The sequence below is a fragment of the Tamandua tetradactyla genome, chromosome 14 (genome assembly GCF_023851605.1).
Source record: "Tamandua tetradactyla isolate mTamTet1 chromosome 14, mTamTet1.pri, whole genome shotgun sequence".
Lineage (NCBI taxonomy): Eukaryota > Metazoa > Chordata > Mammalia > Pilosa > Myrmecophagidae > Tamandua > Tamandua tetradactyla.
In genome coordinates this window covers 43,618,139-43,690,227 of record NC_135340.1, presented here as the reverse complement: position 1 = coordinate 43,690,227, position 72,089 = coordinate 43,618,139, and the positions used below count along the sequence as shown (strand labels likewise).

The 72,089-nt window shown below is 37.1% G+C and overlaps 1 protein-coding gene and 1 pseudogene across 1 annotated transcript; both read right to left on the bottom strand.

Annotated features, from left to right (window-relative positions):
- Positions 1-26,625: 26,625 nt before the first annotated feature.
- Positions 26,626-47,680, bottom strand: LOC143655404 (olfactory receptor 4F21-like; annotated as a pseudogene).
- Positions 47,681-59,413: 11,733 nt separating this feature from the next.
- Positions 59,414-60,349, bottom strand: LOC143655403 (olfactory receptor 4F15-like). Its single transcript, XM_077126726.1, has one exon. The coding sequence runs from the start codon at positions 60,347-60,349 to the stop codon at positions 59,414-59,416; it is 936 nt and encodes a 311-aa protein (XP_076982841.1).
- Positions 60,350-72,089: the final 11,740 nt, after the last annotated feature.

Below are 72,089 nucleotides of genomic sequence, written 5' to 3'. Positions count from 1 at the left end.
AAAGTGGGTGGGGTAGCTTAAATCAATCAGGGAAGTCAGGCCTCAGGAGCTAAACCCTAAGCCCACCTCCTACCTCAGCCTCCATCTCTTCCTTGACCCTGGTAGCTACAGTGTTTGTTAGAATTTAAAAGCACTACACCACTTTATGCCAGTGGGGAGCTGTAGGCTGAGAAGCACCACCTGCTGGAAAGGTCAGGAAAAGCATGGAGTCTAGAAGCTTCAATGGAATCTCTAACAACCTGATGAAGTTCATCCCCAGGAAAGCTTGATACCAATTATACCTTCTCCTGAAACCTGGGCCTGACTCATCTGGGAAAATCTGACTGGGGTTAATGATATCTAGGGAGACACACAAAAAAGAAGATTCCATTTAGGCAGGGAAAGAACCAGAAAAACAAGAGCTGAAAAACTCTGAACAGATAAATAGAAGCTATCACAGAGATCTACATTAAGTTGAAATGAATGCCAAAAAATGGAGGACAAGGACATATTTAAGACTTTGAAAGAGAAAACTGCCAACCAATAATTCTATATCCAGCAAAGTTGTCCTTCAGAAATGAAAGAGAATTTAAAGTATTTTCAGAGAATCAATGAGAGAGTTGTGATTAAGAGACTGACACTACAAGAAATGCTGAAGGGAGTAATACAGGCAGATAGGAAAAGACAGGAGAGAGAGTTCTTGAGAAGATTGTAGAAATGAAGACTTTCAGTTAGTGTAAAAAGAGGGAAAAAGATAAGATGTGACACATAAAATCCAAAAGACAAAATGGTAAAATAAAGCACTGACTTTGCAGTAACAATATTAAATTTTAATGGGTTAAACTACCCAAACAAAAGCCATAGGCTGGCAGAATGGATTAAAAATCAGTCTAAAGGAGACTTATTATCAAACTAAGGGAAAAAAAACAGATTGAAAGTGAAAGATGGAAAAAGATATTTCATGCAAACAACAATCAGAAAACGCAAGGGTAGCTAAACAAATATCTGGCAAATTAAACTTCAAACACAAAGCAAAAGAGTGATAAAGAAGGACAATATGTATTAATAAAAGGAAAAATTCATCAGGAAGACATAACAATCATAGATATTTATGCATCAAGCCAGAGCACACCAACACATGACACATAATGAAAACAATGAAGGAAGAAGTTGACATATCTACAATAATAGTTGGAGACTTCAAATGCCACTCTCATCAATGGATAGAACACCTAGTTAGAGGATATATTTGGAAACAGAGTTTGAATAAGATGATAAATGAACTTGACTTACTTGACCCTTATGCAATATTAGACCCCACAACAGCAGGATACACATTTTTCTCAAGTATTAATCATTCATTCTCCAGGATAGACTGCATTTTGGGACACAATGCAAGTTTCAATACATTTAAAAAGACTGAAATTACACAAGACACTTTCTCAGATTATAATGGAATGAAGTTGAAAATCAATAACAGATGGAAAGGCAGAAAATTGACAAATAAATGGAGGCTAAATGCACTCTTTAACAAGTGGGTCAAGGAAGAAATTACAAGAGAAATCAGTAAATATCTCAAGGCAAATGATAAGGAAAGCACAATACATAAAATCTTGTGGGATGCAGCAAAGGTGCATAGGCATTTCCTATAATATAGGCATTTCCTCTAAATGTCTATATTTAAAAAAAGAAAGAATGAAAATTGAGGCATTAATTATTCACCTGGAGGAATTAGTGAAAGAACAGGAAACTAACCCCAAAGCAAGCAAAAGGAAAGAAACAACAAAGATTGAGCAAAAATAAATGAAAATGAGAACATAAAAACAGTAGACAAATCAACAAAATGTACGTTGATTCTTTGAGAAAATCAATAAAATCAGTGGACCCTTAGCTAGGCTGGCAAAAGAGAGAGAGATCATGCAAATAAATAAAATCAGAAGAGAGATAGGGGGCTGACCCTGCAGAATTAAAGGAGATAACAGGAAGATACTATGAACAACTACATGACAATGAACTAGACAATGAAGATGAAATGGAAAACTTCCTAGAAAAGCAAGAACAACCAACATAGACTCAAGAAGAAATAGACGACCTCAACAAATCAATGACAAGTAAAGGGATTGGATCAGACATTAAGAAGTTCCCACACAAGAAAAGTCCAGGACCAGAAATCTTCACATATAAATTCTACCAAGCATTCAATAAATAATTAGCACAAATTCTGCTCAAATTCTTCAAAGAAATTGAACAGGGAAGACTACATAACTTATTACATGAAGCCGACATCTCCCTAATACCAAAGCCAGACAATGATCCTATAAGAAAAGAAGATTACAGACCAATTTCTTTAATGGTTAATATGAAAATTCTCAGCAAAATACTTGAAAATCAAATCCAGTGGCACATTAAAAGAATTATACACCATGACAAGTGAGATTTATTTCAAGTATGGAATAGTGGTTCAACACAGAAAAGTGCCATTTTGCTGTAATTGTTGATTAGCTCTAGTAACTTTGCTGTCAATTTTTTAGGATTTTCGACACATAGTTTCATGTAATCTGCAAATAGTGAAAATGTCACTTCTTCCTTTCCAATTTGGATGCATTATATTTATTTATTTTATGTCTAATTGATCTTGCTAGAACTTCCAACACGATGTTGAATGACAATTTTGGCAGTGAGCATTCTTGATTTTTCCTGATCTTAGAAGGAAATTTTCAGTCTTTCCCCACTGAATATGATGTTAGCTGTGATTTTAAAAATATATTCCTTTTATCATATTGAGGAATTTTTCTTCAATTCATATCCTTTAAAGTGTTTTCATCAAGACATGATGCTGAATATTGTCAAATGACTTTTCTGCACCAATCTAGATGATCATGTGTTTTTTCTGCCATTATTTATTGATGTGGCATATCATCTATGGACAATTGATCATTGATAAGGCAGTCAAACCAATTGACCTGGGAGAGAACAGCCTCTTTACTTTCCAAACAGTTTTCTTTGGAAAACTGGATATCCATATCCAAAGAAAAATAAAAATGAAAGAGAACCCCTATTTCACACCTTATACAAAAATTAATTCAAAATAAATCAAAGACCTAAACATTAATGCTAAGGCTATAATAAATTTAGAAGAAAACATACGAAAATATCCTAAGGATCTTGTGATAGAAGGTGGTTTCCTAGATCTTACACCCAAAGCAAGCAATGAAAGAAGAAATAAATAAATTGGATCTCTTCAAAATTGAGCACATTTGCACATCAAAAGATTTTTGTCAGTAAAGTAAAAAGGCAGCTACACAATGGAAGACAATATTTGGAAACCACCTAACAGATAAGGGTTTAATATCTAGAATATATAAAGAAATTCTACAACTCAACAACAAAAAGACAAACAACCCAATTTAAAAAATGGACAGAAAACGTGACAGACACTTTTCAGAAGAGGAAATATAAATGGCTCAAAAACATTAAAAGATGCTCAACCTCACTGGCTATTGGGAGATTCAAATCAAAACCACAATGAGATATCATCTCACACTTGCTAGAATGTTCACTAAAAAACAAAAAGCAAAACAGAAAACCACAAGAGAATATGGAGAAAGAGGCACACTTATTCACTGTTGGTGGGAATGTGGACTGGCGCAACCTCTCTAGAAAGCGGTTTGGTGGTTCCTCAGGAAGTTAAGTTTAGAATCATCACATTATCCAACAAACTTACTACTAGGTACATATTTGGAGAAACATATTTATATGAAACTTCACAAGGACACAAATGGACATTTGCACATTAATGTTTGCAGTGGCATTATTCTTGATTGCCAAGAGATGGAAACAGCCTAAATGTCTATCAACAGAAGAGTGGCTAAAAAAACATGGTATATGCATACAATGGAATGTTATGCAGCTGTATGATAGAATAAATTCATGTAACATTTAACAACATGGATGAAATTTTCACGAGGACATTTTGCTTGTGAATTTAGCCAAAAACAAGAGGACAAATGCTCTATGGTCTCGCTAATATGAATTAACATTAAATATAATTAAGAACATAGGTTATCTGGAGATTCAAAGTGGGTAGAGATTGGATAATTGATGCTGAAGGAGTACAGAAAGTTCAATAGAAATAATTTTCAATTCTAGAAACAAATAGCAGAATAATATCTGATGGCAGCACAATATTGTAAGTACACAAAATCAAGCAGAGTGGGAATACTGTTGAGGGAGGAGGGCTGGGAGCATGTATGACACCAGAAGGAAAGATAGAAGACAAGGACTGGTATGGTAAAGCTTAGCAATGCCTAGAGTGGACAATAATGTTGGCTAAATTTATAAATATAAGAATGCTTTTCCATAAGGAAGAAAAATGAATGTCATCATTGCAAGATGTTGAAAATGGGATGGTATACAGGAGAGAGAAATTCATTCAATACCAACTAAGACCTAGTTAATGGTAACATTATAATATGCTTCCATTGAATGTAACAAAGGCAATATGCCAAAGTTAAATGTCAAAAAGCAGGCGATATGATGGAGGAGGATGCAATTCTTTGCAGAAGTGGAAATGTCCTCATACAGGTTGTGGTGGTGAAGGCATGGCTATTTTTTACTTATGTTGAATTCTATGATGTGTGAATAAAACTATTTAAAAATTAACAGAGAGATATAAGTGCTGGATAAAATGTGGAGAAAGAGATGTACCTATTCACTGTTGGTAAGGAAAGAGTGGAGCAGCCTCTCTTGAGGGCAGTGGTATAGCTTCATATGAGTCTAGGGGTGGGGTTGCCATATGATCCTGCAACCCTGTAGTTAGGTGTATACTTGGAAGAACTGAGTGGGGACATGTATGGAAAGTTGCCCACTCATGTTTGTGGCAGCAGTGTTCATGCTATGCAGTGGATGGAGATGGCCTAAAGGTACATCAGCAGAGGAACAGAACGGGGAACTCTAGAGTATACATAACAAAGATTATTGAGCAACTGCAGGAAGAAATGAAGTTGTGAGGCATGCAACAAGTTGGATGCACATCAAGGACAGTATGTTGAGTGAAATAACCCAGAAATGAAAAGATAAATATTATAATGCATCTCTAATATGGACTAAGTATAATGTGCAAACTTTGAGAATTGAATTCGAGACTATAAATTATCAGGTGAAGGCCTATTGTAAAGGTTTCTAGATTGTAAGCTCTTACAGCAATCACGTGTTTCAGAGTCGCAACTGTTTTTTCTAAATTCTGAGATGTTGAGTTTATGTGTGCAATCTGGTCATTCCCTAGAACTTTGGATTTTTGTATGACACCTGAGAGTCAGAGCTAGAGCTCTGCAGCTATGAAAGTCAACATTACACCATGCAACAACCGTTAAAAACTCTGAAAAAAATGATCAGACTTTAATTAGAGCAATGAATGAAGCTGATCTGGGTAGGATTAAGGTAAATTAGACCAAAGAGTAAGGAATGATATTGACTATATTTTAAAATCCCAACTTCTGAGTGAAATCAAAGGAAGAGCTATGTTTCTTTGGTGAAAAATTTGCATTTTTGTTAACACACTACCTAATTTAACTTGTATGGTCAGCTTATTTGAACACCATAACTACATAGAACATTGAATAGGGAATGAGATCTTGTTTGTTTATTCAGGCTGGTGTGATGCCGTGATACATCTCAGTGTAATCTGGACAGAAAAGTAAAAAGTGTTTGCAAAGTTCCCTTGAGCGACTGGAGAAAAGGTGGAAGCATTGGGATTCCCCTTCTGGGGAAGAACTGTAGATTGCCAATTTGACGGTTTAGGCCCTTGATTTTGGGGCTGGCCCTTATGAAACTTTTTCCTGCAAGGGCGAAGCTAAGCCTGCTTAATAAGCATGCCTAAAAGTCACCCCCAGAAAACCCGTTTTGTTGCTCAGATGTGGCTTCTTTCTCTAAGTCAACTTCACAGATGAGCTCACTACCCTCTCCATGTGTGGAGTATGACTCTCAGGGATGCAAATCTCCCTGGCAATGTGGGACTTGACTCCTGGGGATGACCACTGTCCTCATATCATGGGATTGAGAAAACACTCTTAACCAAAACGAGAAAGAGAAATGAAACAAAATAAAGTTTCAGTGGCTGAGATATTTCAAGTAGAGTCGAGATATCATTCTGGAGATTATTCTTATGCAACATATAGACATCTCTTTTCAGTTTTTGTTGTACTGTAGTAGCTAGAGGGAAATATTTGAACCTGTGGAAATGTAATCCAATTCCTAAAAAATTCCTATAGAATTTTTAAGGTGTGATCAAGTGACTATGAAAACCTTGTGATTATGAAAGTCCCATCATCCAGTTTATAGACACAATGAGTAAGAAAAGAAAAGACAAATAAATAAATAGTTGGGGAGAGTGGGTGTATGGATTGTTTTGGGAGTTCTTTTTTACTTTTATTTTACTTTAACTTTTTTTTGGAGCAATGTAAATGTTCAAAAATCTACTGTAATGGTGAATGCACAGCTATATGATGATAATGATGAGTCCAAGTCCACAGTAGAATTTACTGACTTTTCATATAGGAGATTTAAATTTGTCAGCCATTCAAGGCCTCAAGGAGATACATCTCAAAACACAAAATGTAGACATATATTTCAAACAAAACAAAGGATTAAGATCAGCATAGAAAAGACAAAGAATTTTGAGAATAACTCATGCAATTACTTCATTTTAGAACTAAATAACATGAGCTTAAATATCTAGCTAGTGAGTTTAGAGCAATAATTCACAAAGACAGAACAGAAATCATACCTCTTAACTTCCAGCCTAGTGTTTTTTCTCAATAAAACTATACATCTTCTTAATAGAAAAAGTCATGGAAAAAGCTAGAATTATTTATATTTTGATAGAATCACTCTAACCTCTTTGAAAATGACCTCTATTGCCTGAGTTTGAATTTCTTTTAAAATAAAATCTGCCTTCCCTCCCTGAGACAAATTTCTTTCTTTCTCTTCTCAATCCTCCATTTCTTCCTTTGTACAGAGTAAAATAAAATTTAAAATGAGTCAGACAGCATAAAGATCAGGAAAACATGAACTTTGAAAAATCTGCACATTAGAGAAATTAATTGAAACTATTAAAGTGCTGTGGATGGAATTAATTCTATAAGACATAATACAATTCAGTGATTGGAATTTCTGTATAGGAGACAGATGGTGTGGACTAAAATAACAAAATATTTCAGGATGAAGAAAATATTTGACATAAATACTTCACATAGGGTAGTAATTGGAAGGGAGTTGAGAGGGATAGAGACAGGGCAGCAGGGGTACCTGCCTGATGAGTCAGGAGAAGTGCATTTTTAGAGGTGAAATTCAGAGAGCTTAGTCTTCTTTTCCATAAATAATCACCTCCAAGACAAAGCTATATATAAGGTTCTTTCTAATGAGAAAGAAGCTAATTAGCTGCCCAGGACAGTGGTCCGCTGATGCTTCTGGCAAGGCCAGTGCCCAATCCATTATCCATTTCTTTTGAGGGTTGTGTCGTGGAGTCACATTGGTTTCCCTAAAAGAAAGGCACTTAAAAAGTTACCTAGTGAAGCACAGGGAAGAGGAAAGATTGAAGTAAAATAAAATAATCACATTTCAGGTGGAGGTTCTTGGGTTACAGATTGCTTGGGAGAGGGAGTGAAAATAGATTTAGGGTGGACAGACATACCTTCATGCATAGTATCGGGAATGAAATTTGAAGAAATAAATCCAAGTACTCTGCTATGTAAAGACAGTGCATGTAATCATTAGGTGAATCAGAACAAACTGATTTTTCACCTGTTATCAATTATAGAAATATTTATCTGTGAATAGTAACATGTGTTTCCAAATTTAGAGTGCTAGGTTGGAGATCTCCTTGAAAGGTTGGTTTTTTTTAATTGAAAATAGAGTGTTTACTTCAGAAACTGAGTTCACCACTTATAAATATACTAAAACACAGTCAGTGCAAATTTAAATTAAGCATAGGGACAATATTTTAACAAAATGACTTTTTTCAAAATCATAGGCAAATAAGTGACCTGTTTCACCCAGAATACTTAATCTGCTGAATTGGGAAAATGAGTCCTTTTGTAGATGTGAGAGCAACAATTTTAAAGACATTTTGTGAAAAGAATCTGACAACAGATCCTTCATTATAATGTCCTTGGTATTCTAAATTATCCCAATAATGGCTGAATCTTCCCTAATAAAAGGAAACTCCTAAACATCTAAGGCTATGTTGCCTCTTGGCCAGAGGGACATCTGTGCCTGGGAATAAAGTAATTCCCCTATTTCCCCTATCAGTGAGAAGTTGCAGGCATTTATGGGGTTAATATTGGGCAAGCTCTTTTACAAGCTCTGACTCAAGTTCTGTCCTTGCTCTTTACAAGCTCCGTTGAGCAAGCAACTAACTGATATCCCAGTTGATTTGCAATTGTGGTTTGCCCTCAAGGCTGGAGGGAGTAAAACTTCCTGGAATATTGCATGCAGAAGTTTCCGAGAAGATTGCCCCCTGTCAAGGGGGTAGAGAGGAAGCGGGTGTGACCTGGGGGTGGTGACCCGCTAGATAAGGGAAGCTCTGAGGATACAAAAGGGGAGGCAAGAAAACATAAGACTACTACTACTAAGATGGGGAACTACTAAGAAAGAACTAATAAAGAGCTCACTCCCAAGAAGCAGGGAGCCCTGAGTGATGGAACCATACTTGTCTCCTGAGTGCTGATTTCTTAAATCAACCTCGACGCCCCTCTCCTGACTCGGCTTCAAGAGCCGGACGCTGCAAGGCTATTCTTACAACTGCAATTTAGCAAGCTTTCCTGTAAGTGAGCCATCTCTCTTACAACGAATTTCATACATGATTTTTTCAAACTGGGAGTCAGCACAATTTTTAAAAGAGCACTGTTTTAAAATTTTGTTAAATTAGAGGCTTAACGATTTACTAAACCCAATTTCTCTCTAAACTTGCCATATTGTGCACTGTTTAACTAGCAAGCATGAATTTACCAACTGTGATTAACATTTCAGAGATGCTCATGTTAAACAGGCAGGATTTCTCTGAGTTTTCTGACCACGTAGACCCTGGATGCAAACACACAAGGGACAGTTTCTTAAACAAATACCTATAAAACTGAGACTGTGTAAGACATCTAAACTTTGTCTTGCTTTCAAATGTTAGGTCTCTATTGTGGTAAAGAGTTTCCTTCCCCCTTGTCCACTTGTTGCCCTTTGAGGACAGGGAGCTGCCAGTGGAACTGGCCTGGGACCGAGGGCTTCCTTGCCACCTCTCATGTGTAGACATCCCTGAACAGCCACACTGTTGTGCCATGGTTAAAGCAGTGGATAAGTAAAATTCAGGGCTTGATTTACAGACTGTAGATAACAGAAAAAAAGGCCTACAGAATAAAATCCTTTACATCCTTCTGCCATTCTACTAAAGCAAATTATTGACCCCAACATAAAAAAATTTGCAGTTATTAATTAAAGTGCAAGTCATATTTTATAATTGACAGGGCAAGCTATTTCTAGCGGATTCTTTAAAAACCTATCTCTGGGGTGCAGCCTGAAGAGCTGGGAGTAAGGCACATGCTGACATTAAGCAGAGAGCTGGAAAGTGAAGCTTGCTGAGGTTGAGAAATTCCCAATCTGATGTGATACATGGCTGAGTCCAAGCAGGTCATCAGCCTCTGATGCTAGCACTGTGGAAGCCAGACAAGCAACACCACCTCCTGTCTGGTGGGGCCATTATTAAATTTCAGTATTGAAAATGTATTAAGGGAAGATTCACTTTCAAAAATACCTGTTTTTCAAAACATTCCATCTCGAATCCCTCACTAGCTAAATCTACTGCTCGACCAGAAAGAGATGGGAGTAATGTTTTATAACTGCTTCAGATGAGATTGGCTAAAGATATGAATTAGCCTAAGCCTACAAATGGAGCTTAGAAGTGGATTTAGCTGTAAGGATTTCAGGGGAACAGTGTTAGAGAAAATTAATAAAGAGAAAAGAAAAGAGAAAAGAAGAGGTTCTTTAAACACATGCCCTTTGATGAAGCATAATAAGAAACTCCAGACAATATTCATTGGATAATTCACATTGCAAATTTTTACTATGTTGGGTTTATTTATTTAATAACACATGCTTATTGAGCATTTTATATACTTTTGTTACTGATATTATAACAATAAAAGGATAGACAGAACCCCTGCATTTATGGAATTTAAAATGTAACTATGAAAATATACATTAACTAAGAAATGTTAAGCGTCATTTATGTTATAAAAGTGGTAATAGGGAGTATATGGTAATATACACTGTAAGCAGATCTTCTGGAATCAGGTTGAGGGAAGAATTCTCTGACAAAATGATGTTGAAATGGGGAGCTGAACAATCATGCCTCTAACACTGGCAAAGCAAGAAGGACTAATGTTCCAGACAGAGTGACTATCCAGTGCAAAGAACCAGAGGTGAAAGAGCTCGATGTTTTTATGAAAGTATAAGTCCAAACTGACTTTGGTATTGCCTGGAGAAAGCATGCTATTCTTTGAAGCTAGAGAAGGGAATGACCAGGTCTTAGAAAGTCTGATATATTCTAATAAAATGCTAGCATTTTAATTTAAGTGCAATTGCAAGCTTGTTAAGTATCTTAAGCAAGAGAATCAGATAGTCAGATTTACATATTAAAAAAATCTCTTAGTGAAGTATAGATAATGAGAATTAAGGCAACTAAGATTTGAGGAGGGAAGACCACATAGTTGTCTTAATCTAAATTTTTGGAATACCAAGAAAGATATGTGAAGACAAAGACCAGATAGGGAGTTTGAAGAAGAAAATAAGGGGACAGATTCAAGAGGTGTTTGAAGTTAGAATTAATGGGATTTGTTGATCTATTGACACCCAGGGTTTTGATTGAGCAACTGGGTAAATGGTGGTGCCATTTGTGACTGGGAATCCTAAAAGGTGGACAGATTTGAGGAGGAGATGATGAGATCAGTTTTAGAATTGTTAGGTTGGGGGGGGGGCAGTGAGCTTGTGAGGAATCTAAGTAAGGAGGCAGTTGGATATGTGTATCTAGAGCTCAAGAAATTAGTATGAGGTTTGGGAGTCTCTAGTGTTTAAATGGTAATAAAAGCCATGGGAATGGATGATATTAGCTCAAGACAGAATATAGAGTGAGAAGAAGCTAAAGATGGTTTTCAGAGGAAAACCAATACTGCTTGTTGTACAAATGTGAGAAACTTAACAAAGCACACTGGAAAAGAATCATCAAGTGGTAGGAAAACCAGGAGACTGTGTGTTTCAGAAGTCAAGTAGAGTATTTGAGAGAGGGGATGGTTAGCAATGATTAAGGGAACAAATTTCTGTTCAGATGAATCACAAGCCAACAAAAAGCAACAGGATTGATTTATTTAGGCAGAAGAAGCCAGAAAAGTTATTGGAAATGTTGCTGGAGAACTGAAGAACAAAATAATGGACATTAATTTCTTTTAATTGAGAAGCTTTTATTTGTAGATCAGGAGAAATGTCATGGTTAGGGACAGGTGTCAACTTGGCCAAGTTGTGGTACCTGTTCATCTGATTGGGCAAGTGCTGGCCTCTCTGTTGCAATGAGGACATTTCATAGGATTAGGTCATGATCACATCAGCTACATCCACAGCTGATTCCATTTGTAATCAGCCAAAGGGGAGTGTCTTCTGCAATTAGTGATGCTAAATGCAATCATGGGAAGCCTTTAAAGGAGGACTCAGAGGAGACAGGTTCCATTCCTGCTTTGGCTGGTGAGCCTCTCCTGTGGAGTTCATCCAGGCCATCCACTGGAGTCATCGGCTTCACAGCCTGCCCTGTGGATTTTGTACTCGGCATTCCTATGGTCACGTGAGACACTTTCATAAATTCTATATTTGCAAGTGTTCCCTGTTGATTCTGTTGCTCTAGAGAACCCTAACTAATACATCTTGGTACCAGGAGTGGTTCTTAAGGAACAGAATATTAAAAATGGGTTTTTATGAATGGTTTTCTACTCTGACTGGGCTCAGAGACACTAAGGACTCTGATTCCCATAATCAGAATGACACTCCCAATCCATGGACTGAGTTGGCAAAGGAGATAGTCAAAATATCATAATTTGATTCTCCTAATGCTTCGCTTGTACAAAGTCAGACTTTGGGGGATAATGTTTTTGACACCTTTACAGAGTTTTGTAGAAATAAGAGTTATAGAGATGTTGGTTGGTTGTTGTTAGATACACTGTCTACATTAAAAGGTGAAGGGGATGGACTTAAGGCTTCAAACAAGAAGCTTAAGTGCCGTCTGAAAGATGTAGCGGTTTCTATGAGTATCCTGAAGGAAAATTTTATTTCCTGTAGCCGTAGACTTGAGATCTCTGAAAATCAGACTCAGAATCTTATTGTTAGAGTAGCAACTTTACAACGTAAACTGAAATCTCAGTCTTGCATGGTGTCTGCCGTTAAAGTGAGGGCATTGATTGGAAAGGAGTGGGACCCTGAAAAATGGGATGGTGACATATGGATTGATAATGATGTTGGGGGTGAGGTTGAAACCCTAGACCATGCTGAGCCTTCTTTAGATAACCCTGTAATAGTCTGCCCTGAGGACATAGCCACCCCACCTCCAGCCTGCCTTGAGGAATTGGCCACCCAACCTCCTCCTGAAGGGATTAGCCCTAGAGTTATTAATCCTGTTTCACCAGATGAAACTGCAAATGAAAGCCCTGAAGCAAATGGCTTGGAAGATATTTCTAATTCTTTTCATGACCCACCCCCACCACCCCTCATTTCTTCTAGACCTATAACTAGACTAAAGAACGAACAGGCCCCTAAAGGTGAGGTACAAAGTATCACACATGAGGAGGTACGTTATACTCCAAAAGAACTGTGTGAGTTTTCCAATTTATATAGACAGAAATCAGGGGAATATGTGTGGCAATGGATTTTAAGAGTGTGGGATAATGGTGGGAGGAATATAAGGCTGGATCAGGCTGAATTTATTGATATGGGCCCACTAAGCAGAGATTCTGCATTCAATGTTATAGCTCGAGCAGTTAGAAAAGGTGTTAACAGCTTGTTTGGGTGGTTGGTTGAAACATGGATCAAAAGGTGGCCAACATTACCTGAGGTTGAAATGCCAGAACTGCCCTGGTATAACGTAGATGGGGGGATCCAGAGGCTTAGAGAGATTGGGATGTTAGAGTGGATTTATCATGCAAAGCCTGCTCTTACACCCCATGAATGTTCAGAGGATGCACCTTTTACCAGAACAGTGAGAAATAAGTTTGTGAGACTAGCACCATCATCCCTCAAGAGCTCTGTGGTTGCACTTCTCTGTAGGTCAGATATTACTGTAGGAACTGCTGTCACTGAGCTGGAATCCTTAAACACAATGAGGATGACAGGATCCAGAGTTGGCAGAAGCCAGGTGGCAGCATTTAATCACCAAAGACAGGGTAGACGCAGCTATTATAATAGACAACAAACTCAAAGGAGGCATCAAAATTATATGACACGCAGAGATTTGTGGCATTGGCTAGTAAATCATGGGGTGCCTAGAAATACAATAGAAGGGCAGCCTACTAAATTCTTGTTGGAGCTGTATAAACAAAAGAGTTCTATGTCAAGGGAACAGAAGTATAACCTGAATTACAAAAACACAGAGTCACGGCCCCTTAACCAATTTCCAGACTTGAAACAGTTTACAGACCCTGAGCCCCTTGAATGAAGGGGAAGCCAGGTCCCTATGGGGGAGAAACCTGTTACACTGCCACAAATTTATACTGTTAACCTTCCTCTAAGTCTTCCCCAAGGAGACCGACGGCCTTTTACCAGGGTAACTGTGCATTGGGGGAAAGGAAATGATCAGATATTTCGGGGATTATTAGACACTGGTTCAGAAGTGACATTAATTCCAGGGGACCCAAAACGTCACTCTGGACCACCAGTCAGAGTGGGGGCTTATGGAGGCCAGGTGATCAATGGAGTTTTAGCTCAGGTCTGTCTCACAGTGGGTCCAGTGGGCCCCTGGACCCATCCTGTAGTTATTTCCCTAGTTCCGGAATGTATAATTGGCATAGACATACTGAGCAACTGGCAGAATCCCCACGTTGGTTCTCTAACTCGTGCAGTGAGGGCTATTATGGTGGGAAAGGCCAAGTGAAAGCCACTAGAACTGCCCTTACCAAGCAAAATAGTAAATCAAAAGCAATACCATATTCCTGGAGAGATTGCCGAGATTACTGCCACTCTTAAGGACTTGAAAGATGCAGGGGTGGTGATTCCCACCACATCCCCATTCAACTCTCCTATTTGGCCTGTGCAGAAAACAGATGGGTCTTCTAGAATGACAGTGGATTATCATAAACTCAACCAGGTGGTAACTCCAATTGCAGCTGCTGTTCCAGATGTAGTATCATTGCTTGAGCAAATCAATACATCCCCTGGTACCTGGTATGCAGCTATTGATCTGGCAAATGCTTTTTTCTCAATAGCTATTAGTAAGGACCACCAGAAACAGTTTGCTTTCAGCTGGCAAGGTCAGCAATATACTTTCACTGTCCTACCTCAGGGGTATATCAACTCTCCAGCCCTATGTCATAATCTTGTTCGCAGAGACCGTGATCGTTTCTCCCTCCCACAAGACATCACACTGGTCCATTATATTGATGATATCATGTTGATTGGACCTAGTGAGCAAGAAGTAGCAACTACTCTAGATTTACTGGTAAGTCATTTGCGTGTCAGAGGATGGGAGATAAATCCAACAAAAATACAGGGGCCTTCCACCTCAGTAAAATTTCTAGGTGTCCAGTGGTGTGGGGCATGTCGAGATATCCCTTCTAAGGTGAAGGATAAATTGCTACATCTGGCCCCTCCCACAGCCAAAAAAGAGGCACAACACCTAGTTGGTCTTTTTGGATTTTGGCGACAACATATTCCTCATTTGGGTGTGCTACTCCGGCCCATTTATCGAGTGACCAGAAAAGCTGCTAATTTTGAGTGGGGACCTGAACAAGAGGAGGCTCTGCGACAGGTCCAGGCTGCTGTGCAAGCTGCTCTGCCAATTGGGCCGTATGATCCAGCAGATCCAATGGTGCTGGAAGTGTCAGTGGCAAATAGAGATGCTGTCTGGAGCCTTTGGCAGGCCCCTATAGGAGAATCACAATGCAGACCCTTAGGATTTTTGAGTAAAGCCTTACCACCTGTTGCAGATAACTATTCTCCTTTTGAGAAACAGCTTTTGGCCTGCAACTGGGCCTTAGTAGAGACTGAACGCTTAACCATGGGCCACCAAGTTACCATGAGACCTGAGTTGCCTATCATGAGTTGGGTTTTGTCTGACCCACCAAGCCATAAAGTTGGGCGTGCACAGCAGCACTCTATTGTAAAGTGGAAATGGTATATACGAGATAGAGCCAGAGCAGGTCCTGAAGGCACAAGTAAGTTACATGAAGAAGTGGCACAAATGCCCATGGTTTCCACTCCTTCTGCCACATTACCTTCTCTTTCCCAGACCAGAGCTATGGCCTCTTGGGGAGTTCCTTACAGTGAATTGACTGAGGAAGAGAAAACTCGGGCCTGGTTTACAGATGGTTCAGCATGATATGCAGGTACCACCCGAAAGTGGACAGCTGCAGCATTACATCCCCTTTCTGGGGTGTCCTTGAAGGACAGTGGTGAGGGGAAATCCTCCCAGTGGGTAGAACTTCGAGCAGTGCACCTGGTTGTTCATTTTGCTTGGAAGGAAAACTGGCCAGAGGTGCATTTGTATACTGACTCATGGGCTGTTGCTAATGGTTTGGCTGGATGGTCAGGGACTTGGAAAGACCACAATTGGGAAATTGGTGACAAAGAGGTCTGGGGAAGAAGTATGTGGATAGACCTTTCTGAGTGGGCTAAAAACATGAAGATATTTGCGTCCCATGTGAATGCACACCAGAGGGTGACTTAAGCAGAGGAAGATTTTAATAATCAAGTGGATAAGATGACCTGTTCTATGAATACCAGTCAGCCTCTTTCCCCAGCAACTCCTGTTATTGCCCAATGGGCTCCTGAACAAAGTGATCATGGTAGTAGGGATGGAGGTTATGCATGGGCTCAGCAACATGGACTTCCACTCACCAAGGCTGACCTGGCTACAGCCACTGCTGAGTGTGCAATCTGCCAGCAGCAGAGACCCACAATCAGCCCCTGATATGGCACCATTCCCCGAGGTGACCAGCCAGCTACATGGTGGCAGGTTGATTACATTGGACCACTCCTTTCATGGAAGGGGCAGCAATTTGTTCTAACTGGAATAGACACATACTCTGGATATGGGTTTGCTTTCCCTGCATGCAATGCTTCTGCCAAAACTACTATCTGTGGGCTTACAGAATGCCTTATCCATCGTCATGGTATTCCACATAGCATTGCTTCGGATCAAGGAACACAGCAAATGAAGTGCGGGAATGGGCACATGTTCATGGAATTCTCTGGTCTTACCATGTTCCCCATCATCCAGAAGCAGCTGGATTGATAGAACGGTGGAATGGCCTTTTGAAAACTCAATTACGGTGCCAACTAGGTGGCAAAAACTTGAAAGGCTGGGGTAATGTTCTCCAGGAAGCTGTGTATGCTCTGAATCAGTGTCCGCTGTATGGTGCTGTTTCTCCCATAGCCAGGATCCATGGGTCCAGGAACCAAGGGGTGGAAATGGGTGTGGTTCCACTCAGTATTTCTCTTAGTGATCCACTAGGAAAATTTTTGCTTCCTGTCCCTGCTACCCTGAGTTCTTCTGGTCTACAGGTTTTAGTTCCAAAACGGGGTGTGCTTTCTCCAGGAGAAACAACAGTGATACCACTGAACTGGAAGTTAAGATTGCCACCTGGCCACTTTGGGCTACTTTTGCCTCTGGATCATCACACCAAGAAGGGGATTATATTATTGTCTGGGGTAATTGACCCTGACTATCAGAAGAAAGTAGGACTGCAACTACATAATGGAGGTAAAGAAGAGTTTTCTTGGAATATAGAAGATCCCCTGGGGCATCTATTAGTACTACCATGCCCTGTGATTAAAATCAATGGAAAACTGCAACAACACAATCCAGGCAGGACCACTAATGGCTCTGAGACTTCAAAAATGAAGGTTTGGGTCACCCCACCAGGCAAAGAACCACGGCCAGCTGAAGTGCTTGCTGAGGGGAAAGGGAACATGGAATGGGTAGTGGAAGAAGGTAGTGATAAATATGAACTTTGACTACATGATCAGTTACAGAAACGAGGACTGTAATGCTGTTTTGTTTGTGTTATACTATTTAAGTTGTAAGATATCAAGTTTAAGAATGAATGTTGCCCAAGGATTTGCACCCTATTCTGGAGATCTTTAATGTGTTTCCAGTTATATGCAGGACAGTTGAGTATTGTCAGGTAAAAGAAAAAATGTGTGCTTATTTGTTTTCATTTGGAAATTAAGTATGGTCTAAGGCTATATATATATATATATATATATATATATATATATATATATATATATGTGCCAAGTTGACAAGGGGTGGACTGTCATGGTTAGGGACAGGTGTCAACTTGGCCAAGTTGTGGTACCTGTTCATCTGATTGGGCAAGCGCTGGCCTCTCTGTTGCAATGAGGACATTTCATAGGATTAGGTCATGATCACATCAGCTACATCCACAGCTGATTCCATTTGTAATCAGCCAAAGGGGTGTGTCTTCTGCAATTAGTGATGCTAAATGCAATCATGGGAAGCCTTTTAAGAAGGACTCAGAGGAGACAGGTTCCATTCCTGTTTTGGCTGGTGAGCCTCTCCTGTGGAGTTCATCCAGGCCATCCACTGGAGTCATCGGCTTCGCAGCCTGCCCTGTGGATTTTGGACACTGCATTCCTACGGTCACGTGAGACACTTTCATAAATTTTATATTTGCAAGTGTTCCCTGTTGATTCTGTTTCTCTAGAGAACCGTAACTAATACAAGAAACAAATACATTAAAAAGTTATGTGTAACTGCAATAAAGTTTTTATTTACAAACATAGAAATACTCATTAAATTGAATTTATCTCAACATTTTGTTTTTACTGTTATCCAAGCTGCATAAACTCCAAGAAAGTGCTTCCCTCACCGGGAAAGTATATTCAAAGTAATCAAGCCTTCTAAACACACATCTATCTTTGGGTGACTATTTCCCTGTGAAATAACTGGTCTCCCTAAACCTGTTTTTGAGAAAAGAACTAAGCTAATTGAATATTGGGAGGTCTTCAGCTTTAGAATATTAGGGAAAGACAGAAAAGCACAAAAAGCAGTTGTCTGTATCAGTCTAAAATACTGTTACTGTTAAAGAAATTTACTTTTCACCTGAGAACACTCAGATCTCAATACAAAACTAAAAAAGCATGATAAATATTTTACAGACAACGCTTCCAGTAAAGCAGGGCCCAAGCTTCTGGTAAAGCCATGTCTGATTTCAGGGCTTAGCATAAGAAACATGTAGTTTATTTTATGTATTTATTCTAATTAGAACTGAAATAAAAATTTAAAAAATTAAAAATACATGTAATTGTTTTATGATTTATGTAGGTTCTCATTTTATCTCTTGGATACCTAAGCTCACTAAGAGAAATATTTATACACCTATGAGGTATTTATTACCAACTGAAGGTAATTACTGTGAGCTACTGCCAGAAAATGTCACCTAGAAAATGTTCTTTGCATATCAAGTTTACTCCTAGAAATCAGCTCAGTTTTCTATTCTTGTCTCCCTTCTCAGTAGAAGTAGATGAAGTCAATCTAATTTTATTTGTCACCTCTGACTTAAGCTCATTTTCTCTTTTTTATTAATTAAAAAATTTAAGTAACAAAACATTTGGAAATCATTCCATTCTACATATACAATCAGTAATTCTTAATATCATCACATAGTTACATATTCATCATTTCTTAGTACATTTGCATCGATTTAGAAAAAGAAATAAAAATACAACAGAAAAAGAAATAAAACGATAATAGAGAGAAAAAAAAAGAAAAAACTATACGTACCATACCCCTTACCCCTCGTCTTCACCTACCACTATTTCAAACTGAATTTATTTTAACCTCTGTTCCCCCTGTTATTTATTTTTATTCCATATGTTCTACTCTTCTGTTGATATAGTAGCTAAAAGGAGCATCAGACATAAGGTTTTCACATTCACAGAGTCTCATTGTGAAAGCTATATCATTGTTCAATCATCATCAGGAAACATGGCTACTGGAAGACAGCACTACATTTTCAGGCAATTCCCTCCAGCCTCTTCACTACATCTTGAACAACAAGGTGATATATACTTAATGCATAAGAATAACCTCCAGGATAACCTCTCAAATCTGTTTGGAATCTCTCAGCCATTGACACTTTGCCTCATTTTACTCTTCCCCCTTTTGGTCGAGAAGGTTCTCTCGGTCTCTTGATGTTAATTCTAGGGTTTTTCTCTGTCCTTTAATGCTGAGTCTCAACTCATTCCAGGATTTTTGTCTCACGTTGACAGGAAGGTCCACATCCCTGGGAGTCATGTCCCATGCAGAGAGGGGAAGGGTGGTGAGAATATTCATCATATTGACTGGAGAGAGAGGCCACATTTGAGCAACAAAAGAGGCTCTCCTGGGGGTGACTCTTAGGCCTAAATTTAAGCAGACTTCACCTATCTTTTGTGAGTTTAAGTTTCATGTGAAAAACCCCCAAGACTGGGGGATCAGCCTATAGCTTTGGTTGTCCACACTGTTTGCGAGAATATCAAGAATTCAGCTTGGGGAGGTTGAATTTCTCCCCAGTCTCACCATTCCCCGAAAGGGGCTTGCAAATACTTTTCCAATCACTGATCAAATCATTCTGGGATTCATTGGGAGATCACTCTGGACAAACCAACAAAAACTCATGTGTTTTCTGAGATTCCAAGTACTTATGACATTCAATCAAACTATCTACATTAGTTATATTAGGATATGCTCTACTCAAAATCTAAATTTTGTATAAAATAAACATTTTTGCATTAGTCTCACACATAATGTGACATTTTAAAGTATTAGATATCATCTATTTTCAGTACCCTGCAATAATGACAATCCTTTGTTCTTCCTCATGCAAAAACATTTTTAAAATTTGTACATTGTACATTTCACTATTATTATACACTCTAGGCATTCCTAGATTATACCATCTCGATCTTTAACATCTATCTTTCTTTATGATTACATTTATGTCCCCAGCTCTTCTCCCTCTGTCATTCTCACATGCAGCTTCATTCAATGTTTTAACATAATTACATTACAATTAAGTAGTATTGTGCTGTCCATTTCTGAGTTTTTGTATCCAGTTCTGTTGCACAATCTGTATCCCTTCAGCTCCAATTACCCATTATCTTACTCTGTTTCTATCTCCTGATGGTCTCTGTTACCAATGACATATTCCAAGTTTATTCACTAATGTTGGTTCATATCAGTGAGACCATACAGTATTTGTCCTTTAGTTTTTGGCTAGTCTCACTCAGCATAATGTTCTCTAGGTCAATCCATGTTATTACATGCTTCATCAGTTTATTCTGTCTTAAAGCTGCATAATATTCCATCGTATGTATATACCACAGTTTGTTTAGCCTCTCGTCTGTTGAAGGACATTTTGGCTGTTTCCATCTCTTTGCAATTGTAAATAATGCTGCTATAAACATTGGTGTACAAATGTCCGTTTGTGTCTTTGCCCTTAAGTCCTTTGAGTAGATACCCAGCAATGGTATTGCTGGGTCATATGGCAATTCTATATTCAGCTTTTTGAGGAACCACCAAACTGCCTTCCACAGTGGTCGCACCACTTGACATTCCCACCAACAGTGGATAAGTGTGCCTCTTTCTCCGTATCCTCTCCAGCACTTGTCATTTTCTGTTTTGTTGATAATGGCCATTCTGGTGGGTGTGAGATGATATCTCATTGTGGTTTTGATTTGCATTTCTCTAATGCCCAGGGACATTGAGCATCTCTTTATGTGCCTTTTGGCCATTTGTATTTCCTCTTCTGATAGGTGTCTGTTCATGTCTTTTTCCCATTTTGTAATTGGGTTGATTGCCATTTTGTTGTTGTTGAGTTGAACAATCTCTTTATAAATTCTGGATACTAGACCTTTATCTGATATGTCATTTCCAAATATTGTCTCCCATTGTGTAGGCTGTCTTTCTACTTTCTTGATGAAGTTCTTTGATGCACAAAAGTGTTTAATTTTGAGGAGCTCCCATTTATTTATTTCCTTCTTCAGTGCTCTTGCTTTAGGTGTAAGGTCCTTAAAACTGCCTCCAATTATAAGATTCATAACATATCTCCTTACATATTCCTCTAACTGTTTTATGGTCTTAGACCTAATGTTTAGATCTTTGATCCATTTTGAGTTAACTTTTGTATAGGGTGTGAGATATGGGTCCTCTTTCATTCTTTTGCATATGGATATCCAGTTCTCTAGGCACCATTTATTGAAGAGACTGTTCTGTCCCAGGTGAGTTGGCTTGAATGCCTTATCAAAGATCAAATGTCCATAGATGAGAGGGTCTATATCAGAGCACTCTATACAATTCCATTGGTCGATATATCTATCTTTATGCCAGTACCATGCTGTTTTAACCACTATGGCTTCATAATATGCCTTAAAGTCAGGCAGCATGAGACCCCCAGCTTCTTTTTTTTCCTCAAGATACTTTCAGTAGTTCGGGGCACCCTGCCCTTCCAAATAAATTTGCTTATTGGTTTTTCTATTTCTGAAAAATAAGTTTTTGGGATTTTGATTGGTATTGCATTGAATCTGTAATTTAGGTAGAATTGACATCTTAACTATATTTAGTCTTCCAATCCATGAACATGGTATGCCTTTCCATCTATTTAGGTCTTCTGTGATTTCTTTTAACAGTTTCTTGTAGTTTTCTTTGTATAGGTTTTTTTGTCTCTTTAGTTAAATTTATTCCTAACTATTTTATTCTTTTAGTTGCAATTGTAAATGGAATTCCTTTCTTGATTTTCCCCTCAGCTTGTTCATTGCTAGCATATAGAAACATTACAGATTTTTGAAAGTTGATCTTGTAACCTGCTACTTTGCTGTACTCGTTTATTAGCTCTAGTAGTTTTGCTGTGGATTTTTCAGGGTTTTCAACGTATAGTATCATATCTTCTGTAAACAGTGAGAGTTTTAGTTCTTCCTTTCCAATTCTGATGCCTTGTATTTCTTTTTCTTCTCTAATTGCTCTGGTTAGAACTTCCAACACGATGGTGAATAACAGTGGTGATAGTGGACATCCTTGTCTTGTTCCTGATCTTAGGGGGAAAGTTTTCAATTTTTCGCCATTGAGGATGATATTAGCTGTGGGTTTTTCATATATTTCCTTTATCATTTTAAGCAAGTTCCTTTGTATTTATATCCTTTGAAGTGTTTTCAACAGGAAAGGATGTTGAATCTTGTCAAATGCCTTCTCTGTATCAACTGAGATGATCATGTGATTTTTCTGCTTTGATTTGTTGATATGGTGTATTACATTAATTGATTTTCTTATGTTGAACCATCCTTGCATAACTGGGATGAATCCTACTTGGTCATGATGTATAATTCTTTTAATGTGTTGCTGGATTCGATTTGCTAGAACTTTGTTGAGGATTTTTGCGTCTATATTCATTAGAGAGATTGGTCTGTAGTTTTCTTTTTTTGTAATATCTTTGCCTGGTTTTGGTATGAGGGTGATGTTGGCTTCATAGAAGGAATTAGGTAGCTTTCCCTACACTTCAATTTTTTTGAAGAGTTTGAGCAGGGTTAGTACTAATTCTTTCTGGAATGCTTGGTAGAATTCACATGTGAAGCCGTCTGGTCCTGGACTTTTTCTTTTTAGGAAACTTTTGAATGACTGATTCCATTTCTTTACTTGTGGTTGGTTTGTTGAGGTCATCTATTTCTTCTTGAGTCAAAGTTCATGCCTTTCTAGGAAATTGTCCATTTCATCTAAATTGTTGTATTTTTTAGCATAAAGTTGTTCATAGTATCCTGTTATTACCTCCTTTATTTCTGTGAAGTCAGTGATTATGTCTCCTCTTCCATTTCTGATCTTATTTATTTGCGTCCTCTCTCTTCTTCTTTTAGTCAATCTTGCTAAGGGCCCATCAATCTTGTTGATTTTCTCATAGAACCAGCTTCTGGTCTTATTGATTTTATCTATTGTTTTCATGTTTTCAATTTCATTTATTTCTGCTCTAATCTTTGTTATTTCTTTCCTTTTGCTTGCTTTGGGGTTAGTTTGCTGTTCTTTCTCCAGTTCTTCCAAGTGGACAGTTAATTCCTGAATTTTTGCCCTTTCTTCTTTTTTGATACAGGCGTTTAGGGCAATAAATTTCCTTCTTAGCACTGCCTTCGCTGCATCCCATAGGTTTTGATATGTTGTGTTTTCATTTTCATTCACCTCTAGATATTTACTAATTTCTCTTGTAATTTCATCCTTGACCCACTGGTTGTTTAAGAGTGTGTTGTTGAGGCTCCACGTATTTGTGAATTTTCTGGCATTCTGCCTATCATTGATTTCCAACTTCATTCCTTTATGATCTGAGAAAGTGTTGTGTATGATTTCAATCTTTTTAAATTTGTTGAGACTTGCTTTGTGACCCAGCATGTGGTTTAGCTTTGAGAATGATCCATGAGCACTTGAGAAAAAGGTGTATCCTGCTGTTGTGGGGTGTAATGTCCTATAAATGTCTGTTAAGTCTTGCTCATTTATTGTAATATTCAGATTCTCTGTTTCTTTGTTGATCCTCTGTCTAGATGTTCTGTCCATTGATGAGAGTGGGGAATTGAAGTCTCCAACTATTATCGTAGATGTGTCTATTTCCCTTTTCAGTGTTTGCAGTGTATGCCTCACGTATTTTGGGGCATTCTGGTTCAGTGCATAAATATTTATGATTGTTATGTCTTCTTGTTGAATTGTTCCTTTTATTAGTAGATAGTATCCTTCTTTGTCTCTTTTAACTGTTTTACATTTGAAGTCTAATTTTTTGGATATTAGTATAGCTACTCCTGCTCTTTTCTGGTTGTTATTTGCATGAAATATCTTTTCGCAACCTTTCACTTTCAACCTTTGTTTATCTTTGCGTCTAAGGTGTGTTTCCTGTAGACAGCATATAGAAGGATCCTGATTTTTAATCCATTCTGCCAGTCTGTGTCTTTTGATTGGGGAATTCAGTCCATTAACATTTAGTGTTATTACTGTTTGGGTAATACTTTCCTCTAGCATTTTGCGTTTTGTATTATATATATCATATCTAATCTTCCTTCTTTCTGCACTCGTCTCCACCTCTCTCTACTGTCTTTTCATATCTGTCTCTAGTGCTCCCTTCAGTATTTCTTGCAGAGCTGGTCTCTTGGTCACAAATTCTCTCAGTGACTTTTTGTCTGAGAATGTTTTAATTTCTCCCTCATTTGTAGGACAATTTTGCTGGATATAGAATTCTTGGTTGGCAGTTTTTCTCTTTTAGTAATTTAAATATATCATCCCACTGTCTTCTTGCCTCCATGGTTTCTGCTGAGAAATCTACACATAGTCTTATTGGGTTTCCCTTGTATGTGATGGATTGTTTTTCTCTTGATGCTTTCAAGATCCTCTCTTTCTCTTTGCCCTCTGACATTCAAAGTAGTAAGTGTCTTGGATCTGTAATTTTAGGTCTTTCATAAGAGTTGAGAAATTTTCAGTGATAATTTCTTCCATTAGTTTTTCTCCTCCTTTTCCCTTCTCTTCTCCTTCTGGGACACCCACAACACGTATATTTGTGCGCTTCATATTATCATTCAATTCCCTGTGCCCCTGCTCAAAATTTTCCATTCTTTTCCCTATAGTTTCTGTTTCTTTTTGGATTTCAGATGTTCCATCCTCCAGTTCACTAATTCTAACCTCTGTCTCTTGAAATCTACCATTGTAGGTTTCCATTGTTTTTTTCATCTCTTCTGCTGTATCTTTCATTCCCATAAGTTCTGTGATTTGTTGCTTCAGACTTTCCATTTCTTCTTTTTGTTCATTCCTTGCCTTCTTCATGTCCTCCCTCAATTTATTGATTTGGTTTTTGAAGAGGTTTTCCATTTCTGTTTGTGTATTCAGAATTAGTGCTCTCAGCTCCTGTATCTCATTTGAACTATTGGTTTGTTCCTTTGACTGGCCCATATCTTCAATTTTTGTGGTGTGGTTTTTTTATTTTTTGCTGGTGTCTGTACATTTAATTACCTTAATTAGTTTATTCTGGAGATTGCTTTCACTTATCTTACCTAGGGTTTTCTTGCTAGATGAGTTTGTTGTCTATCTGTTCATTGACCTTTAGTTCAGCTTTTTCTGGGCCTGTAGCTTAAGTTTTGTTTAACAGAGGGTAAATTTTCAGTTGTTATTTTTTTTGTTTTTTGTCTTGCTTGTAAAGTACCTTTTCCATCCCTACCCTTAGGAGGGTCTATATAGGTATTACAGACTCCAACCGGGTTTTCCCAGACTAAGCTGGCCTCCTTTCCAGGGGAAGGAATCACCTGCATCAGTTTTCCCTGAGTGTGAGACCCAGCAGGTTGAAAGACTATCCCGTGAAGTCTCTGGGCCCTGTTTTTCTTATCCTGCCCAGTATGTTTTGCTTGTCTGTCTGCAGGTCCCACCAGCAAAATATGTTGTGGCTCCTTTAACCTTGGAAGGCTCTCCCTGCTGGGGGCGTGGTGGAGACAGCGGAAAGGTTGTAGGCTGATTTTAATGGCTTCAAATTGTGAAGTCCTGGGATCTGAATTCCTTGAGAGAGGAATTCCACCTGAGTTGCATTTCACCCTTCCCGTCGCAAAGGTTCAGGTGGTAAACAGCCCTGCAAGCAGGCTGTTTCTGCGTTAGGGGCAGTTGCATCCTGTGTAATCCCGGTGCTGAGTCCAGAGACAACCAAGTCTCTGTAGAAACAGCCACAGAAGGCTCTGTTTCATCCCCTTTCCTCTTTTTCAGTTAGTCCAATAGGCGACTTCCTCCTTGATCAGTTTCGCGTGAGCTGGGGGCCTATTTTTAATAGTCAGAATTTGTTTATTAATGCCCCTATTGGTGTTTGGTTGGACTTAGTCCCTGATACTGTTGGAGACTCTTTCCTTTCCCTCTGGGAAACCACCTGTGGGGGAGGGGCACCAGTCGCTGGCCACCGCTGCTTGGGGAATTCACTGTTCCGAGACTCGCAGCTGGTCCAGAGACTTGCAGCCAGTCTGGGAGGCTTCTTGTGGGGGAGGGGTGCCAGCTGCTAGCTGCCACAGCTTTGGGAAGTGTGCACGGCTCGGGGAACTCACTGTTGCGGAGACCCACAGCCAGTCCAGCTGGTCCAGACTGGGGTATGCTGCATGTCCGGTCTCTGTTGTAGCTCTGGGAGCTGTTCTGTACTGTTTCTGGTTATTTAGTAGTTGCTCTGGAGGATGAACTAAAACACGTGCACCTTACTAAGCCACCATCTTGGCCCCCTATCCCTAAGCTCATTTTCTACAGGCATTTCTTTGTTGCACTATCTACTTTACTGGTTGCCCTTACCAGATAATGATGATAAATATGTGGCTCTCAGTGTTCTTGTTGAGGTTGCAGAATCCTGTATTCTTGGTCTATACCATTTGTCATAAGATCGCACTGTGACCCACAATCTGTTTGCCCAGTCTTCTCATGGCTTCTTTCATGTCTTTTTTCCTTAACGTATAAATGGCATGATTCAAGACAGGAGTGACAGCAAAATTGACAATAATTAAATACTTATCCAAGGATGTTGTAGGGAAAGGTCACACACATGCACAGCATAAAAAACAAAATCACCACTGCGATGTGAGCTGACAATGTAACAAAAGCTTTGGACAAATCTCTTGAAGAATGCTTCCAGACAGTGAGCAAAATCAAGACATAGGATATAATTAAAGAGAAGGTGGCCAGGGATATAAACCCACTGTTAGCAATCATTACAAACTCCAGTTTGTAAGTATCTACACACGCCAGTTTCATGACCCGTGGAAAATCACAGTAAAAAATTATCTACTTTATTAGGGCCACAGAAGGGCAAGTTTATGACAAAAAGAAATTGGGAAACAGCATGGATGATCCCCACTATCCAGGCAGCCACTACAAAGGAAATACACATTTGGGGGCTCATGATGGTCAGGTAATGGAGAGGCTTACAGATTGCTGTGTACCTGTCATATGCCATGGGTATGAGCAGCACCATTTCAACTCTTCCCTGATATGAATAAAAAATATCTGTATCATACTTTTTGGAAAAGAAATGATGTTTCACTCAGTGAAAAGGTCAGAGGTCATTTTGGGAATGGTGGTAGAGGAAAGACCCAAATCAAGAAGAGAGAGGTTGGCCAGTAGAAAGTACATGGGGGGATGCAAATGAGAGTCAATAATAACTGTGAGCACAATGAAGAGGTTTCCCAGGATATTCCCCACATAGAAGACAGTAAAGAACCAAAAAAGGAAGTGGTGAATCTCCCACAAACTTGTAAGTCCAATCAATACAAATCCAGACACCACAGAGACATTTGTTCTATCCATTGATTTGGCCAGCAGAGAAGAAGCAGAAGTATGTTGAAGGCAAAAGTTAAGGAAGAATTTAGAAAGAAGGGCACTGCACATTGATGTGTTGCTTGTCCATCAACAATATTGTGGGTAATACATTACATGCAGCAAAATATGAGCTTATAAAAAACACTGGGAGAGTAAAAGGAAGATAAATGAATAGGAGAAATAAGATAATTAGAAATTAGATAAGAAGGGAAAAGAATGAGATCAGGCAGGAATAAGCAGGTAGAGAGAAGGAATTAGGAGGCAAAGATGTTCATACTGGGTAATATTTCTCTATCATTGTGCTTCTTTGCTTGTTTCTTGTACTGTATCTCTGGTTTCTTTAATCCCATATGTGTTCAACAAACTATACTTTATCTCACGGGTAGTCTGCTGCATTTGGAATGTTCTAACCTTTATTACATTAGTCAGTACATGCTCTTAGAGCTCACAACCTCCAATCGTTCTTTTACAATTCTTTCTAACTGAAAAATTAGACTCATTTAAAATTAAAATTCAAAAGAGGGCATTTCAGTACTTTGCTAAAGTTTTGGTGCTTTTGAGAGCTTTGTTTTAGCTTTTGTGACCTTAGTTATTCAAACATAAAGCTGAAAAATAGGGTTGTCTTCACGGAAACAAATGATTTTATTCATAGTACACAAACAGCATGTGAAAACTACTGAGACCCAGAAAGTCATCAAAATAAGGTTCATGCTAATTGGTCTTCAAATATTTGAATCTTAATGCTGCAAAAATGCTATTTGACAGTGAGTAAAGTTACTGTCAATAAATTTTTAGAATTCTGTTATAGTTACCTCTAAGGGGAAAGTTTGAAAAACTCTCAGTGTAACATATTCAGTCATTTAAGGCTGACTGAAGCAATATATCTAAAGAAAAAAACTGAAAATGTGAAGTAAAATCAGACTTGGTAGCCATACCAAATACCACTATTTGCTATTACCCTTTTAAAAGAGGACCCCATCTTTTTTTTTATGACATATCAGGAATTGGTTTTAACACTTTGTTAATTCTCAAACTTTGAGTTCATGTTCATAACAGTGAGTGGAGGTTCTTTCAATGGTGGAAGAAAAGACAAGAAATTTTTTCTGTTTTCTTAGAAAATCTTAAAGAATCATAAATTCTCTGGAGGTTGGGTCACATAAGACTTGGTTGCAATACTTCTTGGATATTTTGACTTTAACACTCTAGTCATTGGAACTCACCTTTTCAAGTAGATGATGCAGAATATGAAATAGAATTGAGGTCTCCTGACTTCACAGCAATTGAAAATTCCTTCCCTAAAGGGGCCTAGAGCAATTGTAACCATTCTAAAGAATGAGACACAAAGAAGCTCAGCTGTCCCAACTTCATTTCATCAAAATCTTTTTTTCTTTTTTATCTCTCCTTATAACCACCTTAGCTCACATGTGATAAACACACTTTTCAGAAAGATGGACACTAAATGGTTAATGGTTCCATTAAACCATGTGATGCTTGGCCATTCTTCTTTAACACTGGACCCAGGCATTCACTGATGCTATCGAATGTTCCAAAAACTATGAGAAACCTAGGAAATTGGTGTCATCTTTCCCTACATGACAGCAGGAAAGAATTTTCCTTCATTTGGTCCTTTAGGACCATGGGTGGGAATGGAATGTGAAAGACATGGACGTATTTTCATTCCACAATGGGAAAATGTGATTCAACATACAAGATGATGATGAAAATGGTGAAACAGACAAGATCCTTGAAATAGCATCTCAGAAAATAGAGACATAAATGTCAATTCTCTTAGAAATATCTTCTAAATTATATGTCTACCTTCTGCAAACATAATTTATTGGTGAAAACTCTAAATTTGTGCCTAAAGGATTAGAATAATAGGAGATAGATTCAAAGTAAACAAGTGGAAGAGAAACACAAAAAGTGGAAAGGACAGGTAAGAAGAGAAAGATCACTGTGGTTGTTGTTTAACATTAGGGGTGTTGTCTTGAATTACCTACTTTGTTCTAGGGTCTGTACCATGCTACATGATTTTTATTTCTCCTTTGCAGTGTAATCACCTCTGAAAGAAAAGTATTTAAATTTCTTCCCAAAGAGAATACAATTAATTAGTAGTACCAGATTATAGTGACCTATGGTTACTTCTAATAATCAGATCTTCATTGATTTCTCTTGGGAACAAATTCTGAGTCATGGTGTTTTCCAAACAGGCAACATATCAGAAGAGCTATTTGGTGATGAAACACAAGGAAAGAAGAAAGGTGTAAGAATATCACTGCATTGGGGGAAAGATTTGCTCGTGGGTGGGAAACAAGTTCCACTTAGGACAAGAAATATGTGTTCATGGGCATTTTTAAATTTACTGAGATAAGGGAGAGTGAGAAGTCACCCATAATGGATTCAAATGGCTTTTTTTCTAGAATGTATTACACAGATAATCAAAAAGTATTGGCAAAGACCCCTGAGAGATGGGAGGAAAATATGGAACTATTAAACTTTACCATCAGAGAATCCCCTGATACTGTTTCAAACACTAAGGGCACCCAAATCAATAGGTCAAGCCCTTCATCTTGAGGCTTATTCTGGTGAAGCTCATGTATAAAGTGGAGAAGCTTATCCTATCTACAGGTATACCAAAGAGTTACTTCTGGTGGAGCTCTTTTGTTATTCAGACATGGCCTCATTCTTTCTAAGTTGAACTCTAAGTGAAATCTTTGTCCCCCACCCCCTACACGGGACATCCAGGGGTGAAAGTCTCTCTGGCAGAATGGGATATGACTCCCAAGGATGAGTCCAAAAGTTCCATCCAGACCAAAAGGGGGAAAAGGATTGTAACAAAGTATCATTGGCTGAGAGAGTTCAAATACAGTCAAAAGCCCATTCTAGAGGTCCCTCTTATGCAAGCTTCCATTAAACATTGTTACCTATCACAACTTGCCAAACCCCAACCAAAACCATTTCAGCCAATCCTAAAGACCACCTAGTGCAATATAAGATTATAAAAAAGTTCCATATAGTAGGATAACTTTCCTGAAACCTGCAACCTCCAAATGCATCTCTGGACTAGATAAGTCCTGAAATCTAGTGGCCCTAGCCTCTACAGAACATCAGCTATTTCCAACTCCCTACCTCATATTACAGACAGCCTCTTCCAACATGATAAGTTCGAATGTCCACAGCCCAAGTACACCTAAATAATGGGATAGAAAGATTAAGGTGATGGTGGAGTTAAACAGAGAAAGTAAGGTCAACAAATAAGTATGCATGCTGAATCATCATACTGATATTTCATTTAGCCTCTAAAACCTTAGATCAGTTAGAATTAAAAACCTACAATTTTAGAGTTTGGTATGGGTTACAATTCCAAACTCTAAAATCTGTTCTACTACTAAATGTTGTACTGTGCTTTAAAATTTATTGATTTTTTTTTATATTTATGTCACTTTTTGCAAAAAAGAAAAAAACAGTCAATTGTGATGATAAAAAATATTTATTTATTTTAACCTCCTATATTCTGAAGCAGCTAGAAGGAAAAATCTGAGATAATGGTTGATAGACCACAACTCCTTCAACTTCTGCTAAATCTCCTCTTTCAGCTTGTCTAACTCCTTGGGCAGGTTCACATTTAGCTTTATGACAAAAGGTGTCAGCTCCTCCTTCTGGTCATCCATGTACAAGTTGGACGTTTGGAGACAAGAAAGACCAAGGTGAGTTGCAAATTTTCCTTGGGGATTCTAGATTATCATTGTTCTCACCTAATTGCAACAGTATTTTATTCCAATTTTCCTGTCCTATTTACTTCACTACCATAATAATTCCCTTATTTATGATTCCTACTCATCATAAATGTATATCTTATAAGACTGTGAGTAGTGCAAATTTTGATATTAGCAGGAGTTTCAAAGGAACAGAATCTTAAGGGTGTTTTATCTGAATTGGTCCTGGGTTGTGATGGTTGGTTCTGCTGTCAGCTTGGCTGAGTGATGCTGCCCGGTTTTCTGGTCAGGCAAACACTGGCCTAACCATTACTGCAAGGATATTTTATGGCTGGTTGATAAACCAGAAGGCTGGTTTGCTAAATCATCATTCAGTTGATTGCAGCTTTGGTTAATCACATCTATGAACAACTAAGGGCACGTCTCCTGCTAATAAGATAATCCAATCAGTTGGATTTGAGCCAGTCAGCTGAAGATTTTAAAGTAGAAGAGATACTTTTCACTGCTTCTTCAGCCCATAAGCTTCTTTCACGGAGTTCACTGAGACCCTTCATTGTACTTTGCAGCCTCACAGCCTGCCTTATGGATTTGTGACTCTTGCATTCCCATGGTTGCATTAAACACTAATAAATCTTGTATTTACAGATATCTCTTGTTGGTTCCGTTTCTCTAGATACCCTGATTAATGCAAGAGTTATCTGGTATTTGGTCTGCTTTCAATTTACATTTAAAGATATCAATAAATTGTTTTCAATGGTGAAGGTCAATTGGTTGTTTAGAAAATGTTGTATCAAGATAAGCAATTATTATAGACAACTGTAACTGAGTGTTTATATAACCAAAGGTTTTTGTGACCAGTTAATATTTGCCAGAGTATATTTTAGTGGAAATTAAGAATATAACAGGACTTATTGCTTGCTTGTAAGTATCCATTTGATTTTGAGAAAGCAAAATATTAAAAGTTTTCAGGTTTGAAACAATGTTGTTTTTTTTTTACTTAACTAAAGCTGAGAGAAAAAACTTAACCTTTTCAAACAGTAAGTGATTAATTTTTCTTCCATAGCCAAGGACATGATAAAGCCAACTAAATAAAAGAAGTTATTTTGATAAAACACAGACTCTGCTTTTTACACCAATTACTTAGAAAAGACATAACTTTTCACTAAAACAGGCCAACAGTCCAAGAAAGTTTTGTCACTTTAACAGAAAGAAAGCTTAATTTTAATTTTGCATCAGTATACTATTTAACAGTAAAGTTTTCAAAAATTTATAGATAGATTCATTCAATCTTTTTTAACTTTGACAATAATTTCCTTTTCTATAAACCTTCAGCAATATATTATATCTATCCACGCATTGTCCTACAATTTTCTCTTTCTGTAACAGCCATTCATTTTATCTTAAGATAAAACTATCCTCTTTTTTCCTTGTAATAAAAACACATCCTTCATATCTTTTATATTTAAGGTATTAAAATAATTTTGGAAACTGTCTCAAGCAAACATTTTGCCACAATTACTATCAAAACCACACTTGTCAAAATAATGTTAAAAACTTAAAAATATTTTAGTTAATGTATATTTGAAACATTAATATACAATTTTAAACAAGAATTAATAGCACAAGCAGAGTTCTGGGAAGATGGCCGAATAGGGTAGACTGAGTTCAGCCCTGTTACAAGGAAAAGTTAGAGAAGGGACAGAAAGGCTATTGAGACACTGACTCAGGAGTGCAGTTGACCTAGGAGAGTCTTCCACAGCATATAGGGCGACCATGGTTGCAGAAGCTGGGGAATTGAGAGGCAGAGGACTGGAGCCTAACACAGAAGCACAGAGCCCAAGGGAGTGCGTGGATAGGGAGATGGGGACTAGGAAGGAAGCCAAACTGTGTTCCTTGAATATACCACTTTCATTAGCACAGCTCCATGACTCATGACTCACCCCACACCCAATGTACTAGGAAACCATTACCTGCCCCCACTCTCTGCATTCTAAGTTCCCCCCAAACCCCTGAGTGTGTACCCGTCCTACAGCCCCACCCCAAGTGCAACCTAATCCACCTTTCCTGCACTCCTCCTGAGCACTATCTTCCCCTCCCTGATTCCTGTGGGCTGTCATCAGTGCACAAAGACTGCTGGTGCGTTCCTTCATACCAAGGGTACACCCAACTCCCCTCCAACAGTGGTGCACATCTTCACCCCGCCCCTTCCTCTGACTCTGCACCTCAATTTATGGCACTCTTAGACCTGCACATGTGCATAGTCTTCAGTCATACTTTCCAGCTCTGTGAAAGCACTGACCTGCACAGCCAGGTCACATCTGTCCCCAGCCCACAAAGGAATAAGCTGACCCACTGCCATAGCTTAGCACATGCACACAAAGGACACACACTCTAAACTAGTGTACCACAGGGTTATGCTTCCCAGACCTGTGAATCCTCACAGCTATATCCTCCCTGGCTGCTGGCACTTGTATTCACAAGCACCAGCCTAACACCCCCAACTTGCACCTATATCTGTGCTGGAACACATTGCTTCACTTTTGTGCCATGCCCTATACCCTGCATCCTACCACAATCCACCCCTGCAAGCAAGGCTTTAGACTATTGAAGGAAATCAACACCCAAAGTAAATCAATCAAGATATTTACAACAGATCACTAAACATATCACGAAGCAGACAGTTATAGCCCATCCTAATGATCAAATTAAAACACAAGAGGGGACACACATCTTAGAACAACTAATCAAAGATTTTCATATAACTCTACTTAATGAAATTAGTTGGATGGCTAATGACAGAAAGGAGATCAAGAAAACAGCAGGAGAGCAGAAAGAGGAATTTGAAAGAGTAAATAGAAAATTAGCACCTATCAGAGAGATTAAAGACTCTGTGGACCAAATTAAAAACATGCTAGAAGCACACAACAGCAGATTTGAAGAGTCAGAAGAGAGAAAAATGTTATAGAGGACAGGATAACTGATTCTGAACACTTAAAACGTAAAATGGCAAAAAAAAAGATGGAAAAACTTGAATTGGATCTCAGGGACATGATAGACAAAACAAAGTGCACAAATGTCAAAATTATTGGTGTTCTAGAAAGAAAAGAGAAGACTAAAGGGCTAGGAAGAGTAGTTGAGGATACCTTCCCCAAGACACATACTAAATCAGTCTGTCAAATGTGAAGAAAAACAGAAAATTCTGAAAGCAGTAAGAGAAAAACAATCTACTACATACAAGAGAAACCACATAAGACTGAGTTCAGACTACTCCACTGGCACCGTGGAGGCAAGTGAGCAGTGGTATGATATATTTAAGATCCTGGAAGAGAAAGACATCTAACCGAGAATTTGTACCCAGCCAAATTGTACTTCAAAACTGAGAGAAAGATTAAAATTTTCACAGACAAACAAATCCTGAAAGACTTTGTCAGCAAGGAATGAGCCCATCAAGAAAAACTAAAGAGAGTTCCGCCAGTTGAAAAAAAAGTCAGGAGAGGAAGGTCTAGAGGAGGGCACAGAATTTAAGAGTACCCATAATGGTAATTTAAAGGATAAAAAGACATAAAGGGAAAACAATGTATATTTCTAACAATACAACAAAAAATATAAGATGGTGGACACAGGAAACACCTTTCAGCAATAACTTTGAATGTTAATGGACTAAACTTACCAATTAAAAATACAGATAGGCAGAATGGATTATGAAATATAATCCAGCTACATGCTGCTTACAAGAGACTCATCTTAGACACAAGGATACGAATTGATTGAAAGTGAAAGGATGGAAAAAGATTTTCCATGCAAGTTGTAACCAAAAGAAAGCAAGAGTAGCTCTACTAATATCAGAAAAAATAGACTTTAAATGTAAAGACTTCATAAGAGACAAAGAAGTACATATATATTAAGTAAAAGGACAATTCACCAAGAAGATATGACAATTATAAATGTATATGTTCCCAGTTAAGGAGCTCCAAAATGCAGGAGACAGACACCAGCAAAATCGAAAGGAGTGATAGATATTTCAACAATAATAGTAGGAGACGTCAATAAACCACTCTCCTCTATAGATAGAACAACCAGACAGAAGATCAACATGAAAACATAAGTTAAAAAACTTAATAATTGAATTAGAAATATATAGGTCATTGCATCCCAAAATGCAAGGATATACATTCATCTCTATTGCTCATGAAACATTCTCCAGGATAGAACATATGCTGGGGCACAAAATAGGCCTTTATATATATAAAAAAAACATTGAAATTATTCAAAGCACTTAGTCTTGGATCATGATGTAGTGAAGCTGGATCTCAATAGTCACCAAAGATTGAGAACATTTACAAATATATGGAGATTAAACAGCACACTCTTAAACAACCAGTGGGTCAAAGAAAAAAAATGCTAGAGAAGTGAGTAGCTATCTGGAGACAAATGAAAATGAAAATACAACTCATCAGAATGCATGCGATGTGGAAAAGGCTGTGCTGAGAGGGTAATTTATTGCCCTAAATGCCTATATTAAAAAAACAAGAAAGATCAAAAATTGAGGACTTAATTCACTTGGAGGAACTTGAGAAAGAACAACAAACTAAAGCAAATATAAGAAGAGAAATAACAAAGATTAAAGCAGAGTTGAATGAACAGGAGAACAAAAGAACAACAGAAAGTATCAATAAAACCAAAAGTTGATTTCCTGAGAAAATCAATAAAATTGATGGGACACTGACAAGACTGACAAAGAAAAAAGAGAGAGGATGCAAACAAACAAAATCAGAAATGCTAAGAGATGCACTACTGCAGACCCCAAAGACAAAAATAATCATAAGAGGATATTATGAACAGCTATATGCCAACATACTAGACAACTTAGATGAAATGGAAAAGTTCCTGGAAAAATACAAACAAGTTATACTGACTCAGGAAGAAATAGAAAATTCCAACAAAACAATCACAAGTAAAGAGATTCAATCAGTCATAAAAAATTTTTCTACAAAGAAAACCCTAGGGCCAGATGGCATCACAGGGGAATTTTATCAAACATTTCACAAAGAACTAATACCAATTCTGCTCAAACTTTTCCAAAAAATTAAGGAAAATTCTGCTCAAACTTTTCCAAAAAATTAAGGAAAAAGAAACTCTACCTAACTCACTTTATGAAGCCAATATCATTTTAATACCAAAACTGGATAAAGATGCTATAAGGACGGTAAACTACAGGCCAATCTCCCTAATGAACATAGATGCAAAATTTCTCAACAAAATATGAGCAAATGGAATCAAACAGCACATTAAAAGAATTATACACCATGACCAAGTGGGGTTTATACTAGGAATACAAGGATGGTTCAACACAAGTAAATCAATTAATGTAATACAGCATGTTAACAAATCAAAAGGGAAGATTCACATGATCATCTCGATTGATGCTGAAAAAGCATTCAACAAAATTCTACATCTTTTTCTGACAAAAACACTCCGAAAGATAGGAATCAAAGGTGATTACCTCAATATGATAAAGGAATATATGAAAAACTGATAGCCAGCATTGTTCCTAATGCAGAGACTGAAAGATTTTCTCCTAAGATCAGGAATGTGACAAGGATGCCCACTGTCACCACTATTATTCAACATTGTGCTAGAAGTTCTAGCTAGGGCAATCAGGCAGGTCAAAGAAATAAAAGGCAACCAACCAAATTGGAAAGGAAGAAGTGAAACTTTCATTATTTGCTGATGACATGATATTATACCTGGAAGATCCTGAGAAATATACAGCAAAATTACTTGAGCTAATAAACAAATTCAGCAAGGTGGCAGGATATATTAAAGTGCAAAAATCAGTAACATTTCTATACATAAGCAATGACTGAACTGAGGAGTCAGTTAGCTAAAAATTTCCATTCAAAATAGAAACTAAAATAATTAAGTACCTAGGAATGAACTTAACCAGGAACGTAAAGGAATTGCACACAGAAAACGACATAACATTGCTGAAAGAAGTCAAAGAAGATCTAAATAGGTGGAAAGACATTCTATGCTCATGGATAGGAAGACTAAATATAGTTAGAATGTCAATTCTTCGTAAATTGATCTCCAGATTTAACAGAGTACCAATCAAAATTCCAACAACCTATCATGAAGACCTGGAAAAGCTAACTACCAAATTCATCTGCAAGGGAAAGAGTCCCTGAATACCTAAAAGCATCTATAAAAAGAAGAACAAAGTAGGAGGTTTAATACTCCTTGACTTTAAAACCTGTTGTAAAGCCAGCATGGTACTGGCACAAAGACAGAAACATTGACCAATGGAATCAAATCAAGGGTGCAGAAATACACCACCAAATTTATGGTCAACTGATTTTTGATAAGACACTCAAATCCTCTGAAGTGGGACAAAATAGTCTTTTCAATAAATGGGCATGGAAGAACTGGATATCAAATAGCTCAGAGAATGAAAGAGGCCTCTTACATTATACCCTATATAAAAATTAACTCAACATCAATCAAACATCTAAATATAAGCTTCTAGTATAATAGTATACTATTATATACTATATATAATAATATAAGTTATATAAATTATATAAGTATATAATGGTATACTTAGCATAATATAAGCTTCTAATATAAACATCACAAAGCTTCTAGAAGAAAATGTAGGGAAACATCTTCAAGTCCTAGTAATAGGAGGTAGCTTCCTAAACTTTACACCCAAAACACAAACAATAAAAGAAAAAATTAGATAAATGGGAACTCCTCAAAATCAAATGTTTCTGCACCTCAAAAGACTTTGTCCAAAAGGTGAAGAGGCAGCCAGCTCAATGGTAGAAAACATTTGGAAATCATATTTTGGACAAAGGTTGATATCCTGCATACACAAACAATCATACAACTCAACAACAAAAGAACAAGCAATCCAATTTTAAAATGGGCTAAAGATATTGCGCTGGTTTGAAAGGAAGTATGTCCCCTAAGGAAAGCCATGTTCTAATATAAATCCCATTTCTTAAAGGTAGAATTATTCCTGTTCAATACTGTATATTTGAAACTGTAATGAGATAATCTCCCTGGTTGATGGGATTTAGTTAAGAATGGTTGTTAAACTGGATTAGGGGATGACATGTCTCCACCCATTTGAGTGTGTCTTGATTAGTTTCTGAAGTCCTATGAAAGAGGAAACATTTTGGAGAATGAGAGATTCAAAGAGATTCAGAGAGAGCAACACTACAAAACAGAGAGTCCACCAGCCAGCGACCTTTGGAGATGAAGAAGGAAGACGCCTCCCAGGGAGCTTCATTAAATAGGAAGCCAGGAGAGAATGCTAGCAGATGATGCCATATTCACCATGTGCCCTTCCAGCTGAGAGAGAAGCCCTGACTGTGTTCACCATGTGCTTTCTCACTTGAGAGAGAAACCCTGAACTTCATCGTCCTTCTTGAACCAAGGTATCTTTCCCTAGATGCCTTTGATTGGACATTTCTTTAGACTTGTTTTAATTGGGACATTTTCTCGGCCTTAGAACTGTAAACTAGCAACTCATTAAATTCCTGTTTTTAAAAGCCATTCCATTTCTGGTATATTGCATTCCAGCAGCTAGCAAATTAGAACAGATATGAATAGGCATTTTTCTGAAGAGCAAATACAGATGGCTCAAAAGTACATGAAGAGATGCTCATTTTCATTGGCTATATGGGGAATGCAGATCAAAATTACAATGAAATGCCACCTCACACCTATAAGAATGGCTGCTATTAAACAAACAGGAATCTATAAATGTTGGAGAGGATGTGGAGAAATTGGGACACTTATGCATTGCTGGTGGGAATGTATAATGGAACAACCACTGTAGAAGACAGTTTGGCAGTTCCTTAGGAAACTAAATATCAGGATGCTCTGTGACCCAGCAATAACACTACTTGGTATATACCCAGAAGAGCTGAAAGCATTGACACAAACAGACATTTGCACATTGATGTTCATAGCAGCATTATTCCCAATCACCAAAAGATGGAAACAAACCAAATGTTCATCAACAGATGAGTGGATAAGCAAAATGGTATGCACATATGATGGAATATTATGCAGCAGTAAGTCAAAATGATGTACTGAAGCACATGACAAGATGGATGAGCCTTGAGAACATAATGCTGAGTGAAATAAGTCAGGCACAAAAAGATAAATACTGCATGATTCCACTTTTATGACTACCATAAAGGTATAATCAGAGGCTTATAATACAGAATATAGGGGACTTAGAGATACATAAAAGCTAGAGATAAGTTAACAGTTAGCCAATGAGGTTGAACTCCAATGTAATGGAATAGATAGAAATGAAAGGAGTTCTCTAATGGGACTATAAGTAATATTAGCATATTGAAGATGAACAAGATTGAAAGGTGTTATATATACCTACATGTCCCACCTATTACCATTAGAAATATAAATTAGTTCTTGCAAGAATTACTTCACAGTATGATTCGTGTACAAAAAGTGTTTAACTTCAGGGTACAGGGGAAAAACTGCTATTGCATGTTATGAGCTATGTTCAAAAGGAAAACATCAGTACTACCACAGCAACAGCAGAGGTAAGTAATGGGAGGGACAAGAGTTATGAGGAGGTTAAATTTATCATTTGGTGAGGACATGTTTAGTGATTTTCTTTCTCTTGGGAACAATGGAATTATTTAAAATTGAGAGACACATGAGACTCAGAGCTAGAGTTCTTCAATTAGCTATGAAAGTCAGCATTGCCCCATACAGGAACTGTTAAAAATCTGAAAAAAATGATCGAATTTTAATTAAAGATATGAATGGAGGTGAGCTGGGTAGGATTAAAGAGTAAAGGATAAAATTGACTGTATTTTAAATCTTCAACTTCTGTGTGAGACCAAAGGAAGGGAGGTTTATTGGTTAAAAATTTTTGGTAACACACTATATAATTTAAAGTGTATGATAAGCTTATTCAACACCATAACTATGTGGAAACTTGAATAGGGAGTGAAATCTTATAGGTTTATACGAATTGTTGTGATGTCCTGATACATGTCAGTGTAATCTGGGCAGGAATGTAAAAATTACTTGCAAAGTCCCCTTGAAAGACTGAGGGAAAGGTGGAAATATTAACCTTCCTCATGTGGGGAAGACCTGATAACCTCACAATCATTGTAAATTGCCAATATGATGGGCCAGACCCTCGAACTTGAGACTGGCCCTTATGAAACTAATTCCTGCAAAGGATAGTCTAAGCCTATGAATATGCCTAAAAGCATATTCAGAGAACCCCTTTTCCTGCTCAGATGTGGCCTCTCTCTCTAAGCCAGCTCCACTGGTGAACTCACTGTCCACTCCACTATGTGCGACATGACTCCCAGTGGTGTAAATCTCCCCAGCAATGTAGGACTTGACTCCTGGGGATGAGCATGGCCCTTGCATTGTGGGATTGAGAAAGTGATCTTGATCAAAAGTGGGGAGAGAAATGAAACAAAATAAACTTTCAGTGGCTGTAAGATTTCAAATAGAATTAAGAGGTCATTCTGGAGGTTATTCTTATGCAGTATATCACTATATAGATATCCCTTTTCAGTTTTTGGTGCATTGTAGTAGCTAGAGGGAAAATCATAAGCTATTAAAATGTAATCCAATAGCCTTTACTCTTGAAAATGATTGAATGCTTATAGAGTTTTTAAGGTGTGACCATGTGATTATGAAAACTTTGTGACAGATCATTCCTTCATCCAGTGTATAGACAAGATGAGTAAGAAAAAGAAAAGACAAATAAATAAATAATAGAAGGGACAGGTGTATGGGTTGTTTTGGGTGTTCTTCTTACTTTTATTCTTAGTTTTGGGGGAATACTGAAAATGTTCAAATGTTCAATAATCTATTGTAATGATCTATGCACAGCTGTGTAATGCTACTGTGAACCACAGATGAGGCCCAAGTCTGCAGTAGAATTTGTTATCTTTTCAGACAAGAGATTAAAAATTTGTCAGTCATTCAGGGCCTCAGAGAGACAACTATGAAAACAAGAATTGTAGACAACTATTTTAAACAAAACAAAGGATTAACATTAGAATTACATTTTGTACAGAAGTGAGAAGAATTTTGAGATTAAGAGCTAGTTTAGTTCATTCTAAAACTAAACAAACCAGTGAACTTAAAAGGCTAGTTAGTGACAGAAATCATACATCTAATTTTCTAGCCTAATGTTTTTTCCTCCATAATACTATATACCTACTTAATAAAAAATCATGGAAAAAGCTAGAATTATTTATATTTTGAAGTAGTCACTCTAACCTATCTGAAAGTACCCTCTATTGCCTGAGTTTTAATTTCTATCTGCCTTTCCCCCCTAAGAGACCAATTGCTTTCTTTCACTGGACATTGCTTTTCCCAATTCCATTATTTCTTCTTTTGTACAAAGGAAAATGAAGTTTAACATGAGTCAAAAAATGAAGTTTAACATAAAGATCAGAAACACATGAACCTTGAAAAATCTTCACACTAGAGAAATTAATTAAAAGTATTAAAGAGCTGTGTGTGGAATTAATTCCAAGAGACATAATATGATTCAATGATTGAAAATTGAGTACTGAAGACAGATGGTGTGGACTAACAATAAGGAGAAAATATCTGACATAAATATTTCATAGAAGAGTAGTAATTGGAAGGGAGTTGAGAGGGATAGAGTCAGGGCAGCAGGGATACCTCCCGGATCAGTCAGGAGAAGTGCATTTTTAGGGGTAAATTCAGAGAGCTTAGTCTCCTTTTCTGTACATAGTCATCACCTCTAAGACAAAGCTATATATAAGGTTTTTTCTAATGATAAAGAAGCCAATTAGCTGCACAGGACAGTGGCCCACTGATGCTACTGGCAAGACCAGCACCCAATCCATTATTCATTTCTCTGGGGGGTTGGGTCTTGGAGTCACATTGGTTTCCCTAAAAGAAAAGTATTTTAAAAGTTGTCTAGTGAAGCACACGGGAAGAGGAAAGATTGAAGTAAAATAAAATAATCACATTTCAGGTGGAGGTTCTTGGGGTACACATTGCTTAGGAGAGGGAGTGAAAATAGATTTAGGGTGGACAGGCATACCTTCATGCACAGTGTCAGGAATTAAATTTAAAGAAATAAGTCCAGGTACTCTTCCACGTAAGGACAATGCCTATATTCATTAGATGAATCAGAATAAACTGATTTTTCTCCTGATATCAATTACAGAAATGTTTATCTGTGAATAGCTACACGTGTTTACAAATTTAGAGTGCTAGGTTGGAGATCTCCTTGAAAGGTTGTCTTTTTTTAATTGCAAATAAAGTGTTTATTTCAGAAACTGAGTTCACCACTTATAAATACACTAAAACACAGTCAGTGCAAATTTACATTAAGTATAAGGACAGTATTTTAACAAAACGACTTTCTCAAAAATCATAGGAAAGTGAGTGACCTGTTTCACCCAGAATATTTAATCTGTCTGAATTGGGAAAATGCGTTCTTTTGTAGATGTGAGGGCAACAACTTTAAAGACATTTTGTAAAAAGAATCTGACAACAGATACTTCATTATGATGTCCTTAGAATTCTAAATTCCCTAATAAAAAGGAAACGCAAACATCTAAAACTATTCTTACAACTATAATTTAACAAGCTTCTCTGTGAATGAACTATCTCTTTAAGAAATAATTTTATACATAATTTCTTCAAACTAGGATCAGCACAATTTTTAAAAGAGCTGCCTTTTAAAAATTTCTTAAATTAGAAACTTAATGATTTAATAAACTCACTATCTCTGTAAACTTGTCATATTGTGCACTGGTGAAGTAGTAAGCATGAATTTAAGAACTGTGATTAACATTTCAGAGATGCTCATGTTGAACAGGCAGTGTTTCTCTGAGATTTCTGACCACATAGACCCTGGATGCAAGCACACAAGGGACAGACTCTTTAACAAATACCTATAAAACTGAGACTGTGTAAGACATCTAAACTCTGTCTTGCTTTCAAATGCTAGGTCTTTATGGTGGTAGAGTTCCCTTCCCTCTTGTCCACTGTTACCCTCTGAGGACAGGGAGCTGCCAGTAGAACCAGCCTGGGATGGAGGGTTTTCTCACCACCTCTCATCTGCAGACATCCCTGGAAAGCCACACACACTGTTGTGCTGTGGTTAAAGCAGTGTTTGAGTAAAATTCAGTGCCTGATTTACATTCTGTAGATAAAAGAAAAGAAAAGACCTACAGAATAAAAATCCTTTATGTCCTTCTGCCATCCTGGTAACACTAACCAGTGACCCCCAACTTTAAAAATTTACAGTTATTAATTAAAACCTATCATATTTTATGTTTGACATATATATTTCAAAGAATCCACTATTTCTAGATCATAGGTTCTAGTGGATTCTATAAAAACCTGTCTCCTGGGCACAGCCTGAGGAACCAGGAGTGATAAGACACCTGAAGACATTAAGCTGAGAGCTGGAAGTGAACCTCGGTGAAGTCAAGTAATCTCTGATCTGTTGTGGTACTTGGCTGGATCCCAGCAGTTCAGCAGCCTCGGGTGCTGGCACTGTAGAGGCCTGACAAACAATACCACCTCCTGTCTGGTGGCACCATCAATACATTTCAATACTGAAAGTATATTAAGGGAAGATTTAAAGATCTGGTTTTCAAATGTTCCATTGTGAGCATGGACTGGCTAAAGCTACTGCTTTCAGTGGGTGTGCCAAATAGAATTTCCAAAGGGATGATACCCTGGAGGCAGCCCAGAAACCTGACAGCCAGAGAGGCCAGCACAGACCAGGAGGACTTCTCTAAGTTCCATCAGGTTAAGGGACCAGAGCTGTGTTTGAGCACCTTGTCCTTCAAATACCTAAGCACCATGTTTTCAGGTAACTTGTTTTTTCCTTGCCGATTTTTTTTCACTTTGGCCATGAATGATCATAGGTTTTCCTCTTCAACAGAGTCCTTCGAGGGTGAGCCTGCATCACACCCATTGGAATCAGGTTTATCAGCCAAGATAGAAGTTTATATTTCTAGCTCCTTGACTAAATTCTGCTTGTACTGTTTGGTCTCTGCTTCTGTAAATAAGAAAGCTTTGTAGGGAGGGTCCAACAGCATAGCAAAGATGTACTGGAGTCATAGAGAGTGACAGAATATCTGCTAAGCCAAGGGTCAATGCTAGCATCTCCTTAAATAGTGCCTGGATCTTGCGGGTGAGCAGGTGCACCATGGGGATGACGTGGCTCAGCATGGACATGTGCACACTCATCTCCTGACTGGTGGACTCCAAGATCTTGAGCACATGGCACACAGACTGCATGACCTCCCACTGGTCACAATGATCAATTCTCAGAAGTTGCACTCAACAAGACATCTTGTTGATGCCTTTTTCTGTTTGATAAGCAACTGAAGCATGTGGAAGAATATGTTCCACCTGGACAGAATGTCCCATAGAAGATGATATTGTGGCAGTTAATACTTCTGCAGTTCTACCAGCTTCTCCATCGCCCTGGGTGAGCAGTGTGCCCGCTTGCAAATATTGCACACAATGCTGAGCATGTTCTGGACCATCCCTGGCTTTTGATGGTTTCGTTCACTACAAGACTGATGGTGTGGCTGTACCATGGCAGGCTTGAGTGCGTCCTTTTTATTAAGGGCAGTCCTTATGTTGTCTTTGTCCATGACAGTGATGCTGATCTCAAGGCCAGTCAAGATCACCCAGGCCTACCACCACCTTTCCAGCAGCTTCAGGATACTGTGGCCATTGTAGTCACCGTCCAAGTGGGAAACATCCTGGAGGGCCCAGTGGTGGAGTTCTTCACAATGAGGCCTCATGTGGGACTCAGTGTTACTCATGGGACTGTCAGTGGCAAGAACTCCTCTGTCAGGAGGCTCATCCACACCCAGGATATGATGTAGATGATACTACTCTCTATTTCCTTGAGATGAGCCATGATGACCTGCCTTATCTCATCATACATACCTGGACTAGCCATCTGAGAGAAGTAAGATAGGGAAGGTAAGGAATACTGAGGTTTCAAGTATTCCAGCGGCCTAGTAAGCCAACATTGCCTACAAAAGAATACAGTTGAAGGTTAAGTATGAACATTTTCCAAATGGAATGTGCTATTTTTTTGGCAACTGAGTAAGAATCACAAAACTGCTCATTGGTGTCATTGAAGGTCAGAAATCCTAGGAACTCTATGCTCAGCAGCATGTGTCCTGGAGAGGAGAACAGCACAGCCTCCAGAAAGTCACTTTTCAGGAGTTGCTATGAAACCTGTGCAGGGGTCTGAAAAGGAAACTGGTTCCTAAGTTGATGGCATCTTCCCCCTGTTTATTGTCCATGTATAGTGCATGCACATGACTTTTGTGGAATTTACTGAGCAAATAAAAAAAATGATTGCACAGTTTTGAGATCTTTTTGCTGTTCACAACAAATGTGACTTGATTATCTTTTGTGACCCTGGTTGACAAATTGGTTAACTTGAAAGAGGAACATTCCTGAAAAAAACAAAGTAGCATATGGGGAATTTGCCAAACTTGCAGTCAGAAAAACCTTTTGATTCCCCACACTTCAGGTGATGCCCGTACAGACTGTGTGCCCATGTAGCCTTGTTTTCCCTGGCTGATGGTGCAGCTGTAGTTGTGGCACATGGACGTCAGACTTCCCATGGGGGCCAATGAGAAGTGATACCAGAATGTGGACTTGAGTCCTTTCATCACCTTTTTATTCTGCTGAAATACAGTGCCAGATTCAAAGAGTCCAGATCCCAGCACCTCCCCTATCCTTGAAGCATTTTTACCTTTACCTTCCTGAGTAGATTGGGTACAAGTATACTTGTATTTCGTTACATCAATTTTCTCAAACATTTTGGGAAAGATTACTTGAGAAAAAGTTTGCAGATATAAATGTAAAAGAAAAACCTGTATGGAATTTCCTAGAGTTGTCTATAATGAGAGCATGCTTACCTGAGAGTGAGATAAGCATTCAAAAGAACCTGTGGCCAGCCATTGAGACAAGCCTAGAACATTTCTCTTGGGAACTTGGCTTTATCTTTTTATTTATTTATTATCTTTAATTTAATTTAATTTTTTTTGCATGGGTAGGCACTGGGAAATTGAACCCGGGTCTCTGGCATGGCAGGCGAGAACTCTGCCTGCTAAGCCACTGTGGCCCATCCTTGGCTTTATCTTTGACATATAGATACAGAGAATCTGATCTCTGGTTATCGTGAAGACCTAAAAATGTCAAGGATCTATTTTGGTGAGAGGTATATTTGTATTGAGCTGTATTTCATTTTCACTTGTCCAGAAACAATGGGAATAATTTACTCAAAAACAACAGCAGTAGATGAATTATGGGTGATCCCAAATTAATTTTTAAGGAGTAGTGTCATTGCAAAAATTCATAGGGAAAAATCGAGCTGCAGAAATATTATAAAAATATGAAAGACATATTAATGAAAAAGATATGTGGTCAATTACATGAATCATAGTGTCCATAAGATAAGGTAAAGCAACGTAGTTGCTTAGGAGAAGCACAATTACCCTAAGAAGGAAATTTCTCCTGTTTGCCCCCATAGAGGGCCTTTTTGCTATACAGTGAACAATATACCATCCCATAAGTCATTATATCATGCCAATATGCTCCTGTTGTTTACTCTCAGTGGGGAACTGTAGTTCCAGAAGAACAGCATATTAAGATGAAGGAGGGAGAATCTAGGCCAGAATAAACTAAAGGCAAGTCAGGCCCAGAGCACGCTGTGATTTGAGGATTATTTCCTCGGGTATGGCTCGTGGGTTTTCTTGGCAGCAGGGAAGTTTCCTGGACTAATATGGGAGCAGAAGTTATTAATGTAGAGTTCACCAGACCTGAAAGTACCAGAAAGAGCTGAGACTAATATTTTATAGCTGTTTCAGATGAGACTTGCTCAACATACAAATTAGCCTGAGTCTACAAATGGAGCTCATCCATGGAATCAACTAGAACAGGGGCTCATGATGGTCAGGTAATGGAGAGGCTTACAGATTGCTATGTACCTGTCATATGCCATGGCTATGAGCAGCACCATCTCAACTCCTCCCATGAAATGAATAAAAAATATCTGTATCATGCATTTTGGAAAAGAAATGATGTTGCACTCAGTGAAAAGGTCAGAAATAATTTTGGGAATGGTGGTAGAGGAAATACCCAGATCAAGAAGAGAGAGGTTGGCCAGTAGAAAGTACATGGGGGAATGCAAATGAGAGTCAATAATAACTGTGAGCACAATGAAGAGGTTTCCCAGGATAATCCCTACGTTGAGGACAGTGAAGAACCAAAAAAGGAAGCAATGAATCTCCCATGAACTTGTAAGTCCAACCAATATAATTTCAGACACCACAGAGACGTTTGTTCTATCCATTGACTCAATCAGTAGAGAAGAAACAGAAGTATGCTGAAGGCAAAAATTAAGGAAGATTTTAGAAAGGAGGGCACTGCACATTGATGTGTTGTTTGTCCATAAACAATATTGTGAGTAGATTACATGCGACAAAATATGAGTTTAGAAAAAACACTGGGAAGGTGAAAGGAAGATAAATGAATAGGATAATTAGAAGTTATATAAGAGGAGCAAGGGTTGAAATCAGGTGGGATAACTAAGTAGAAAGAAGGAATTGAAGGCAAAGAGGATCCTGTGGGAGAATATTCCCTTAACAGTGTGCTACCTTACTTGCTTCTTCTGTATCTCTTGCTTCTTTAATCCCATTAATAGTATATTCAAAAAACTATTTTCCATGTAATGCATAGTCAACTGTATTTGGAATGTTCTAACTCATTATCACATTAGTCAGCACACACTCTTGAGCCCATGCTTTTCAATCATTCTTTTATTTCACATCTAAGTAATCTCAGGCATAAATCAAACACAGAATAGCCAATGAGTGAAAAAACACTGAATCGAAGAGTGGCAATGGCATAAAATGCATAGGAGTGCTCCTCTGATATCTTGCAACATGGATGGTTCCAACACATATTTCAAAATTAGACTCACTTTAAATCAAAATTTGCAAGGAGCATGTTGGTTCTTTGCTAGAATTTGGGGGCTTTTGAGAGCTCTATTCTAGGTTAGTGATTTTGGTAATTCAATGTGAAGCTGAGAAATAATGCTGTCTTCACTGAAACAAAATAATTTTTTTAAGGACAGCATGTAAAAACTACAGAGATCCACAGAGTCATCAAGATAAAAAGCATGCCAAGCGGCTTTCAAATACTTGAATCTTAATGCTATTAAAATACTATTTGACAGTGAGTAAAGTTATTATCAATATTTTTTTAGAATGAGTACCTGTTATTGTTGCCTAGTAGGGGAAATTTTGAAAAAGTCTCACTATAACATATTCAGTCATTTAAAATTGACTGAAGCAATATATCCAAAGAAAAAAGTTAAAAATGTATAGTGAAGTCAGATGTGGTAACAACACCAAATACTGCTATTTGTATCGTCCTTTTTACAGAGGATCCCATCTTTTGTTCAAGACATATCAGGAATTGGTTCTAACACTTAGTTAATTCTCAAACTTTGAGTTCATGTTGAGAACAGTGAGTGGAGGCTCTTTTAACAGGTGGAAGAAAAAACAAGAAATTTAGTTATTTTGTTTTCTAAGAAAATCTTAAAAGAATCAGAAATTCTCTGGAGTCTAGGTCCCATAAAACCTTGTTGCTATTCCTCTTGGATATTTTGGCTTCAACACTTTAGGCATGATAACTCACCTTTTCAAGCAGATAGTGCAGACAATGAAATAAAATTCAGGTCTCCTGACTTCAAAGCAATTGAAAATTCCTTCCTTTAAGGAGCCAAAAGCAATTGTAATTATCCTAAGAATGAAACACAAAGAAGCTCAGCTATTCCAACCTCATTTCACCCAAGCCCTTTTTACTTTTTACTTCTAATCATGATGATCTCAGCTCACATGTGCTCAATAACCTTTCAGAATGATGGACACCAGTTCCATTAAACAATGTGCATCTTGACCATTCTTTCTTCAGCTCTGGACCCAGGCATCAGCTGATGGTAACAAATGCTCCAGAAACTATGGGAATCCTAGGAAATTGACTCCATATTTTCCCTATATGAGGTCAGGGAATAATTTCCCCCAGTATAATCCATTAGGACCATGAGTGGGAATAGAATGTGCAATACATGGTCATATTTTTATTCCACAATGGAAAAATGTGATTTACCATGCAAGGTGATGATGAAAAATGGTGGAACAGACAAGATCCTTGAAATAGCAGCTCATAAGATAGAGACATAAATGCCAATTCTCTTAGAAATTTCTCCTTCTGCAGATATAATATAACATATTAGTGAAAATTGTGAGATTCATGCCTAAAGGATTATAATAACAGGAGTTAGTAGCAAAGTAAACAAGTGGAAGAGAAAGACAGTGAGCTGAAGGGACAGGTACAAAGAGAAAGATCACTGTGGTGTTGCTTAACATTAGGGGCATTGTCATGACTTACCTACTTTTTTCTAGGGTCTGCACCATGCTACATGATTTTTATTTCTCCTTTGTAGTATAATCACCTCTGAGAGAAAAGTATATAAGTTTTTTCCCAATGGGAATACAATTAATGAGTAATAATAAATTATAGTGACCCATTGTTGTTTCTAATAATCAGATCTTTTTTATTTCTCCTGGGAACAAGATCTATGGGTCATATTTTCCAAAGTGGCAAAATATCAGAAGAGTTTGGTGATGAAATACAAGGAAAAAAGAAGCATGTAAGAATATCTCTGTATTGGGAGAAAAATGTGCTGGTGGGTGGGAAATTACAGCTCCACTTAGGAAAAGAAATATGTGTTCATGGGCGTATTTAAATTTACTGAGGTGAGGGAGTGAGAAGTCATCCATAAAAGATTCAGATGCCTTCATTCTTGGAGAAGAGTGTGGGGACACTAAACTGTGCATGTCAAGATATTTTCCAGGCATAAACAAAAGTTTTTATACAAGGGGAGTATGTCCATAAGCATCCTTGATTCCTTATCATCCAACACATTTTATCTATTAATACTACTTCAAAAATTTTTTGTATAGCTCTGAAAATGTGTTGTCTAGATAAAAATATGTCCTGTGTGGTTATTCTTTCCTTAAAACATGTTGAATTCTTACTGAATGGACAATATGTCCAGGTGGCCTCAGCTTCTTCAGGCTGAAATCCAGTACCAGGAGCTTGACCGGTGTGTTCTCCTATCCGTCTACCAGCAACTGGCACCTTTATTCTAGCCCCCTCCTCTCCTTGATCTCATAACCTCCCCCTTTTTCTGTCCAGCTTGGTCCTTGGGTCACTCTCTCTGTCCCCCTTGCCCCATGCATGGACTCTTATCAGAGTCCAGATAAGAGCACAATAACTGATTAAATAGCTAGAACATAAGCATTAAACAGAAACAATTGGAAACAATTTAAGCAAACAGACTAAAACGGGAAGAATCATTCATTCACTCACCATTTCTCATTCTACACATATTTACAGATCAACAATGAGCCAAGCATTAACTTGGTCCTGTGAACAAAATCTTTTTCTTTCAGGAGCTTATATTTTAGTGGGAGGAGACATAATATGTAGGAGCAATAATAAATAAACCATGCTGTATTTTTATTTATTTATTAATAAAAAATAAACAACACACTGAAACATAAACATGCGATCATTTCGTTCTACATACATAATCAGAAATTCACAATATCATCACTTAGCTGCATATTCATCATTTCTTAGAACATTTGCATCAATTCAAAAAAAGAAATAAAAACACAACAGAAAAAGAAATAGAATGAAAACAGAATAAAAAGATTATACATACCATAATCCTTACCCCTTGCTTTCATTGATCACTAGCATTTCAAACGAAATTTATTTTAACATTTGTTCTCCTATTATTTATTTTTATTCCATATGTTCTACTCATCTGTTGACAAGGTAGACAAAAGGAGAACCAGACGCAAGTTTTCAGAATCAAACAGTCACATTGTGAAAACTATATCCTTATTCAATCATCATCAAGAAACATGGCTACTGGAACACAGCTCTGCATTTTCAGGCAGTCCCCTCCAGCCTCTCCATTTCATCTTGAATAATAAGGTGATATCTACTTAATGCATAAGAATAACCTCCGGGGTAACCTCTCGACTCTGTTTGTAATCCCTCAGCCATTGACACTTTGTCTCATTTCACTCTTTCTCCTTTTGGTCAAGAAGCTTTTCTCAATCCCGATGCTGAGTCTCAACCCATTTTCTAGGGTTTTTCTCAATCCCTTGATACTGAGTCTCAGCTCATTCTAGAATTTCTGTCCCATGTTGCCAGGAAGGTCCAAACCCCTGGGAGTTATGTCCCATGTAGACAGGGGGAGGGTGGTGAGTTTGCTTGTTGTGTTGGCTGGAGAGAGAGGCCACATCTGAGCAACAAAAGAGGCTCTCTTGGGGGTGATGACTCTTAGGCATAAATTTTAAGCAGACTTGACCTATCCTTTGTGGGGTTAAGTTTCATATGCACAAACCCCAAGACTGGGGGCTCAGTCTGTAGCTTTGGTTGTCCACACTGCTTGTGAGAATATCAAGAATTCAACTTGAGGAAGTTGAATTTCTCCCCATTCTCTCCATTCCCCAAAGAGGACTTTGCAACTACTTTTCCACTCACTGATCAAATCGCTCTGGGATTCATTGGGACATCACCCTGGACAAACCAACAAAATCTCATGTCCTACCCAAGGTTCCATATACTTATGTTGTTCAACCAAGCTATCTACATAAGTTATATTAGGAAACGCACTAGGCAAAATATAAATTTTGTACCAAATAAACATTTTTTGCTTTAGTCTCACACATAAGTTGAAATTTTAAAATATTAATTACCATCTATTTTCAGCACCCTGTAGTAATGACATTCCTTTGTTGTTTCTCATGCAAAAACATTTTTAAAATTTGTGCATTTAGTCTCTATTGTTATACACTCTAGGCATTCCTAGATTATACCATCTCAACCTTTATCATCTATCTTTTTTTCTGATTTCATTTATGCCTCCAGCCCTCCTCCCTCTATCTCCCACATTTAGCTTCATTCAATGTTTTAGCATAATTGCATTACAGTTAAGTAGGATTGTGCTGCCCATTTCTGAGTTTTTATATTCAGTCCTGTTGCACAATCTGTATCCCTTCAACTCTAATTACCCAATATCTTACCCTATTTCTATCTCCTGATGGTCTCTGTCACCAATGAAATATTCCAAGCTTATTCACTAATGTCAGTTTATATCAGTGAGACCATGCAGTATTTGTCCTTTTGTTTCTGGCTAATTTCTCAGCATAATGTCCACCCATGTTGTTACATGATATTGTGAAAACTATATCCTTATTCAATCGTCATCAAGAAACATGGCTACTGGAACACAGTACATACTTCATAACTTTATTCTGTCTTACAGCTACATAATATTGCATCATATGTATATACCACAGTTTGTTTAGCCACCCATCTGTTGATGGACATTTTGGCTGTTTCCATCTCTTGGTAATTGCAAATAATGCTGCTATAAACATTGGCATGCAAATGTCCATTTGTATCCTTGCCCCCATGTCCTTTGAGTAGAGTATAGATGGGTCCTGTTTTTTAATCCATTCTGCCAATCTATGTATTCTGATTGGGGAGTTTAATCCATTACCATTTAGTGTTATTACTGTACAAGCAGTACTTTCTTCTAACATTTTGCTTCTTGGATTTTATATGTCATATCTAATTTTCCTTCTTTTTACCTTTAGTCATAGTCTTCCTTTCTACTCTCTTCTCCACACCTCTCTCTTCTGTCTTTTCGTTATCTCTCTCTAGTGCTCCCTTTAGTATTTCTTGCAGAGCTGGTCTCTTGGTCACAAATTATCTCAGTGATTTTTTTGTCTGAAAATGTTTTAATTTCTCCCTCATTTTTGAAGGACAATTTTGCTGGATATAGAATTCATGGTTAGCAGTTTTTCTCTTTTAATATTTTAAATATATCAATCCACTGTCTTCTTGCCTCCATGGTTTCTGCTGAGAAATCTACACATAGTCTTATTGGATTTCCCTTGTATGTGATGAATTGCTTTTCTCTTGCTGCTTTCAAGAGTCTCTCTTTCTCTTTGACCTCTGACATTCTGATTAGTAAATGTCTTGGAGTATGTCAATTTGGATCTCTTCTCTTTGGGATATGCTGCACTTCTTGGATCTGTAATTTTAAGTCTTTCATAAGAGTCAGGAAATTTTCAGTGATAATTTCCTCCATTAGTTTTTCTCCTCCTTTTCCCTTCTCTTCTCCTTCTAGGACACCCAAAACACGTATATTCATGTGCTTCATATTGTCCTTCAATTCTCTGAGTCCCTGCTCATATTTTTCCATTTTTTCCCTATATTTCCTTTTTCTTGTTGGATTTCAGATGTACCACTCTCCAGTTCACTAATCCTATCTTCTGCCTCTTGAAATCTACCATTGTCAGTTTTTTATTGTTTCTTTCATCTATTCTACTGTGCCTTTCATTCCCATAAGTTCTGTGATTTGTTTTTTCAGACTTTCGATTTCTTCTTTTCGTTCATTCCTTGCCTTCTTTATATCCTCCCTCAATTCATTGATTTGATTTTTGATGAGGTTTTCCATGGCTGTTTGTATGTTCTGAATTAATTGTCTCAGCTCCTGTATTTCATTTGAATTGTTATTTGTTCCTTTGACTGGGCCATATCTTCAATTTTCCTAGTGTGATTTGTTATTTTTTGATGGAGTCTAGGCAATTTAATTACCTTAATTAGTTTATTCTGGAGATTGCTTTCACTTCTTTTACCTAGGGTTTTCTTGTTGGATGGATTTGTTGTTTATCTGTTCTTCGACATTCAGTACAGCTTTTTCTGGACCTCTAGGTTTTGTTTAACAGAGGGGAATTTTTCAGTTCTTGTTTTCTCATTTATTGCCTGCTTGTATGGTGCCTTTTCCCCCCACCCTTAGGAGGGTCTACTGTGGTATTATAGACCCCAGTCAGATTTTCCCAGACCAAACTGGCCTCCTATCAGGAGGAAAGAGTCATCTGCGCCAGTTTTCCCTGAGGGTGAGACCCAGCAGATTGAAAGACTTTCCTGTGAAGTCTCTGGGCTCTCTTTTTCTTATCCTGCCTAGTATGTGGTGCTTGTCTGTCTGCAGTTCCCACCAGCATAAGGTGATGCGGTACCTTTAACTTTGGCAAACTCTCCCTGCTGGGAGCATGGTGGAGACAGAGGAGAGGTTGTAGGCTGGTTTTAATAGCTTCAAATTACAAAGCCCTTGTGTCTGAAATCCTTGAGGGAGGGATTCTACCTGAGTTGGGCTTCACCCATCCCCTGGGGAAGGCACAGGCTCCAGACAAGCCCTCAAATGAGCTTGTTTCTGCCTATGTCTGGGGCAGTTGCAGCCTGAGAATTCCTGCCACTGAATCCAAAGGCAGTCAAGCCTTTGTAGAAACACAGCCATGAAAACCTGTTTCCTTCTTTTTTCTTTTTCTGTCAGCCCTGCCCCTTGGCACCAGGGCAAAAATGAGCATCCTCCACTTTGACCAGGTTCACCTGAGCTGGGGGCCTAATTTCAGTAGTCAGAATTTGTTAATTAATTCCACAATTTGTGCTTGGTTGTGCTCAGCCCCTGCTGCTGGTAAGGTTCCTTTCCTTTCCCCTCTGGGAAGCAGCCTGTCGGGGAGGGGCACTGGTCACCACGGCTTGGGGAACTCACAGTTCTGGGTGGGCTCACAGCTGATCCGGATGGTCCAGACTGGGGTACACTGTGTGTTCGGTCACTGATGTTGCCCCAGGAGCTCTTCTGTACTGTTTCTGGTTATTTAGTAGTTGTTCTGGAGGACGAACTAAAACGTGCACATTGCTAAGCTGCCATCTTGATTCCTTCTCCCATGCTGTATTTTTTAAGGTGATAAATAGTTTTGAAAAGAGAAATCACTCAGATATCAATTAAAACACAATATCACAATCTGTTTTTTTCCATGTAACACTTTTACTACCCAATTAAATGATGGTGGTTAAAATAAAAAATCACATACGTCTAAAGAACAAAATTCAACCCCACTTATTAAAAAGTTACACCAAAAATAGTTATGATTTTGTTCTTTATTCTATTTTTATCCACAAAATATTATAAAAATCTTACCTTAAGTCATTTTTATTATGTGAATATTTTCATTCAAAATGACTTGTTATGGATTACTTGTCTTTAATGCACTCATATAATAAAAGAGAAGTGGTTGTAAGCTTAACAACTGCAAACTGTTTGAAAGAAAGGACTGTGGCTGTCCTTTGCATTATTAAATTCCCAACTTCTACTGTTGCTCACTGTTTAGTAATGGTTGAATAAAACTATAAATAGAGAGCAAAAGTCAGTACTTAATTTGAATTTCAATTGTGTTAATTACCATGTTCAGGGATATAGTGGCATTTAGTTTGAGGTTAAATTATTTTAATTACCAGTGTGTGCTGGTCATTTGCATTATTTATCTTTCTGGAATGCCAGTTTCAACTGCTGCATTGTTGATTTAAACATTTTAATATTCTTCATGTTTAGTGAGTATCAATGCTTTGTCATATATAGAGTAAAGATATTCTTCCTGAGTTGTAATTTATCTTTTATCTTAGTTTCCAAGATGCTATGATAAACAACACAGAATAAATTTGTTTGAACAATGGGAATTTATGGGCTCATGGTTTTGAAACTAAGAAAAGTCTAACATCAGGGTGATGCTTCTCCCAAAGACGGTGACATTCTGGTGCTGCTGCCAGTGGTGCTTGGGTTCCTTGGATATCCTGTCACATGGTGCTGCACATAGTGACATCCTTTCCTTTCCTTTCTAATTCCTGCTGAACTGTGGCTCCTCCACGTCACTTTCTCTCCTTCTAAGGCCTCAAGTAATAGGATTTAGACCTATTGTGGTTCATTCGGCCACACCATACTAAAAATAAATTCCTCAAAGTCTTATTAAAAATAGTTTTACACCCACAAGAAAGGCAATAAGATTAAAGGCATGCATTTTTTTCTGTAGTATATATATCAATTTGTATGCCTTTATTTTTGTTTTTGACAAATTTAAAGTTAACCTACCAGTCTTTTTTAATGTTTTCTTCTATTGCCTTACAAAAAGAAGTCATACTTTACCCAAAGATTATATTGGTTTCACCCTCTATATGTACAATTATATTGTGGTGCAATTCTAAAATATTTTGATCCAATTAATTTATTTAAAATACGTGTATCTTATGCATGTGCATTTGAAGAATTCAACCTTTTATTTGTTCAAATGCTCATATTTGATTAAAATGTAGAAAATTTTTTACCTCTGCTTTAATAAACCATGTAGGATAAAATTTCTATCTCTTTCTGGGCTTTCTATACTATTCTAGTCATTGCATTTTCAGTATTCTTCCAATTAAGAACTTAATTAAGAACTTAATTAAGTTCTTAATTCAACTCCTTCCTGATTTTTAATTGATTAATTTCTTTACTTCACATATGACTTTTTTGTCATTTCCATAGTATGCAGATATCCTTTCTATTTTCTATTTGTGGAAAGCAAAGATAGCAGTCAACTTCTCATATTTGCAGCTTAATCTAAAAGAGATATATTGATTTGCATCAAAAAGATTGTTTCCTACAGGATTATAAAGTATGTTGGTCAAATGCAAAGTCACAAAGACTTGGAAGTCTTATCAGTCCTCATCAGTTTTACCTTTTGCCACTGCTACTCATTCAGTTTATGGGAATATTTTACCACTTGAAAACAGTCAAAAGATAATCATAGAGTAGAGCTCTGGGAGTTGTCCAATAACTCTAATTTATGAATCTTCTTAACTACTTTTATGCATGTTAGCTTTTCTAATTTCTTTACAGCTGTGTGATTGTCACGCCATAGGCATATGACTAAATACAGGTGAGTCAGTTTGAGATGTGATGTAATTGCTCCTTTCAGCAGAAGAATGTAGGAAAGAAGTCATGTATACTTCTGACTCATACTTTATATCTTACTGCACTGCAAGAATAGTGTTAAATAGCAAGGATGACAATCCAGCTTACCTCTCATATACTGCACAATAGACCCTAGGGTGAAGTAGTCAAAATGGGAAAGATATGTTTGTGCATGGTCCCACCATGTGTAAGGCAGTTCTGGCTATTGTCACTGTGGAATGTTTGACTTGTCAGTACATAGATGGATGATAGACCCTTCATATGGTACCATATATTGAGGCAGTCATTCAGGATCGTTATGGAAAGTTGTTTACATTATTGAAAATTGTTGGTAGTTCCACTCTGGAAGAATAGTAACTTGTCATTGCTGGGATAAATTTGTATTCCAGGGGTAGGTTTGTCTTCCCTACTAGAAGTATCTTAGTCTGAAGAAATACTTAATGAGTCATAAAATGATTATTACCCTTTATGACCTCATTTAGAGCAAAGAAATACACTTTATAGAAAGAAAGTATAACAATAGGCACATAGAAAATGATCCACTTGTGCTACAATATACTGCATCGACCAACATACTGATCATCAACCATAATCAAAATGGGGATAACTTCTAAAAAGTTTAAATAAAGGGTCAGTTTAGGGATGGTCCCCTGTACTGTTGGGATTCTGTTGTTAAGGTTTAATATATGCTTGAAACCAATGGGCATTATAAGGAATTGTATTCAAGACAGATAGAACACAAGAGTCTGGGGTATCAAACATAGGTATAGGAGTGGCTATTCTGACAATTACTGCCTTTAAGAGTTTGAGCTCCCTAACTTAAAAGTAAAAGGTCTGCTGTGATGCAGAGAATGATTTCTCTGTGGACTCAGTAAGTGTTCCAAAAAATTATCATTTAGTTGTTTCTTGGTTATTTGAACTTCCTCCTGTGTGTAGATCAGCAGGCAAAGAAAGGAGTTACTATAATGGCCTATATAATTGACCTTAAATATCACTAAGAAATAGAAGTGTTGCTACACTTCCATCAACCATGATTGATGAAAACTGTAAATGGGCTGCAAGCACAGCCTAACAGGCACGTGGTGATTGCAGCCCCCAAATCCCAGGAGAAATATATGGGTCTGGGCAAGTGAGCTAGATCAAGACAAGTACTACATGAAGGCAAGAGAGATCTAAAATGAATTGTAGAGGAGAAAAATGATGAATATCAAATATATCCTAGGAAGAAGTATAACAATAGGATGCAACTTGTCTTATTCACAATAGTGGTGTTATCTTGTCTTTTTTGAAATTGCAAGTAGCCAGAACTTTGAAAAATCAGTTGTGGACTGAACTAATACGGAACATGAATATCTCTAGGGCTGGGAAGGTGTGGACTGTATCAGCTGTATATGCTTCACACATATTTCTCTGCACGTAATTATTCCCACACTTGTGGATTGTTTTATATGGTAAATGCCTGAGATTCCCTATATGAGAACTTACCTTTGGATATCACATGTGCTCAAATCACTGTCTTGGGAAAGTTGGAAAAGCCACAGACTTAATTCCCCAATACTGTCCTTTACCGCTAATGAAAACCTAACTTCCAGGCCTCTCAAATGGGTCAGCTGAGAATCTATACAGTCTTTTAGAGGGCACTGTGGCATTGGTCCCCAGTCATCCCCAGTGTTAAGATGCCAATTACTGCATTCTTCATTGGCAATCTTCCATTCCCTGTCTTACTTCCATATTTCTGAATCAGTTTCTTTAGTTTTTCCTCCCAACATATCTTATAAATACTCAAATTTTGCCTCTGGGCCTTTTGATAAATAATACAAAAGGAATAACAAGTTTACAGGTTATTTTTAGACTTTATGGATGGTAGTGACAATATCATTATATTGATTTCTTTGCAAAATAATCAAGATATAAATTCTAAAATTTTATTTGGCAGACAGTGTTGCTCTCTGTAGGAACATTAATCCTTGAAACAATAGATTTATTTTCCCATGGTGATAATGGTGATGACCTCAAACTCTACAGACGAAGTTGGAGCAGTTTTAGGATGGTAGGTGATGGATTTATTTTGGGTATATTAAATTATGGTACCAAAATGTAGATATCCAGTATGAAGTTTTAAGGCTCCCAAAAGAAATCGTGTCAGCGAAATCTAGCAATAGATTTCTTTTTGTTCAATCTTTTTATTGCTATCTTTATTTCTTTGTTTCTTAAAGTATAGATGGCTGGATTCAAGACAGGGGTAATAGCAAAATCCACGACAAATAGATTTTTGTCAATTGATGGTGGGGGAGATGGCCACACATAGAGAAACATGCATGGAATGAAAAACAAAAAAACCACGGTGATATGAGCTGACAAAGTGACAAATGCTTTGGATAAGTCCCCTGAAGAACGTTTCCAGACAGTCAGCAAAATGAAGACATAGGAAAGGATCAGCAGGAGGAAGGTGCCCATGGACATGAACCCACTGTTGGCAGAAACAATAAATTCATATTTGGCTCCATCTGTGCATGCAAGTTTTATGACCTTGGGAAAGTCACAGTAAAAGCTGTCTAATTTATTAGGTCCACAAAAGGGCAAGTTTATAACAAAAGCAAATTGGGACATGGCATGGATCACTCCAGTTACCCAGGCAGTGACTACAAATGAAACACATGTTTTAGGGCTCATGATTTTCAAGTAGTGAAGAGGCTTGCAGATTGCCGTGTACCTGTCAAATGCCATGGCTATGAGGAGCACCATCTCCACTCCTCCTATGGTGTGAATGAAGCATATCTGTGCCATACATCCTTGGAAAGAAATCACTTTATACTCATTTATAAGATCTGTAATTATCTTGGGGACTGTGGTAGAGGAAAGGCCCACGTCGATGAGGGACAGGTTGGCCAACAGGAAGTACATGGGGGAATGCAAGTGAGAATCAAAAATCACCAAAAATAAGATGAGAAGATTTCCCAGAAATATTCCTAAATAGAACAAAGAGCATATCAAGATGAGAACAAATTTTGTCCGTGAAGAACAAGTAAGTGCTAGCAATACAAACTCAGTGACCACAGAGCCATTTAGTCTATCCATTGACTGGGACAAAAGAGATGAAATTCAAGCGACCTGAGGAAGAAACGAAAAATAGTAAATTTTAAATGTTAATTTTAATAGCTAGGAAAGCTTAGAAAAATCAAACATAATTGGATGTTGAAATCTTGGAAATATTTTCTCTACAAAATAGAGAAATATATCATGTCTACAATAATTACAGAAATGATTAATCTGAATAGGCCAGAAAATTGGAACAGAAACACAGTTAAAAATTTGATGTGTCTGTATATACATATGTGTGTGTGTGTGTGAGTTTATGTAGAGAGAGAGAGAGAGAGAAATATAGTATCTGATGAAGGAGACATTGCAAATAAATAAAAGAAGTGGATTATTCAAAGTTGTATTAATAGTTGTTAGATAAATAATTCAACATTTGGATAAATTTTTGTTAGCATCCTACTGTAAACCTTATAAAAAGTGAAATCTAGATAAATTGAAGGCTAGATGTAAAAGATATGATAAAAATGAACAATTCTGTATAAATTTGCAATGAAGAAAGCTTCTCTAAGTCTCACTACAAGTGTAAAAACCAGAATACCAAAGATGCCTTTGGTATCTTTATCCCTCACCAGATAAGAAAAATAAATTCCAGTGTTTTATGTAATCAATACATCTCATTCTTACCTATTAGTAATATATTGTGGAACATATTCCAAAGGACTATTTGCCAGTACCATTCCTGTACGTAATAGACAAAAGATATTTCAAAAAAGTGATTCACCTCAGTGTTGGAAAAAAATTAATTGCCTAAAGAATAGAGGATTGATTAAGTAAGAAAGATGGTAACTTTATAAAATGTGGGTTTTTAAAATGATTATAAGATTTAAACTACTTAAAATATGCATTTATAAAAAAACAGAACTGATGGGATATATATATATATATATAATATAAATATATATATATATTTGAATTGGCTCATGCAACCATGGGGATTGGCAAGTTTGAATTCCATAGGGCAGGCCACAAGCTGGAAACTGCGATAAAAGAGATGTGAAGTCTTCAGGAAAAACAGTCTGGCTGAAGTGGAGATAGAAATGCTTCTTTCTGACTGTGAAACCCTCATTCTCAGCCTTTAAGGCTTCCAACTGTTTGGATGAGAAGACTCTCATAGCTGAAGGCAAAATCCTCTGTTGATTGTAAATGTAATCAGTCACAGATGCAATCAACTGACAAATGATTTAAATCCATCTACAAAATGCCTTCCAGGTAACAAACTCGCCAGTTCTTGCTTGATCAAACCACCAGACCCTGGCACCTAGCCGGGCGGACACTGGAGATCAAGCATCACAGGGAGAATCCACGCCTTTGCCTCTTTCATCCTCAAAGGCTTTCCTATTCCTGTGTGCAGGGCCATGCATCTTGGCCTTTTCTGCCCCTGCTTCCAGTGCCACAGCCCCTCCTTTTCTATCCAGTCCCCTATTATAAAGACCCTGATTACAGGTTGCCTACTTGAACAACCCAGGATAACTCCCCCTCTCAAGATTCTCAATTTAATTAAATAACCAAAATTCCTTTTGCATTATAAGGTAACATTCACAGGTTCCAGGGATTAGGACGTGGATATCTTTGGGGACCATTATTCAGCTGATCATAGGGTGAGAGAAAACAAAAGGTCACATGAATACATAAGAAATAGAGGAGGGATTTACATACAATCCTTGAAAATGAATTTGAATTTACAATAATATTTCTTCTCACAAAGGATATTTCTTCATCACCATAAAAATGCATTTATAATGTCATTACCATTACAAATGTAAAATAGTGCATATGTATTGTTTGGACTTTATATCACAGTGTTTCAAAATTGTGGGATATTAGGTGATTTTGTGTTTTTTCTTAATATTAACCTTTATTTTCTATGCTTTAAAAATAAGAATTTATGGATTTAAGAATTTTTAATAAGTTTAGAATGTACTGGAGGAAATAAAAAATATAATATGAGACATTTTCAAAGCAGTAAAATACTGTGTTAGTAAAGAAGTATTGTGCCTGGGGCTAGACAACCTGGTTTTGAGTATCCATCTCCTTGGTTTATGAGCAATGTGTCCTTGGGTGGGTTGCTTCACTTGTCTGTCCCTCAGTTTCTTCATCTGTAAAATAGGGATAATATTAGTACTTACCTCATGGCATGATTGTGAAGATTAAATGAGTTAATACATTAAAAATATCAGATATGCTCTGGTTATGTAAATTGCAAATATGTTTTTATTATTATTATTATTGTCATGATTTTTAAGGCCTGGTCTTTCAGTTCTTTCCAATCATAGAGCTTGTACTGCTGGGTTTTGTTCAACTGAAATGGAATAGCCAGAAATTAGACATGATCTTTTATATCCATGATTCTGATCTTCAGAGAGAAAAAGGATAGGAAATTTAAGACCCTTCACATACCACTTTAATAAGGACAATAACTCTTTGAAGACCATTTTATATTCATCTCTCAATAGAACTGCAACTATGAAAGTAAGACCAGAAGGATTTAAAACAATATAAGTGAAAATAATTCAGATAAAGCGTGCAAACCAAAGCAATTGGATGAAGTGTTTGGAGACTAAAATGAGTAAAAAGGAGCAGGTTTCCTACGTACCTGTCTCAGATTCAGGTTGAACTCAGCAGCACTTCAAGGAATTGAGACACACTGAAAAGTTATCTCCCTTTTTGTATCAGTACCTTCTTAAGATAAAGAGTTTTAAATAGCCCATACCATTAAGAAAAAAGCCAATTAACAAGACTGAATATTAGTGACCAATACATCATCTATAATTGCTTCTCAAGGAAACCAGGTCTTCAGTGACCCTTGGTTTTCCCAGATGTAAATTATCACAATTTGCAGATAAAGTCACAGGGAAATTGAACAGTGCAGTGTAATGATTAAGGACTTCGTCCCTTTGATAATTCTTTTTATCCAAATTAGAAAATTTTAGGTTTACTTCAGATGTTCATTGAGTTATTGAAATTCATCTAAAGCACTGATAATATCTGTATGGCACCAATGTCAGATGTAAAAACAATACTGCTTCACATGCTTAACTGTCACGTTTGGAGTTCATGAAATAAGGAAGTTTTATTTGAAAAATTATGGGAGTTGCAAAAGTAGTGCAATATTAGAGGAGGGAATTTCTCTTGGCATTTTTAACAGGGTTATCGAGATTTAAATTATATATTGTAAATGTCATGCCTTTTAAGTGTATAATTCAATGATCTTTGGTAAATTTAGAGTGGTGTAACCATCACAACTTAGTTTGAAAATATTTCCTTCATCCCTGAAATGACCCTTATGTCAATTTTCAATCAATGCTCAGTCCCACCCCCAGACCCGGCAACCATTAGTTTGCATTACTGTCTATATAATTTACATTTCCCTGATATATCATATTAATGTATTCAAAGAATATGGAATCTTTGGGATTGGCTACTTTTACTTAAGCCTACTGTTCTGTGGTCCATCTCTCTTGTAGCATGTTACTAGTTTATACTTTTTAATTGCTGACGAGTATTCCCTTATGCATGTATTACATTTTATTGATCTATATAACAGCTGATGGACATTTGGATTATTTCCAATTTTTGGTAATTATGAATAAAGCTACTATGAACATACATGTACAGGTCTTTGTTTGAACAAATGTCCTATTTTCTCTTGGGAATACCCAAGAATGCTGGATTATATGATAAATTTGTGTTTGAATATTTAAGAAACCAGCAAACTGTTTTTGAAAGCGGCTTTACCATTTTACATTACAACACGCTTTTTATGAGTGTTTCAATTCCTGAACATCTTTTTGAACCTTTATGAGTGTGTATTTCAATGCTATTTTAATGCCTTTCAATGGTTTTTATTAACAGCCATTCAGGTGTATGTGAATTGTTATCTCATTGTCATTGTAATTTGCATTTTCCAAATAAATATTGACATTTTACATCTTCCCATATGCTTATTAGCCATTCTGATATCTTCTTTGGTGAATGTCTATTAAAATCTTTTGCTTATTTTTTAATTATGTAGTTTTTCTTTTCATTGTTGTAATGTAGGATACATTTATATGTTCTTGATACACTTCCATGGCAGACTGAATTATATACCAAATTTAACATGTTCTTAATCTTAATTCCCATCTCTGTGTGTCACATCTCTGTGGTGATAATCTAATCAAAAGTTTCCTACCTTCGGTATTTAATTAGGATTAAAGCAAACAGCTTCTCCCACAAGAGTGGATCAAGATTCAAACATGGCTTTTCTGGAGTACATAATGCTTTCAAACCATTACACCATTCTATTTTTAACACTGTGCACTGATGTGATACATTTGGTTACTACTGATGAATACACATTTTTGTAATTGTATTATTAACTATAGCCCATGGTTTTACTATGGGTTCAGTGTTTGTGTGGTGCATTTCCATATTTTTTTAAAACTTTACATATTTATAAATGAAAGTTTATATATATACAATCTAACATTTCCCTTTTTAACCACATTCAAATATACACTTTAGTACTGTTAATTATGACTACAATTTTGTGCTACCCTCACTATAATCCATTAGAAAAATACTTCTATCATTCCATACAGGAGCTCTGTACATATTCAGTCAAAGTTTCCCATTCCCAGTCCCCTTCCTGCCCCCAGGTTAACCTATATTCTAGGTTCCGCCTCTATGAATTTGCTTATTCTAGCTCTTTCATATCATTGAGATCATGCAATATTTGTCTCTTTGTGTTTGGCTTATTTCATGCCACATGATGTCCTCAAGTTCATCCATATATCATGTGTATCAGGATCTCATTCCTCTTTGTGGCTGAATAATATTCCATTGTGTGTATATACCACATTTTATTGATCCATTTATTGGTTCATGGACGTTTGGGTTGCTTCCATCTTTTGGAAGTTGTGAATAATGCCAGGATGAACATCCATATGAAAATAACTGCTCGAGTCCTTGCTTTCAATTTTCTTTATGTATAGCCCTAACAGTGAGGTTTGTCATGTCACATGGTAGTTCTATACTTAATATTCTGAAGAACTGTGAAATTGTCTTCCATAGTGGCTGTGCCATTTCACAGTCCCACCAGCAATGAATTAGCATCCCTATGTCTTCACATGTTCTACAACACTTGTTATTTTCCCTTTTTTATTGGCTACAATTTTAAAGGTTTTTAAAATCTCATTGCAGTTTTGATTTGCATTTCCCTGAAGGAATTAATGATTTTGAGCATCTTTCCAGGTGATTTTCCACCATTTATTTATCTTCTTTGAGGAGAAATCTGTTCAAATCTTTTGCCTATTAAAAAAATTGGATCATTCATCTTTCATTGTTTAGTTAAAGGACTTTTTAATATATTCTGTCTATTAAACCTTCATTGTGATAGTTGGATAGATAGAGAAAATACTCAATATAATCCTTTAGCCAGAAAATACTTGGTATATTCTTCAGTAGCTAAAAAAACATTCAGTATAATCACTTCACTCAAGTAACCTTAAATTAGTTTAAGCATAAAAAGCCCTTGTTGAAATATTTTGCTACTGGTCTAATCTCAGCAACAACAGAAACTTACTCACTGTTCCCAGAAACCCTCCTTTGCTCTGCCTGCAGGAATGAAACATCATATGAATGTATCAAATTGAGATAATTTCTAGGAGACGAGAATCTTGGGTAGGCTGATGGTGCTTAAAGTTTGTGAGCCAAATTTGGATACTTTCTGGAGATTCTGTCAGGCTTTTATAAATGAGTGCAATGTTGGACTTTAGGATTTTAGGGCAAAACTCTTCCATCTTCTGTAGATAGAGTATATACAGGTGGTCTCAGCTTCTCCAGGCCCAAATCGAGTTCTAGGAGCTTAAAACAGTGTGTTCTCCCATATGTCTACCAGCAAGGTGGTGCTTTGATTCTAGCCCTCTCCACCCCTTCATCTTGTCACTTCTGACTCTTTACTGTCGAGTATGGTTCTTGAACCTCTCTCTCTGTTGTGCTTCCCCAAAGTATCCCAGATAATAAAAAATTAAGAACAGATTAATTGTGCAGAGAAGAGCACAATTACTCATAAACTACCTAGAAAGTAAACTGTAAACAGAAACAGCTTGAAACAGTTTAAGCAAATAGAGTCAGGTGGGAAGAATCATTCATTTATTCATCAATACCTCATTCAACACATATTTACAGATCATCTATGTATCAAGCACTGCTTGGTGCTATGAACAAAATTTCTGTCTTTGTTGATCTTAACTTTTAGTGCAGGGATTCAGTTAATATGTAGTAGCAGTAGTAAAAATAAATCATACAGCATTTTAGGAGTTGATGAGTGCTATTAAAGAAAGAATTCAAGCAGATATGAATAAAATTACAATAGGCCAAGGGGTGCAAGGGTAATTCAGTGGTAGAATTCTCGCCTGCCAAGTGGGAGACCCGGGTTCAATCCTCGGTCCATGTCCTTCCCCAAAATCAAACAAATAAGCAAAAACCACAGTAAAAAAAAACAACAAGCAAGCAAAAATTCAACAAATGGTGCTGCAATAATAGGAGACTCACATGGAAAAATAATGAAATGTGGCTCCACCATAGAAGCATACAAAAAATATTACAACTAGGCCACAATTTACTTTTCTGTATATATTTTGTGTATGTTGTCTGTTGATGGACCTGTCGGGGGCCCTCCAGTCCACCCCTTGGATTCAAGGGCTGGTTGTGTTCAACCTGTTGTTTTACTATGGGGTGGGCATGAAATAAGGGGGTGATACTTGCCTGGGATGGTGCTGACTCCCTTCCAATACCCTCTTTTCCAGGAGGCCCCATCACTGCCACTTCCTCTTCCAGGGCTCAGACCCAGGTTTCCAATTCTTCTTGCCATTGCTGCAGCTTCTGTTCATGCGTTTGTGTTTCTAAAGCTTCCTTATGCTATTCTTTTTTTTTTTTGAGGTTTATTTTTTTATTTAACTTCCTATTTGGAGAGAATTTCGGCCTTTAGACATAAGAAGAGTTACAAACATAGTATCTTGAGTTCTGAAAACACTTCACTTGGCTTCTCTAACATTAATATCTTACTTAGCTATGATACATTTATCAAAACTGATAAATTAACATCAGAAACTTGCTATTGAATAAACCACAAGCTCTACCAGTGTTTCACCAGTTTTTTCTACTCCTTTTTCATCCAGAACCCTGTCCACGGTCCTACTTGCATTTTTTGTCAAGTCTCCTTTGCCTTCCCATTCATTGCAATCTCTTAGACTTTCCTTGTTTTTCTTGACCATATTCTGCAGAATGCTCTCCCCTGGGGCTTCTCTGAAAGTAAAGTGTAAGTAAGTGTAGGTAAGTGCCCTTTTCATCACATGCCAGGGAGCACAAGATGCCAACAGGACTTATTACTGGTGACATTAAATTTGACTTAAGGCAGTATCTTCCAACTGTTTCCACTATAAAATTATACTTTTTCTTTTCCATACTCTACTTCTTGGAAGTGAATCACTACAACTGGCCCATCCTCACGGGGAGGGTAATTAAACTGCTATTTCCTGAAAGGAGGAGGATAAAATAATTTGTAAATTCATGTTAAAACCACCGTAAAATTAATATTTAAAGGCTTTGCAAATATTCTATTTCTTGTTGATGATTTTCCTACTAATTTTAGCACTTCTTTTTTTTTATGACATATTTCAAGTTTATTCTTGGATGTCAGTTCACATCAGTGGGACCATACAGTATTTGTCCTTTAGTTTTTGGCTGGACTCACTCAGCATAATATTCTCTAGGTCCATCCATGTTATTACATGTTTCATAAGTTTATCTTGTCTTAAAGCTGCATAATATTCCATCGTATGTATATACCACAGTTTGTTTAGCCATTCTTCTGTTGATGGACATTTTGGCTGTTTCCCCTTATGCTATTCTTGCAGCATGGCTAAAAAAAAAAAAAACAAAACAACTTCCCCACCAGATCATGCTGGGGAACCTGGATGTCAGTTCAAAGTCCTTCAAAGCATTGTCAATTACCTGTGGTGTGGGATCCACATGATCCCAGCCTCTGAGCAGACCAATGTAACAAGATAGCTGCTCTGGGGTAAAGGGGCCACTCACTGCATCCTGCTGACAATGCTAAATGTCAGATCCCATGCTCAAGTTTCGGTCCTTCTAGCCCAGTAGCAATTTGAAAGTAAGCATGAGGAGCAACTGGTGAAGTGGTCAAGCTTTATTCATTCCCTACCATGCTGCAAGCTATGCAGTGATGAACTTTTATACCATTGGTACACAAAAGTAGCAACATGTCAAAAAGATTATAAAATATCCACTGAATCATGGTTATATAACCCATGCAACACATTCTCTCCCAGAAGTTCAGAACTGGCAGTTCTTTAGGCGGCCATTTTAGCAGACTGTTTACATCATCAAATACTCTGGGCCCCACAACAACAGATTCAAACCAGTACAATATTGATAATGTACAAAACATTAAACCACTTGTGGCAAGTGGTTGCAAGTTAGACCACTGTAAACTGTATGAATGCAAGCAGTGCATCTGTCCTTTTCATCATTATATCCCAAACACCACCTTACTGTCAGTTATATAATTGTTGAATAAATATATAAATAAATAAAGAGCAAAAAAGTGACTTGTTTTTAAGAATTTGCATTGTTTTAATTACTAGTTAGAGAGATATAGTCTGTGTGTTGGTCATTTTTGTCATTTACCTTTATGATCTCTGAATTTGAACAGCTGTGTTTATTGTTTTAAATATTTATAACATTCTTTGGGTTTATTGAGTGTCAATGCCCTTGTCATATATGGAGTACAGATATTCTTCCTGGGCTGTAATTTGCTTTCTGTCTTAGTTTCCAGGATGCTATGATGAACCAGAATACCAGAAAATTAATAGGGTTAAACAATGGGAGTTTATAGGCTCAGGGGTTTGGATCAAAGTGAAGTCTAAAATATAGGCATCAACAAGGCAATGCTTACTCAAAGACAGTGGCATTCTGGTGCTGCTGCCAGTGATGCTTGGGTTCCTTGGATTTCCTGTCACATGGTGCTGTTCATAGTGACGTCCTCTCCTTTCCTTTCTAGTTTCTGCTGACCTGTGGCTACTGGCTCCTCCTCATGACTTACATTCTAATCACTCCAGTATTAGGATTAAGACTTATGATTTAGTTATGGTGACACTTTAACTAAAAATAAAATCTTTGAAATTTCTATTCACAATAACTTCACACCCACAGAAATGGCATTAAGACTAAAAGCGTGTTTTTTGTTTTTTTTTTTTTAATCTGGAGTACATGATGCAATCTGCCACAGCTTTACTTGCTTTAACCTAAGATTCTATACATTTCACCCTATATATTTTAGTTATCTTGTGTTGCAATTTAAAATATTTTGATCCAATTTACTTAAAATACATGTGTCTTATATTTGTATCTTTGAGTAATCAAAACTTTTGTTTGATCAAATGCTGAATCATTTCAACACAACATAGGGATCTTTTCATCTCTGTTTTGAGAAATCATATAGGTTAAAATTTAGATCTTTTTCTGGACTTTCTTTACTGGTCTAATTACAATATTTTCAGTTTCTTTTCAGGAACGGAGACTTCCTGGTGCACCTCCTTCCTGATTGCTAATTGATTAGTTTTTGGACCTGATATTTAACTTCTCTTCCATATCATACAGATATCCTTTTTATCGTGTGTGTATGAGGAATACAAAAATAGCAACCAATCTCTAAGTCCTTTTGCAAAATCTAATAGAGATATATTGATTATAATCAAACAGATTGCTTTCAACAAGATTACAATCATATTTGTCAAAGGCAAAGTTACAGTGACTTCGAAATCTAGTCAGTCCTCCCAAGAATTTTAACTTTTGCCTCTGTTGCTTGCTCAGTTTACATGGAATATTTAACCACTTGCAAGCAGTAGCTCAGGTGGGAGTTGTCAAATGACTCTAGCTCATCATATTGTCTTTTAAATTATTTTTTATATGCGGGTTAGCTTTATAAGTTTTGTACAATTGTGGGATTGTTTCATCAATGAAATATGATGAAGTACAAGTGAGTCAGAATGAAAAAGAGAGTAAAGAAACTCTGTCTATGAACTGTGGTTATATCTTGCACATTCTTTATAATATTTGTCTTGTACTGTAATTTTTTCATGTTAATTTTGCATTTTAGATTTGATCTCTGAGAACAAGATCTGTTAGTCACCTTTGTATACCCTAATACTTTGAATAATTTCTGGTGCATTTAAGGCACTAATATATGACAGTCTTCACTACCATTTGTAGTAGAAAGTTCAAGAAAACCTTTTAAACACAAATAAGGTCTATAAACCTAGGTAGATTTGGGGGAATTTGAAAAACGGAAAATCTGTACTATAAGAATGACTATGGAAATTGAATTCACCATACCTGCACACTGAGCTAATGAACAGACACCACTGAAGAAGCCTGTGAAGTTTCTTCCCTTAGAATGTCCACACAGAGCAATGTTTCTTCTCTGTGTTCAAAGTATACCTGACATAACATAAAATACAACTAAAGAAAGTCTAAACTTTATTTTTTCCATTTTTCTAGAAAAATGTGTGTAAGCCCTATAGAATATATGACAGTTTTCTCAAATTACAGTGGAGTATTTGCATAAAGTATGTTATACAAGTATGACTGAGTAGGAAAAATTCAAAAGATATTTTAAAAGATTCAGTAATTGAAGAGAGCACCATAATTTTCATAATCAGAGTCTCTCTGATAACAGATTTGTTACATGAATAATAGGAATAAGTTCATATATTTGCACTTATGATCACAAGATTTTTCAATGGACATGAAATACATGTACTGTATGGGTAAGGAACATTATTTTAGTTGATGATAGCTTAAGATACAAAGAAAACGTCCAATAAATTTAGAAAAAATATAAATCCTATGAACCATTTTTCTAGCTAAAAAATTAATAACAGAAGATAAGAAAAGAAATAAATTGAAAAATTTAAAATACGCACCCTTATATAACCACTAAGTCTAGAAGGAATCAAGCAACTATGCTGAAATTATTTCAAAAATTATAATATCAAGAATAGATTTTCAAAACACACAGGATGAATATTAAAGAAAAAGTTATATTTTATATTGCCTTTATCAATAATTTATATTATCAAGAATGAAAGCAAATTGGCTCTAAAAGAGGTTTTAGAAAATCAACACTTAAAAAATGCAAGAGGAGGAAAATGTTAAGGAAAAGGAGAAATTAAATAAATGAGAGAGCAAAACAGTAAAGCACATCAAGAAAGAGTTTCTTAAAAGAATCAGTTATGTAAAAAAAACCACTGCAATTCTTACAAAGATGAAAGTTAGAAAATACAGACATTCTACATTCATAGTGAGGAAATAAAACAACAAAAATAAAAAAATATATAACGGTTTAAAATTTGGTAGAGTTTGATTATTACAATAAAGGGCATAATTTTGCATAAAGAGAAAACCAGAAAGATATGAGGAAATGGCAGAATTAGCAACACTAGCAAAGTTGTTTGGTAAAATGAGGGCACCATAAACATTTAATTTCACAGGTAATTTTAATGAACAGTAAACAAAAATTAACTGATATTTTTCAGCATATCTTCCTTGACAAAAATTCTCTCTAAGAAGGGAACAGAAGTAGATGAAGATTTTTTTTTTGGCCTGGTGCTTTTAATAGAATTTTTAAACTATCAGACTCATGAGCACTGTTCTA

Excerpts from the sequence above, each read along its gene's own strand:
- LOC143655403 (XM_077126726.1), bottom strand. The coding sequence starts at position 60,349 with ATGGATAGACTAAATGGCTCTGTGGTCACTGAGTTTGTATTGCTAGCA.